The sequence below is a fragment of the Cupressus sempervirens genome, chromosome 10 (genome assembly GCF_028749045.1).
Source record: "Cupressus sempervirens isolate cs-2001-9-10 chromosome 10, ASM2874904v1, whole genome shotgun sequence".
Taxonomy (NCBI): domain Eukaryota; kingdom Viridiplantae; phylum Streptophyta; class Pinopsida; order Cupressales; family Cupressaceae; genus Cupressus; species Cupressus sempervirens.
The window spans coordinates 433,383,617-433,455,705 of record NC_143127.1 but is presented as its reverse complement, the minus strand read 5'-3'; the positions used below and the strand labels follow the sequence as shown (position 1 = coordinate 433,455,705).

Below are 72,089 nucleotides of genomic sequence, written 5' to 3'. Positions count from 1 at the left end.
GTAAGTGCATTACCTTAAACTGTTATGATGGAAATAGTGTAAGACTTGGTAACAATGTACCATGTTTAATAAAAGGAAAACATTCTATTCAACTGATAGATAACATTTCATGTGACAATGTTTGTTCTATTGAAGGACTAAACTATAATTTTCTGAGTGTGTCACAAGTAAACAATTTGGGATGCAAGGTTGAATTTGAAAACAAGATTGCTAAGATATATGACACAAATGGTAAACTAATTGGAAAAGGTGATCAAACTAGAATTAATCTATTCTATCTTGATATAGAGGATGCTACTTGTCTTGTTGTAAAATTTGATGATATATGGCTATGGCACAAAAGGCTATGTCATGTTAATTTTGATAACTTGGTTAGTATGAGTAACATGAAGAAAGTTAGAGGTTTTCCTTAGATGAAGAAGCCTAATAATATAATATGTAAACAGTGTCAGCTAGGCAAAATGACAAAGTCAAGTCTTAAGAGCAAAATGTATACCTCTAAAGAGATACTAGAGATTGTTCATACTAACTTGTGTGGACCAATTGAAGAGCAAAGCTACAAGGGAGATAGGTATATAATGTTATTTGTTGATGATTATTCTAGAATGATGAAAATCATGTTTCTAAAACAAAAATATAATGCTTTTCAAATGTTTAAGTGGTAATTAGCAAGAGTTGAGAAGTAAACAGGTAAAAGTCTAAAATTTTTGAGATATGATAGAGGAGGATAATTCACATCAAATGAGTTTGAGATGTTTTGTAATGATAGAGGAATCAAAAGACTAACATTTGCACCTAGAAACCCTCCACAAAATGGGATTACTGAAAGAAAAAATAGATCTATAATAGACTGTGCTAGAAAACTCATGATGGAGAAGAATGTTGCTTTAAAATACTAGAGAGAAGTTGTAAGCATAGTTGTTTATACTTTGAATAGTGTGCAAGTCAAGAAAGGTACTCATTTAACACCTTTTGAGCTATGGTATGGATACTCACCCAATGTAAAATATTTTAAGGTATTTTAAAGAAAATGTTACATTCTTAAAGATGTTAGAAATTATTAACTTGATGTGGAAAGTGAAGAAGGTATATTCCTTGGCTACTCCACAAGAAGTAAAGCTATAAGTATGTTGGTAAATAGATTGTCCTTTTAAATAAACTCTCAAAATTCCCAAATCTGAAAGAACAATTAGATACCAACAATTGGATAATCTACCATGAGATTGATAGATTTCTTCTAAATTGGAAGGTACAACTCCCTTATGAAATGATATATAATTAATTTCTTTTATTGCCTAAACTAACTAGGTGCGTTCTTAACCTGAGAATGAAAGAGAAAAACCAAGTCAATCCTAGGCAAGATTAACTCAGGAAAAATTTAGATCCTAAACCTAGCCAACTTTGAGAACTCACACATCTTATGACTCCTCGGCATTGGTGATACAATATGAATTCGATAAATGCAAATGAAAATGCAATGTAAATGAAAAATAAAGATTGAACATTCAAACCTTTGCAATAGGATCAATTGATAGTACTTTGATCTATCTCCCAATCACCATTTGACCAAGAATACAAGAAAGTGCTCAAAATTGATCATAAAAATACTCTGATTAAGAAAAGTGTTTCCCAAATACTTTGATTCATAACAAAACCTTTCCTTGTTTTAAACACACAGATGCAATACTCTAATCATATTTTCTTGCAGACTATAGCAAAACCTATTACAAAAATGGAACATTAATCTCAATACATGAATGAAATTATAGAAATTAAACATGTTCTCTCCTCCATTCCAGCTCTCTGACTGTATGTAGAAAAGGAAAGCACCTAGACAGTAAAGAATTGACACCAAGTGTGATTGTCTCTACAATCTCCCTTCATACCAACAATTTTTTGACCCTCAATACTGAGTTTCCTACAGCATTTATAGAATTTCCTTACAATCCATAGAGTTCACAGGAACTCGTGATCTTTCATCTTCTCTGAATACCAAAAACCAAGAGACAATATATTGTGAAAATGCAAGGAATATGGATCAAGTCAATCCTATCTTTTCACCTCCTCATAAAGGAATTGAATAGTCCTTTTTCTTGTTTAAAACTTTGAATGAGGATATGAATATCAAGGTACCATTTATTACAAAATATAGACTTTCAATGCCTCTATGCTTCTAAAAAGTCTCTGAACCAAATTCTATATTATGATCTCTTGGTGCCACTTTAGATCTAGAAACTAATGTCCTGTCCTTTGGGGAATGTGAATTGATTCAAATTCAGAATTTGAAAAGTTTTTAGAAGACTACTTTTAAAAATACAAATAAGAGAAGCCCAAGAGATTTCTATCTCTTCCTTCGATCAAGAACTGAAGATTCATTGGTCCTAGTACCTAGATGATCTTTGTGCTTCTTTTTCTACTTGCCACTACATGTGCTCGATTCTGAATGTTGTCTATTGCTAGTGTGTAAGCTAGTTTCACCGAAGAACATTGCAACTCCATTTATCACAAGACCTTCTACTTTTTAATTTTGAAACAAGAATTACATGAGCCGTAGAAATGACCTGATCGCTCCTTTGTGCTAAAATGAACCCTCTAGGTGCCCCTCTACTCGCCCTAATGCCTCTCTCAAGCTACCATTCTCCACTGCCAATGCATCCATCCTCTGCCATACTTGTGTATCTACTACCCTCATTTCTCTAAGTGCCTCAATCTCAGCTTGCAAATGATCTCGCTCTATTGTCAATGCATCTATCTTAGCACATAGCTATTGGATCTCCATATGTATTTCTCTTTCTCTATTTTGAGCCTCATCATGTTGGACTTGTAATCTATCTTGATCCACCTGAGCTTGGTCTCTCTTAGAAAATGCATTTGCTACTCTCACATAAAGTTAATCCCTCTCTACCATAGTAGCATATGTGTGTTCCAAATGTAGTTTGAACAAAAGATCAAAAAGCTGAAAAAACTAGCCTGCTATTTCCATGGCCCTGTCACAAATTATTGTGTCTTGATTGGGAAAAAATAATACCATCTAAGAAAAAGTGTGGTTGATCAAATCCTCCCATTCTTGAATGTTAGCAAATGCCGAAGGTGCAACTATTGATGTTGATGCTAATGTAGACAGGGAAAAAACAAAAAATGCAACAGAAGTGGTAGTGAAAGATGACCCTGATAAAGATAACTTTGCAAATGGTGGCACAAAAATAACAGTCGACACTTTGACCAGTGATGGTGTACTTGATGCATGGGAGCCTATAGTTCAATAATGCTGAGACTTGATTCACTAACTATGACAAAGGGAAACTTCCATAGGCCCGCAAGAAATCCTTTCTCTAGTCATTTCACAAGAAGAAATGAATTTTCATCACTGTTAATCTTGTGAGTACTTTCTGTTACATATTTGGAAGACAAATCGACAACACAAACAGTTGCAAACTCCTTACGAGCTATTGCCTTCAAAAATTTCACTGGATAATTAGTAATGGATGGGATTGTTACAACATTTACTACATTTTTCACTGTTGATAGATACTATTGCTCATTCTTTGAATCATACCTTCTAACAGTAGAAAGTGCATTGCAGTGTTCGGCAACTAGGCAAGAAGAACATCCAGGACTAGTTGGGCTGCAAATGGTAGCACCAAGCTTCATAATTGCTTGGTTTAGATCACTTGGTCTCTTTAGGTCAACGAGTTGGCCTACAAGTTCCCTTAAAAAAAATTGGTATTTTTTTGCATGCCAATAATGTTTTATTCTTTTACACAAACTCCATGCTCTAGCATCATTCACCAAAGATGCAATTAAGGATTCCTTGTTTTTCTTAATCAAGTATAAATGTAGTATGTGTTCTCACCAAATCAGATGAGTTTGATGCTTGTAGTTAGTTTAGGGTTTGTAGATATAGCTTTTAGTCTACAAATTGCCCGAATTACATTTCCATCAAATACTAGTACACCTAGCTTGAAAGCAATTGAAGCGATGGCCCCAGCCGTATAATCATTGATACCAAGACCTTTTTTTAAACCTTCCAATGTGTAGGGGAATACACCTCCCTAAAATATCAAACTTTTGATATATAAGAAAGGCTTTTTTGAATGGTCCATATCAACCCAGACATTGCATCATATGAATCTTTCAAATGCCAATTCTATCAATCTGTCATCTATATGAAGACTTTTTCCTTTGATTCTTTATAGCATCTAAAAATCATGTCTCGAAACCACCATTTTCTTGAGAAAGAAACATCCATTGAAGTACAAGTCTCTTCCTAGTTAGGATCTACAACCTACCCAAATAATGAGACTTTGATAACAACCTGTCGGCTTAGAGATGGATAAGGCAATGATAGGGAAACTCAGCAAAGATAGCCTACATAAAGAAGACTTAGACCTAGACACGAAACTAACTTGAGGACTATATGACTCCAATATTGCCAAAAAAAAAAATGGGTGACTTAAAGTCAGGCAATAGCTTGCTCCAACTGGGGAATTTGAACTACAAAGTGCATAGAGAATCCAACATCTCTGGTTAAACAAGTGCCTTCAGCATCAAGCTGCAGAGTCTAGACCAAAGAAACAATGAGAGGCTGCATACAAAGAGGACGGAGGGGAGCAGGGCAGACTGAAACAAAGCGAGAGAAAAAAAAAAACCACAATAGACTAAGCAAGAAGAAGCTACACTAGACATGCCAAAATTGGAAAGAAAACTTATTTACAAAAGGTGAGGAGACCTCACCAGTAGGACCAAAAGCAAGTAAAGATTCAAATGTGGCCATTCACTAGAAAAGAAAAATATGAACCTCTTCCGAATAGAGGGAGATACTCCATCAATATAAAATAGCATTGGTAACCTTTAGCCACTCCTTCACTATTGAACTTAAGCCCCAAAGCTATCTACAACATGATGACCCACAAGACCTTTCCAAATAGCCATGCTTCATTATAGATCTCTGATTCATTTATGTTTCCATGTACATCCTTTCTTGCAAGCTCAAAATTTTGTGATGGAAAGGAATATTCAACATATTCTAGATGCATTACTGGAATAGAATTTGTTTCATCTTTTTCAGCATTATCATTTCTATTTGTTCCATCATCCTCCTTAGTAGAGATATCATCTTTCAAATCAGGATTAGCAAAACCAGAATATTTAAAATCTTTGAGGAAAGAAATGTCATCATACCTTTTGCAAGTATTGTCAAGAACAACTTCTGATTTCAAATCAGAGTTGAAAAATGTATCTACATTTTCCACATGCTCTGACTTCTTTTGTGAAGGATAAAGACAATCATCAGATTTAGTATATGCTGCTGGAAAATAGTCACATATATTTACTTTATTGCCAACAAAATGATCAAGAATACTAGCATCAAAACAAATACAAGCATCATTAACTTCAGATTTCAAGCTTGGGCTAAAATTGAATGGTTCTTTATTACCCACAGACTCTATCAGAACTGAAACATCCTCTTCATATCTAGCATTTGTTAAATCTGAAAAATGTTCCTTTGAATTCAAAACTTCAATATTTGACTTAACTGTAGACGATCCATATGTGTCTGATACCATGAATTTATTATTCTTTATTTCAAGATTATGAATATCTTCATCTAATTCTTTATCTTCCCCATGACATTTTAAAACTTGACCAGTCATTGAAATCATTTCCTCTTCAACATTTACATTCTCAGATTTAATAGGATGACCACTAAAACAACATGCAGCCAACATGTTTGTTTTAGGATAGTTTTCAGGAAGACAACAATTTAAAATATAATCCCGATTAATTTCTCTTTCAATTTTGCTGATCATTTCTTGAATCATATTTTCAGATTTGACAAAACATTTTTCCACTTTTTCTTCAAGACACATAGATTCTAATATAGTATCATCACAAACCTTTGCAACTTGAAAGTCAAATTCACAAAAAAATTCAATGGAATTCAACTCTTCATGTTTTGCATTAACCATCTGATTATTCTCATCAGAGACTTCATGCAAAGGTTTATCCTTATTTTCTTCAAATATGAAACTATTAAAATTAGAGGTAAATGAAGGTATGAAAGAAAATTCTTTGTCAACTGTTCTCACCAATTCTTCATCATTGAGAAGGTTGTCTTCATTTGCTGAAATTTTTGCTTCTGGGAAACCAAGCTTCTCTTGTTGTTTAGAACTCAAACCATTGGTTGATATGATCTCCTCATTCTACTCATTGATTCTATCCACCTTAGGAAAGCTTTCTGCAACTTCAATGATTTCAGCATGCTCGACTAAAATTGATTCTTTTCTTTATAGTTTTGAGAGTGGTTTTAGATTCATACTTACTACATGAAGCTTAGTATTAGGGGAACAAGTCTCATTTCCAACCTTAAATGATGGATCTAAAGGTGTAACTAATGACTCCACAGGAAATATTGTTGAGAAGCAAGGGATAATAAAAAACTTTTCTTCCTTTTATGTTGGTTCATGTTGGAACTGCTTTTCATGCTGATTACCTTCTTCATGTTGATGGCTCATCCATGGTAATACTGAGGATGAAGAAAATTTAGGTTCTCGCAAAGCAGGGAAGATGAGAGTAGAAAAAGCATCCTTTTTAGAACTCGCATCAGTGCTTTTCTATTTGAGCTCGTGGAGAACATAGAATCTCTTTTGAAGTAGGCTCCATGATTCTCTAAACCGATGGTCTTGAGCTATACTCAAGTTGTTTCTTGTGGCATAGCTAACACTCTCTTTAAATCTACTTCAGAGTTGTTGAAGCATAGGATCATCATCAATCACAATCTCTTCAACAGATGGTAGAAGTCTCTTTTTATATTTTAAATCATTTCTCAGAGGAATCTGACCTCGATACATTTCTTGAGATTATTTGTACAATAGAGTAACAGAAATTTGAATCAAATTTATGGAAAGATAACAATGTTACCTCGATCATGAGTAACCAATTTTCTAGCAAGTTCTTCAAAAATCTATTCTAATAGGCATGATATTTTTTTACAATGGAGTCGCCAATCTCTAAGTAGCAGAGAAAATGAATATTGTAGCTTGAAAAACCAAAGTATTCTTCCTCTTAGTCACATAAAACTTGAGCTAGGAACCTGAATGATAAGAACTTTCAAATCTTTCAAACTCTGATATATAATATGTTCTTTTAAAGACACAGAGTCACCAATCTCAAGCAGAGATAACAATAATAAACTAAAAAAACAATCTCTAGCACTGATCTTCTTGTCCAACTCCCCAGCAGAGTCACCAAAAATCTGTTGGTAAATAGATTGTCCTTTTAAATAAACTCTCAAAATGCCCAAATCTGAAAGAACAATTAGATGCCAACAATTGGATAATCTATCATGAGATTGATAGATTTCCTTTGAATTGGAAGGTACAGCTCCCTTATGAAATGATATGCCATGAATTTCTTTTATTGCCTAAACTAACTGGGTGCATTCTTAACCCAAGAACGAAAGAGGAAAACCAAGTCAATCCTAGGAAAGATTAACTCAAGCAAAATTTAGATCCTAAACCTAGCCAACTTCGAGAACTCACACATCTTATGACTCCTTGGCATTGGTGATGCAATATGAATTCGATAAATGAAAATGAAAATGCAATGTAAATGAAAAATGAAGATTGAACATTCAAACCTTTGCAATAGAATCAGTTGACAATACTCTGATCTATCTCCCAATCACCATTTGACCAAGAATACAAGAAAGTGCTCAAAACTGATCATAACAATACTCTGATTGAAAGTAATCAGAAAAGTGTTGCCCAAATACTTTGATTCATAAAAAAACCTTTCCTTGTTTTAAACACATAGATGCAATACTTTGATCATAATTGCTTGTAGACTATAGCCAAACCTATTACAAAAACTAAACATTAATCTCAATAAATGAATGAAATTACAGAAATTAAACATGTTCTCTCTTTCATTCTAGCTCTCTGACTATATGTAGAAAAGGGAAGCACCTGGATAGTAAAGAATTGACACCAAGCATGATTGTCTCTGCAATCTCCCTTCATACCAACAATTTGCCGACCCTCAATGTTGAGTTTCCTATAGCATTTATAGAATTTCCTTACAATCCATAGAGTTCATAGGAACTCATGATATTTCATCTTCTCTTAATACCAAAAATCAAGAGACAATATATTGTGAAAATGCAAGGAATATGGTTCAAGTCAATCCTATCTTTTCAACTCCTCATAAAGGAACTGAACAGTCCTTTTACTTGTTTAAAACTTTGAATCAGGATATGAATATCAAGCTACCATTTATTACAAAATATAGACTTTCAATGCATCTATGCCTCTGAAAAGTGTCTAAACTAGATTCTATATTATGATCTCTTGGTGTCACTTTAGATCTAGAAAATAGTGTCCTATCCTTTGGGGAATGTGAATTTATTCAAATTCAGAATTTGAAATCTTTTTAGAAGACTACTTTTAAAAATACAAATAAGAGAAGCCCAAGAGATTTCTATCTCTTCCTTCGATCAAGAACTGAAGATTCATTGGTCCTAGTACCTAGATGATCTTTGTGCTTCTTTTTTTTCTTGCCACTACATGTGCTTGATTCTTAATGTTGTCTATTGCTAGTGTGTAAGCCAATTTCACCAAAGAACAGTGCAACTCCATTTATCAGAAGACCGCCTACTTTTTTATTCTGAAACAAGAACTACATGAGCCATAGAAATGAATCAATTTCTCCTTTGTGCTAAAATGAACCCTCTAGGTTCCCCTCTGCTCACCCTAATGCCTCTCTCAAGCTACCATTCTCCATTGCCAGTGCATCCATCCTCTGCCATACTTGTGTATTTGCTACCCTCATTTCTCTAAATGCCTCAAGCTCTCCTTGCAAATGATCTCACTCTACTGCCAGTGCATCTATCTTAGCACGTAGCTATTGGATCTCCATCTGCATTTCTCTTTCTTTGTTTTGAGCCTCATCATGTTGTACCTACAGTCTATCTTGATCCACCTGAGCTTAGTCTCTCTCAGGAAATGCATTTGCTACTCTCACATAAAGTTGATCCCTCTCTACCATAGTAGCATCTGTGTGTTCCAAATGTAGTTTAAACAAAAGATCAAAGAGCTGAACAAATTGGATTGCTGTTTCCATGGCCCTTTCACTAATTGTTGTGTCTCTATTAGGAAAAAATAATACCATCTTAGAAAAAGTGTAGTTGATCACATCCTCCCATTCTTGAATGTTAGCAAATGCTGATGTAGACATGGAAAAAAACAACAAATGTAGTAGAAGTGGTAGTGAAAGATGACCCTAATAAAGATAGCTTTGCAAATGGTGGCACAGAAATAGCAGTCGACGCTTTGACCATGTAGACAGGGAAAAAAACAACAAATGTAGTAGAAGTGGTAGTGAAAGATGACCCTAATAAAGATAGCTTTGCAAATGGTGGCACAAAAATAGCAGTCGACGCTTTGACCAGTATTGGTGTACTTGATCCATGGCAGCCTGTAGTTCAATAATGCTGAGACTTGATTCACTAACTAGGACAAAGGGAAACTCCCATAGGCCCGCAAGAAATCCTTTCTTTGGTCATTTCACAAGAAGGAATTAATTTCTATCACTGTTAATCTTGTGTGTACTTTCTATTGCATATTTGGAAGACAATTTGACAACACAAATAGCTGCAAACTTCTTCTGAGCTATTGCCTTCAAAACTTTCACTGGATAATTAGTAACAGATGGGACTGTTAACACATTTGCTGCATTTTTCACTGTTGATAGAGACTATTGTTCATTCTTTGAATCATACCTTCTAACAGTAGAAAGTGCATTGCAGTGTTTAGCAACTGGGCAAGAAGAACATCCAGGACTAGTTGGGCTACAAATGGTAGCACCAAGCTTCATAATTGCTTGGTTTAGATCACCTAGTCTCTTTGGGTCAATGAGTTGGCCTGCAAGCTCCCTTAAAAAAAATTGGCATTTTGTTGCATGCCAACAATGTTTTATTCTTTTACACAAACTCCACGGTCTAGCATCATTCACCAAAGATGCAATTAAGCCTTCCTTGTTTTTCTTAATAGGGTATAACTGTAGTATTTTTTCTCACCAAATCAAATGCATTTGATGCTTGTAGGTAGTTTAGGGTTTGTAGATATAGCTTTCAGTCTACAAATTGCCCAAATTACATTTCTATCAACTATTGGTACACCCATCTTGAAAGAAATTGAAGCAATGGCCCTAGCCATATAATCACCGATACCAGGAACCCCCCTGAAATATCAAACTTTTGATATATAAGAAAGGCTTCTTTGAATGGTCCATATCAACTCAGATATTGCATCATCTGAATCTTTCAAATGCCAATTATGTCAATGTGTCATCTATATGAAGACTTTTTCCTCTAATTCTTTACAACATCTTAAAATCATGTCTTGAAACCACCATTTGCCTGAGAAAGAAACATCCATTGAAGTACGAGTCTCTGCTGGGTTAGGATCTACAACCAACCCAAATAATGAGACTTTGATAACAACATGTAATCTTAGAGATGGATAAGGAAATGACAGGGAAACATGGCGAAGATAGTCTACCTAAAGAAGACTTAGACCTAGACATGAAACTAACTTGAGGACTATATGAATCCAATATTGCCAAAAAAAATTTAAAATGGGTGACTTAAAGTCAGGCAACAAAGTATTTAGAAACAAGCTAGATGAAAATGATGAAGTCACAAAGAACAAAGAAAGATTAGTTTGCAAGGGATATGCACAAGAAGAATGAATTAACTATGGAAAGACATTTGCCCCTATTGCTAGATTGAAAGGATTAAGAACTCTATGTTATTATGTTGCATACAAAGGTTTCAAAGTGTATCAGATGGATGTTAAATTTGCACATCTAAATGACATATTAGAAGAAGAAGTTTACATAGAACAACTAGAAGTTTTGTTGATGTTAACAATAAAAACATGGTATGTAGATTGCACAAAGCTCTATACGGATTGAAACAAGCACCAAGAGCACGGTATGAGAGACTTCATAAGTATCTTGTGAAGATTGGATTTGAAAGCACTAATAATAACAACAATCTATACATAATAATAGAAAAAGAAAAAGGTATTTTGTTATCTGAAATATTTGTTGATGATATAATATTTGGAGTTCAAGATGCTTTATGTAAGGATTTTGCAAATCAAATGAACTATGAATTTGAAATGTCTATGTTTGGAGAGATCAATTTTTTTGTGGGATTGCAAGTATATCAGCTAAAACATGGTGTATACATCACTCGGTCAAAGTATGTCAAGAAAATATTCAAAACTTTTGGATTAGAGGATTCCAAACCGGTAAGTACACCTATGGTGACAAAACACAAGTTGTCAAAGAATGATGATTTGTTGAAGTGAGATAAACAATGTATAGGTCTATGATTAGCAAATTGCAATATTTTGTACATAGAAAACCTACTATTGCATTATCTATAGCGATGGTTGCAAGATTCTCTAGAATTCTTAGGGAGAATCATTTTTCTGATGCAGGAGCATCTTGCATGGGAAAATTATTATTAGAAAAAAAAAAAAAAAGGAAAGAGAAAAAATTTTAAACAGGGGGAAAAAAAATGTGGAGGAGAGAGAAAGTGACAAAAATGGAAGGAAAATAATAATAAAATAGAAAAAATAGGGAAAAAGGAGAAAAGAGGAATTTCTATTTTCAAGGTGCATGGGTGGCATAAATAAAAAATAATAAAAATAGTTGTCATTCCATTAATCAAGGTGTGTAGGTGGCATCTTAGAAGTTTGTGGAAAGATCCTTAAATCATGTATTTAATATTTGTTGGGTGCTTAGTTGTATTTGGGTGGGAATTTAATATTTTTTTAAAGGTAGTTGTATTTACCTTTTATCCCACATTGGTTGTGTTTGTAATGTCTTGGGTTAGAAGTGCCTATTTAAGCAAGGCTTATTATCATTTGTAAGCAAGTTGGAGAAATAGAAGCTCTTCTAAAGGAAGTTCGAGAAATAGAAGTTCTTGAATTGTAAGCTCTTCAAATGTAATCTCTTCTTATGAATTTTCAAGTATTAATGGATGCTTTATGAAGCATTTTGTCATCTCTCTCTATCTTCATACTGTTGCAGTTTTTTGGTTGTGAGTTGGTACGGGTGGTGGTGGCCCATCATCAGTGGTATCAGAGAATACCTTTGTTAGTGGTAGCAGAGTGTATCTACATCGGTGGTATCAGAGCATACCTTTGTTAGTCGTAGTAGAGCATACCTACATCAGTGGTATCAGAGCGGGAGTTCCTAAGTGTGCGGACAGATCGCCGAACATGAGGCAGTTTGCACCAGGACCTTGAGTTGGGTGAAGTTTGTGAAGAAGTTTTTGATTGTGTAGACAGAGTGCCGATTGTGAGGCAGTTTGCACGAGGTTCTTGTTTTGGATGAGATTTGTCTTCTAAAAACTTGATTATGGAGAAGAGAAAGAAGAAGATGACTTTTGTGATTGGATGGATTCTGAGGATTCCTCAACTTGAGAAATTTAGAGCAAGAAATCAACAATCATTGCTAGTTGATTTGCAGAAGCAAGTGAATGAATTAGAAGCTGAGTTGTGGAAACGAAGAGCATTTCACCAGAAAAGAGATGTTGATAATTCCTTGGATGTGGAAAAGGAAGATGATCTAGCTGAAGAGCAAGCAGATGAAGACAAAATTATTTGCAAACCAGAACTTGAAGAAGATGAAAGAGAAGAGGAAGAGCATGAAGATAACCAAATTTGTATGCCAAAAGTAGATGAAGGTGATTGGAAGACTAAAACAGTGGAGAAAGAGTATAGTGCCTTAGTTGGAGATCAAGCAAGTGGAGTAGTTACATGCATTGTTGACGACATAAAAGAGGCAAGTGAAGATGAAGATGTCAAATAGGTAAATTGTTATGAATCATGGGATGTTGTCTTTGATATGAGTTTAAAAGATATTAATGATGGTTTGCATGAGGATCTTGTTCGTGATGTATGGTATGCAAAGGAATATTGGTATGGTGTTGCTAGATTTATTATAGGTGTGATTAATTCAACAAGATTGGATGAGGATGAGATTTATACTTGGATAGAGTTCATTGCAAAGAAGAAATTTCAGCATCGGATACTTGTTCTAGCTATGTGTTGGAGGAAGAGGAAAAAAATCTGTCAGCAGTGGCTACTTCATTTTGTGAATCCATATTCACAAAATTTTTTCTACCATGGGAGTCGGATGCAGGAGCATCATGCATCAACAAAAAAAAATGTGGAAGATTTGCATGTTGGTTTTCTTGTCCTTATTGAGGTGGAAGCTTGTGGTGAAGATGAAGATGGTTCTATATCTCTCTTTTGACATCAAAGTGTGGGACACACTTTTCTATCTACCAAGGGAGTCTGATGTAGGAGCATCTTGCATGGGAAAATTAAATTATTAGAAAAAAAAAAGGAAAGAGATAAAAAAAAAAAAAAAGGGGAAAAAAAAAAAAAGTGGAGGAGAGAGAAAGTGACGAAAATGGAAGGAAAATAATAATAAAAAAGAAAAAATAGGAAAAAGGGAGAAAAGAGGAATTTCTATTTTCAAGGTGCATTGGTGGCATAAATAGAAAATAATAAAAATAGTTGTCATTCCATTAATCAAGGTGTGTAGGTGGCATCTTAGAATTTTGTGGAAAGATCCTTAAATCATGTATTTAATATTTGTTGGGTGCTTAGTTGTATTTGGGTGGGAATTTAATATTTATTTAAAGGTAGTTGTATTTACCTTTTATTCCACATTGGTTGTGTTTGTAATGTCTTGGGTTAGAAGTGCCTATTTAAGAAAGGCTTATTATCATTTGTAATCAAGTTTGAGAAATAGAAGCTCTTCTAAAGGAAGTTCAAGAAATAGAAGTTCTTGAATTGTAAGCTCTTCAAATGTAATCTCTTCTTATAAATTTTCAAGTATTAATGGATGCTTTATGAAGCATTTTGTCATCTCTTTCTATCTCCATATTTTTGCATTTTGGTTGTGAGTTGGTATGGGTGGTGGTGGCCCGTCATCAGTGGTATCAGAGAATACCTTTGTTAGTGGTAGTAGAGCATACCTTTGTTAGTGGTAGTAGAGCGTATCTACATCAGTGGTATCAGAGCATACCTTTGTTAGTGGTAGCAGAGCATACCTACGTCACATTTAATGGTTGTAAAGAGAATAGTGAGATACTTGGAAGCAACAGAAGAGATTGGTGTTATATAATACAAGAAGAATGAAAGGTTTGACTTGAGAGCCTACACTGATGTTGACTGGGCTGGAAATAAAGATGGAAAAAAAAGCACTAGTGGAGGAACATTTTTCTTAGGAAAGAGACTAGTGACATGGACTAGTAAGAAACAAAGTTGTACTTCACAATCTATTGTTGAAGCTGAATATGTCGTTGTTGTTGGAAATTGCACAAATATTGTATGGATCAAGTAGTCATTCAAAGGAATGAAGGAAGAAATCATAGAACTAGTGATACTTTATTGTGATAATACAAATGCTATCAATTTTTAAAATAATCCAATAATGCACACAAAGACAAAGCACATTTTAATCAAGTATCATTACATGAGAGATTTATTTCAAGACAAAGAGGTGAAGATGGAATATATTAACACAAAAGAGAAAATTGTTCATATCTTCACAAAACTATTACCTAAGGACATTCATGAATATCTAAGAGGTGAAGTAGGGTTGATGACCCTATCAAAGGCTATCTAAGTAACAAGAGGACTGCCCTACATCAAAAAAACTAATATTCATATGTTACACATTGATATAGAGGATCTTACTTTAGAACCTACCTAAAATAATCAAAGTGTTACAACTTCAAAATAGTCACAAGCAAGGTGATAGAGGGAGAAAATGAGGAAACTATAAAAGCCTATATCTACATATTAAGATGAAAAGATAATATTTCTTTGGAATTTTTGTCAAAGAGGGAGATATTCTACTGATCAAGAGCCAGTAAACATAGGGTGATATTCTACTAATCAGAAAGGAGAAAAGAACATTATGGGAGAAAATGTTAATCTAATCATCATCAGAAAGAGATCAATCTTAGAGGGAGTTAATTGTTGATTTTTTTATCACAAGAGGGACCATGGAGAATTCCTAATCCACTTAGTAAGAAGGAGTTTGAAGAAGAAGTTTTGTAACCTAATCAGAAGATGGAAGTTGTTGATAGAGGGAGAAATTTAGAAGTTTCTGATAGAGGGAGAAATTTTAATACAAGTTTTCTTTTTGGTATTGTCTTACCATTTTAACCTAGCCAATTTACTTGAACAAGATGTTCATCATTCAATTGACTTAGCTTATTAGTATGGTTTTCCATCAATGTAAAAGAGGGAGATTGTTGAGATCTGATTAAAAAGATCATTGCTAGGAGAGATTACTAAAATAGGGAGATTATTGAAGAAGACTATGTGTTTCAATCATTTATTTGTCATTAACATGAAACTTTCTATTTGTTGGTAAGACAATTAATTATAAGATTCTTAAGTAATATCACTTAGTTAATTGAGGAAGAGGTTTTGATCAATAAGGTGTAACAATAGCACCTGGAGGAAAGGTTGAGTTAAGATTATGTAATGAAGTACAAGGATTAGATAAGATAATGATGACATGATGTATTGATAATGTACTTAAGGTTACAAAGGTTGGTTACACTTAGAAACTTTATAAGAACAAGTTACATAAAATTTTCCTAGCGAGCTTGACTAAGTAGATAGTGGGTGTGTAGTAAAGTTAGTACAAGCCAAGTAAAAAGTTAGTTGGAGCTGAGTAAAAGAAAATTCTAGTGTATGTTGAGAAAAGTAGTAGATTTTGAGTAAATTTTAATGTATGTCAAGTGCCAATAAACTTTAGTTGATGCTAAGTGATTACATAGTTTATGTTGAGCAACATAGTATGTGCCAAGCATCAGAATGTTGATAACGCCAAGCTATTACATTATTTAAAAGATCAAAGATCTGCTGAATCTGAGACAAAAAGTTTGTTTTCTTGAATTTTGTGAACCAGGTGGAAGATAAGGTTGATGAGCTAGTGGTACAAAATTTGAGGCAAATCATTTTTTAGACAAATTCAAATGGATTCTAGAAGAAGTTTCTAGAAGAAAGATGGAATCTGGGATAGATACATTGTAGCCTACCTAATTTGTCTATACCCTAAAATGAATGATGGAAAATAAAGGGATAAAGTATCTTAATTTCCTATTTATAGGAATGTCTGTTCATGAAGTAAAGTAGAGAGGAGACAATTGGATGTGAAAATCAAAAGGAAGACAAGAAATCAAGGACTCTACTTCATCAAGTGACCTAAAAGGTTACTACATTGGTGTGCTAAGCAAGAAGGCTTAAGAAGATGTATGCTTGAAGGGTGAACAAGCTATCAGAACTATAATGTATGAAGGCCAAGTAGAAATTAGGACTGAATAGAGATCTATAATTTTCAAGAAAATTTGTAAGTTGTATCAAATCAAATCTCTACTATTATTCTCTAACAATTATATTAGTCAAGGGTAAATTCTTTCGATTAAGGTTGATCTAACAGTCATTTGTAAATCCTTTAACTAGGTGGCATTCCAAGTGTATGGCCTAAAATCCTCTAACAAGGCTCACTTCTAATAGGGTGATTGAAATCCTTTAACTAGATCACACCTAACAGTGTGTATTGTAGCCTTTAATAAGATTGGCCTTTCACAGGGCATCACTTGAGAAGAGTGAAAAGACTAGCATGTCAATAGTGGTTTTTCTCAAATGGGGTTTCCACGTAAATCATTGTGTCAAGTGTCTTGATGAATCTATTATGTTTCATGCTTTATATTTCTATGACTTGATTTGAAACTAAGCTACAAGTTTTAGTAACTACAATATCCTATGGATGCATACATGAGTATGAATGTTTTATGATTTCACTAAGCTAAGAGAATAGTTTTATTATTACATCTAGACTTGATTAACTTTTTCACCCCCCTCCTTCTAAGTTATTGGAAAGAATTCTAACAATGTTAATTAGGGAAACTCTTGATTAGAGGGAAAACCCCAGTGGGAATGATGCCCACAAGATGATGTCCTAATATAAATATTCCTTGTTAGATGATGTACCCTACTAGGAGTTCATTAGAACATTTAGTACATATGATTCCATGTTAGGAGACTTTGAATCCTTGTTAGAAGATTCCAACCATATTAGGAGTTGTAGAAGATAGAGGGACACACTATCCAAATAGCTTTTGGGTCAAGACCAATGAACTCACTATCAAACAGATCTCTCAACTATTTCTTGAAGAATAATTGTATGTAATGTACTTTGAATTCTTTCCTCTGTCTTGTCAATTCGACTAATCACTGTTACATCTTGTAGACTAGGTCACAAACCTCGGATTCAAGTATCAAACTTTGGATCACACAATAATACCTTAGCAATGAAGTTTCCTTCCCCTTTGCTCTACTTTGCTTAACTTTGAATTCATCTCTTTGTGTTGCTTATAATAATTTACATTCATAAATACATGATAAAGGAAAATGTCTTTCCTTTATACCAAACCCATAAAATAATTTCCTGGGTTGGATGTTACACCTTCTTAATTACTTATTATAGGACCACATTAAGAGCATGTTACACTTAGAGATAACATTAATCTTCTGCCTTGCAACTAAAATAACTTTCTATACACATAATATTATGACAAGTGAGCTTAGCCACATAATCATCAATATTTCTTCTTCACATCTTTAACTTTGGCTTCTTAGAATAACAAATCTACTAAGAGATATAACAAGTTTACCATAATATGCCTCTATAAACTCTATCTCAAAACACTCTTCATCAAAACTTGCATAACTTCTACTAGACTTAATATCTTATTCTTTTGTGGTTAGATGTGTGTACTAGGCACATAATATAATCTCCTTTTAATCTCGTTTATAAAACTACTCAATGATCTATCCATACCAAGTTGATCTTTACCATTTTTTTTATGTCAAATGCTATAGAAAAATGCTATGTTGACATCAATGACAAACATAGTCATGATTGTAACATATCAGCATGACAAATATCTAGTCATGTTTCTACAATAGTCCCCCATAGGAATATCATTAGTATTCATGCTTCCAATAATCTCCCCCTCTGGCATAGATGGCAACATAGATGAAAAACATCTAGTTCCAAGAATACCAACTGCAAAGGACTATTAACCTTACTTTTCAAATCCTCTTCATCAATCATTCTCCCCGATTGATATACCTCAATGTGCTTTATATCAAGCTATTTTTTCCATGCCATACTTCTTCCCAACTAATTTTCCAAATATGTTGTACTTGATTTCCATTATTTCCAAACTATTTTTCCATGCTATACTTCTCCCCCATTGACATCAATGTGAAAGGTTTCAACAACCATCAAACTCTACAACAATTGATTCTAATTAGCTCAATTTTCCAAAGACATTATTCAGAAACAACATCCACCAAGAGTCTTTGATGACCCTGTCCATCACATATACTCCCCCATATAGGAAGCATCAGCATTCACTCCATACAAACAATAGTCCTCTATTAAATTGGACCAATCCACTCTTGCATCATCTATTCTAATGTAGGAGGTGGCATAACCCCTAGCATACCTTGCAAATACTCAAAAGTATCTTTGGGAAGAGGCTTAGAGAAAATATCTACAATCTTCTCTTTGTGTTTACATACTCCAATCTAATTTCCTTGTTTGCAACTTTCTCTACCAACATGTGATACTTGATAGAAATGTGCATAGTCTTAGAATCCAACACTAGATTCTTAGAAATATTTACTGTGCTTGTGTTGCCAGAATGTATGACAATAGGTTCACTAAATTCTATCCTTATATGCTTCAGCATCTATTTCATCCAAACAACTTGATTACAATTGTTTTGTAGCAACATATTTTTCTTCCACTATGCTTTGTGAGATACAATTCTACTTCTTTCTTAGCCAAGAAACTAAACTTCCTCCAAGAAAGAAGGTTCCATCACTGGTGCTCTTTCTATCATTCATACTACCTACATAATCAACATTAGTATAAGCATATAGAGTGAAATCATTAAATCTATCATATCACAATCCAAACTCTAGTGCTCCTTTCAGGTACCTAAATATCCTTTTGACTTTTGAATAATGTGCTTCTCTAGGATTAGCTTGAAATCTTCCAACAATTCCAACTACATTTTCTATATCTAGCCTTGTGTGAGTCAGATATTGCAATCCTTTGATCATAGATCTATACTTCTTCTATTCAATAGTAGGTGTCTCATCCTTTGTAGATAACATGTGTCAACTTACCATAGGTGTTCCAATGGGTTTACATGTTTCCAAACCAAACCTTTTTAGTAATTCTTTAAAATACTTAGTCCTAGAAATAAAGATTCCTTCTTTGTCATACATGATATGTAATCCTAGAAAATATTTCATTTCTCCTATCATGCTCATTTCAAATTCCTTCTTCATTTCTTCTACAAACTTATCACTTTCATCATTATTTCCTCCAAATATGATATCATCAACAAATATTAATAAAATCAAAATCCATCATCAATTTCTTTTCAATAGAGATCTATATGGCATACCTTTGTTATATCCAAGCTTTGTCAAATGCTTTTCCAACCTCACATACCATGTTCTGGGTACTTGCTTCAAGCCATACAATGCTTTCTTCAACCTATATACTATGTCCTTGTCATCTATTTAAAAGACAACCTTTAGGCTATTCTATGTATACCTCTTCATCAAGTTCTCCATTTAGAAATATTAACTTGTCATCCATTTGATACACTTTGAATTTCTTATGTGCTACATAGGCTAAGAATAACCTTATTGCTTCTATTCTTTCCACATTAGTATAGGTTTCATAATAGTCTATTCCTTATCTCTATGAGTAACCTTTACATACCAATCTTGCCTTGTTCCCTACAACTCAACCTTGTTCATTCATCTTGTTTCTAAATACCCATTTAGTTCCTATCACATTCTTGTCTACTAGTCTAGGGACCAATTTCCATGTCTCATTCTTTACTATCTAATCCAAGTGCTCCTTCATAGCTTTCTTCCAATAGTCATCTTTTCATGCTTCATGTACACTCTTAGGTTCAAATTGAGATATAAAACATAGTTCTTCATTGATTCTACTTCCTGTCATCACATCTTTATCTTTTCTTTGTATGATCTACTTGGGTGGATGATTCTTTGTCATATTCTTACCTAAAGTAGGAGTTTTTATCTCAACTCTTCACAATATTGAAGGTTTTGAGCTTTTTTCCTACCTTAGCTCTCCTTAATTCTAAAAATCATTATTAGTCTCAAAGAATACTTCATCATTCCTTGGTTTAGTAACAAAATCATCATCTAAATTGTAATTAACTCCTCTTTCTTGTATCCTAAATTTCTTATCAACTCTTACATTTGCACTTTCCATAATAGTCTTAGTTCTTAGATTATAAAATCTATAAGCCTTGCTTTTCAATGAATAACCAAGAAACATACCTTCATCACTTCTAGCATCAAACTTACCAATATCATCATCTCTTTTGATATAACATTTACTGCCAAAAAGTTTGAAATACTTAACTATAGGTGTGTGACCAAACCACAATTCATAAGAGGTCTTGTTCGTGCCTTTCCTAAGTGATACTCTATTAATAGTGTAGGCTATTGTATTCACAAATTCTCTTCAAAACATCTTGGATACATCATTCTTAGCTAACATAGCTCTTGTTGCTTCTATTACTGACCCATTTCATCTCTCTACCATACCATTTTGTATAGGGGTCCTCGAAGTTGCTAACTATCTTTTTGTTCCATTATCTTCACAAAAGATGTTAAACTCATCTGAAGTAAACTCTCCTTGTGTATTTAATCTTAAACATTTAATCTTCATACCTTATTCATTCTCAAATCTATTCTTGAATATCTTGAACTTATCAAATGCCTCAGATTTTTCTTTAAGAAATGTAACTCACATCATTCTAGAAATGTCATCAACTAAAATCATGAAATACCTTTCTCCACAAAATCCTTTAGTCTTCATAGGACTGTTGAGATCTATATGTACAATCTGCAATTTTGTTATAGTAGTAAACTTCTTGTTGGTAAAAGACTTTTTTTTTATGCTTTGCCAAAACATGCTCCTTGCAAATTGTGTTCATAGGCTTTATAATCTTAGGTAAATCTCTAACTACAAACATACTATTAGTCTTCACAATACTATCAAAGTTTATGTGAAAAAATATCTCATGCCATAACAAAATGTTATCTACCTTTGCAACCAAATATATCATTTCAGTAGGATTCAACTGAAATACATTACCTCTAGATCTAGTTCATATTCAGTTACCTATCCATCTTTGTCTCTAATCATGTAAGTCTTTTCTGTGAGCTACAACTGATAAACTTTATCTACTAGTTTTCCAACACTTAGAAGATTGTGCTTCAAACCATTGAAACAAAATATGCATCCTCAGTGTTAGTTTTACCATCAAGGGTTATAGATCCAATACCTTTAACATGGCATGCTGCATTGTTCCCAACTCTGACAATGCCTCCATAATGACTTTTGAAGTCAACAAACTTGTTCATATCACCAGTCATATGATGTGAACAACCACAATCAATTATCCAATTAGATTTATTTTCAGCCTATGATACCAAAGCCATTTTCTCTAGAGTTTCTTCTTTAATTGCTTCAAATCCTATTTCATCATCACTAGCACTTATTGTTTGTTCATTAGAATCATCTTCTTTATTTTCATATAGACACTCTGTATCTCTTCTAGGTTTGTAATTTTCCTTATACTTTTTCTCTCTTTTAGAACACTTAGATGCATAATGACCAAATTCATTACAAGTCCAACATTTAATGATTTTCTTACCATGCTTTTCCCTTTTTACTAGAAGGGTGACTCCTTCCATTTTTTTGTCCTCATCAGATCTTCTACTACTAGCAAAGTCACCTCTAACACTTGTGCTCCTTGATAAACTAGGTCAAATATTTAAGGCACTGATAGTTATTTCTATTCTAGTCAATTCTCTAGATTATCTAAGCTCATTCTCAATTGCTTCAAGTCTCCCATGCAATATCTCCTTTGTGAAATCTTTGGTAAAAGATATTAACAATTATATCATTTGAACTGCTAACTTAAATAGTGGTGTTAAGCTCTATAATATCTTCCATATTACCTCATCATCTTCTTTATTTCCTCCCTTAGATCTAATACCTATAGTAATTTCTAATATTTTGCCTATATGTGTTCTTATAGATTCATCTTCCATTATTTTAGCAACCTGGAATGCACAAATCCAACTTTGTAGCCTCAATTTCTTAGAATGTTCATCACCTTCAAAACTATTTTCCAAATCTTTCCTAATCAAATGAGAAGTATCAAGTGATCTTACCTGGTTGTATTCAATATCAAGAAGTGCAAACAATAGTGCTTCTCTAGCTCTCATGTCACACATGAAAAGATCCATTTCTTCCTTGGTTCAAGTTTCCAAATCACTTTCAATAATGATTTTCTTTGTTGATTTTGTCAAGATCCAATATCCTAGACCCATACACAACAAATGTGTCTTCAAATTTTATTTCCATCTATCATAATTTATTCCATTAAACTTTGAAATCTCTTTCGCAAACATGTTTTCCATGGATCTCCCAAAGTTGTTAAAATTTATCTTCAAGGAATTGATGCTTTGATACAAATTCTTAGAAACAATAGTCCACAATGATAATTGGAGGGGGTTGAGTGGGAGGGTGAATCACTTATCCAATAATTAAAATATTTATCAACTTTAAATAATCTTATCCATTCAATAAAATTAAATAGCAACCATAACAAGATGCACATAGGTTATTACACTAGATATGTTAACTAGGGAAATCCTTGATCAGAGGGACAACCCCAGTGGGAATGATGTCCACAAGATGATGTACTAATATAAATATTCCTTATTAGAGGATGGAACCTATTAGGAGTCTATTACAACATTTAGTACATATGAGTCCCTTTTAGGAGACTTTAAATCCTTGTTAGAAGATTCCAACCTTGTTAGGAGTTGTAGAGGATAAAAAAACCCACTATATAAACAAATTCTAGGGCAATACCATTGAACTCACTATCCAACAGATATCTCAACTATTCCTTGCAAAATAAGTTTATGTACTATACTTTAACTTATTTCCTCTTTCTTGTCAATTGGACCAATCACTATTAGACCTTGTAGACTAGGTCATGAACCTAGAATCCAAGTATCAAACTTCAGATCACTCAATAAAACCTTGACAACAAAGATTCCTTCAACTTCACTTTTCTCTAATTAACTTTTCATACTTCTATTTGTGCTACCTAGAATCATTTGCATTCATCCATACATTATAAAGGTAAATATACTTGCTTTATACCGAATCCATAAAATAATTTCCTAAGTTAGTTGTCAAACCTTCTCAATTAATTATTATAGGACCACATTAAGAACACATTACACTTAGTGAGAACATTGATCTTCCACTTTGCAACTTGAATAACTTTCCGTACATGTAATATTATGATGAGCAAGCTTAGACACATTATCACCAACATGTCTTCTTTACATATTTAACTTTGGCCTCTCAAAATAATCAATCTGCTAAGAGATATAACAAGTTTACCAGAATATGACTCTATAAACTCTATCTCAAAATAGTCTTTATCGAAACTTGCATAAGTTCTTCTAGACTTAATATCTTATTTTTCTAATGTCAGCAACATATACTAGACACATATTATAATCTCCCTTTAACCAAGCTACTAAAAGTACTCAATGATCTATTCCATACTAACTTGATCTTTACCGTTATTCTTCTATCAAATACCACAAAAAACTCCTATGTTGACATCAATGAAAAACACAGCCATGAATGTAACATATCATCATGATAATGATATAATCATGTTTCTAAAATACTCCCCCATAGGAATATCATTAGAATTCATGCTTACAACACATTATTTCTAGGAAAACATTTGATGCCATGGACAAACAATAAATATAATTGTTTATCCCAATCAATACATGAATCTAAGTATGTGGTAGTTGCAGTGGATTCTTCAAACATTATGTGGATAAATATATTATTCAAAAGATTGAAAAAGGAAATTATAGGTCCAATGGTTATCTATTTTGATAACACAACATCTACCAACATATCAAAGAAACTTGTGATGCACACTTAAATAAAGCACATTGCTATCAAGTATCACTACTTGAGAGAACTAGTTGAAGACAAAGAAGTAAAGTTAGAATATGTACACATCAAAGAAAAAATCATTAAAAAATCACTAAACCCTTAGCTACATATGTTCATGAATATATTAGAGGTAAACTAGGGGTGATTCTCCTAAGAAACGATACTTAAGCTACAAAGGAGTCGTGCATCCAATGTGCTAAGCAGAATACCTTACATATTGATGTAGATAGTTCTACTTTAGTAGGTTCCTAATGTAGTAAAGAGAAGTAAATAAGAAGAAAAATTTAATATATCAGTCATATACAAATAAAGATCTCAGCCCTAAAATCAACATATATGAAGGAAATGAAGCCAAGAGAGCTAGTGCCTTTGGCATTATTGTCAAAGAGAGAGAGTATATATAGAAAATTGTAAGAGGGAGAGATTCAATAGAAATGTTAGAGATGGAGATATTGATGCATAAAATGCTAGAGGGAGAGAATGTATATGTGATGGATGAAAAAGAGAGAATCTGTGATGGAGGAAGTCTAAACTCGGAATTTAGAAGGAGTTTCTACATTTGCATAGAAGAAAAATATTTTGGATTACATGGTAACAAAGAGGAAGATTATATTCATTAAATAATTTATTTAAGGTGTTGTCATCAATCCCAAAGAGGGAGATTTTTGGAAACAATAATTGAAACAATTGTTATGTTGTCATTGATATCAAATCTACTAATGAGACACATTGCTATTTGATCTAAATGTCATATCTATTTAATTGATGAAGAGAATATGAAAAATTTTCTCATAAAAATGCACCTAGAGGAAAGGTTGAGTTATGAAAAAGAAGCCACAATGGATGTTTTATTAGTTATACTTTGCTAAGATAAGTTGATTATCTATGTTAAAAATACATGGGAAAAGAGTGGGAATTTTCTTAAGATTAATCGAAGAACACAACAGAAGATTAAGGAACTTGAAGTTCATCCTGATTGATGCTAGTGTCAAGCTAACCATAGTAAGTGCCAAGAAAAATTAGTGTTGACTGAGCATCAGTGTCTATTGAGTGACAATGTTGATGTCAAGCTAGGAAGTTTTAGTAGTTGAGAAAATCAATGATGACCAAGTGAAAGAACTTAGTAATGATAGAGTGACAACATTTTCAATAACATATTGTAGACCAGGAGAGGAGTGATAGGGTTTAAAAAGAAACAAGGCCCAAAGATCGAGGAGGGAAGGAGGGAGGGAGGGAGAGAGAGAGAGGGGGGGGGGGGGGGGGGGGGAGGGAGAGAGAGGACAAAATAAAATGAAAAGCAAAATCTGAAGATATTTAAAATAAAAATAAAAATAAAAGAAAATAACCAATAAAAACAAACTACAAGAAAGAAACAAGAGAAAAAGAAATAAAAATGTGACTGAAAAAGCTAATAAATTAAAAAGACTAGAAAGAAAGGAGGGGGATGAGCCAACAACACAATGGTAAATTTTGAGCCTCTTATGAGAGAGGTCTTGGGTTCTAATCTACTTACACTTAACAAATAATAATAATAATTAATTAAAACAAATAATAATTAATCTTGGGTTTGGCCTCTTACCAATAAAAAATAAATACAATAATGATAAATAAATAGAAGAATGTAAAAATATATATAACAAAAAATACAACTAATAAATTGAACCAAACACATTAATAAAATACACTATATATATATATATATATATATATATATATATATATATATACACACACACACATATATACATATATACATACATACATATATATATTTATACATATATACATACAAATATATATATATATATATATATATACATATATGGATACATATAAATATATATACACATATATACATACATATATATATGTATATGTTTGTATATGTATGTATATATGTGTACGTATATATATATATGTATATATATGTATGTATATATATGCATACATATGTATATATATACATATATATACATATGTATATATAGATACATATATATATATGTATGTATACATATGTATATATATATACATATATGTATATATATATATATGTATAAATATATGTATATATATATATATGTATATATATATGTATATATATATATATATATATATATATATATATATAATAAACAAAACCATTTAAACTAAATAGCGAGGTCATGAATTGTCTATGTAATAATGGATTCTCATCAAGGAGAGTTCCTCATGGGACAAAATCCAAGGCTAAAGTCACCATGACATGATATGGGCTAGGTTCAAGTTGAGCATAAACAACTTCACTCAGTTGGTCATAGTTAATAAGAGCTTGTTTCATTCAAAGTTTTCTAAAAAAATTCATTTAATTTTCTTCCCCTCTCCAAGGAAGCCATAGGTGGGAAAAGTCTATAGAAATATACTCATTAAATTTAGACATTTAACTAAATGCCATATGTTTTGGAGATTTTCACCACTTAGATGTCATTGACACTAGACACCCAAGGTTTCTAGATGAGTTGGAACTATACATTTCTTAGCTCTCCCATCATTAATTTTGATGACCGTCTTATCTAGATGCACTACTACAACTTTCAACAATGTCAGGACTAGTCTAAGCTTCTTGCAAATAGAAAGACATGTGATATTACCATAAGCTTCATAGTCAAACAAGAATTTGTGAAATTTTTTAGCATAAATGTTAAGGATGAGATTGAAGTGAGGATACTCAATATTTCTACAAAAAATTATTGCATTGTAATCATTAAAGGTTACATTCTTGGTAGCAATAAGACATGTTTTAGGAAAGTTAAGCTATTGCATGTGGGCCTTCTATTTCTCATAGAAGCTCAATAGTATGTCCATGAAGGACATGGTAGTATTGGTATTTTCCATAAAGCAACTAATGCCAAATTTTACTCTTGAAGGGCCAGAGCCTCTTATCATAGAACTGTAAGGTTTCTAGGTTGGTCCCATTAGAGGATGTGGATTTACATTGGCATAAGGATCTAATGGTATGTACATGTTCTATGGTGGGACTAGTGTTGTAAAGGGGCCCCTTGTTTACCTAGGTCTTGGTGTTGTAAGGAAGTTGTAAGATAATGAAAGCATTGGCCTCATAAGAATGGATGGAGATGTTGAAGAATCCTTGGGGAATAGCCTCCTCATCCTTTTGTTCAACTTGCCCATAAAAGATAGATTCATAGAGAAAGATAGAGTTGGAAGATTATGCCGAAGTGTTTGGAAACATATTTTCAAACCACCCCTGCATGTCTGAGCAGAAAATCAAAATTTATTTCTCTAGGGTGGCACAAGTGGCCTCTCAATGTGATCTGATATCATAGGGTCAAACACAATGCCCATGAAAAACTATTTCTATTTTTTTCTAAAAAATATAGTGTAGTTGTTTCTATGGGCTCAAAAAAAAGATATAGTTATATTTAGTATTTTGAATTTTTTTATAGGATAATAGTTAAGAGGTAGATATAAAGTTGTGTATTTTTTCATAATTTTTTAAAAGTAATTCTTTTTCTATGATTTTTTAAAGTGACTTTATCATAAAATTATGGCACCTCTTCCTATGTTGGACATAATTTGCATAAAAAAATCTAAAATGAACATATTTTGTTTTAAAGTGTATATAATCAAGTGTAAAAAAATAAAATGTAATTTATTTTCCATTTGGTTAAGTAGATCAAAAGTTATTAAAAAATGGTAGACACATGTCTAAGAGGACTATCAAGACACTAATATAGAAAAATTAACTTCACAAATGCTTATCTTGTCCAAAAAAAAATTTAAAATAGGGTTAGAAAGGTATGAAAATGTGTGAGGTTATAGTGGTAATTTTAGAGATATGCACTTTAGCATTCGCAAACCTAACGAAGTCAAAGGAAAGAATTGATCTTAGAAGATGAAAAAGCATCTAAAGTAATGAAAAATTGAGCAAAAACATCAACCTAAGCATTTGGTTAGTTAAGTGGGGCTATTAGAAAGCTTAAATGTAATTGATCTTTTTTGTTAACAAAACTCAATTGTGTTATGCTTTTTATGACTAAGCTATCATAATGGACATAAAGTGAGTGCATTATGTCTAGTAAGATATAATGTGATCACATTATGTCTAGTATGACTATGCTAGAGATAAAGAGATTAGGTTATATCTAGTATAACTATACAAGGCATAAAATGATTATGTTATGTCTATGTAAAAGTATAGTCCATTGTTGAGAGGCCTAATAGGCCTAATTGGATGAAGTTAATGAGCCAACTACCCAAAGAAGGATTAATTCCATCAAATAAATAATTGGATATATTAGGTAAATATTTTTTTAAAATATGAAATCTTGAGTTTGACACTTTAAATGAACCATGCATGGGACAACTTAGAACCATCACATTTTTCAATTGCTTTATTATCTGGTTCAAAATATTATGAGAATAATAGGAAAATAATTGTAAGGAAAATACCAAAGACTAGTCAAATCCTACTAAAGGAATAGTGTGGTGGAGGGATGATACATAGTGGGTTTTATACAAAGAATCAAATGCCAATTCTATCAAGGAAAGTTTAGTCTCTAGAACTTAGATTGTGGATCTTGGAATCATTGAATTTTTTGTTCATCCATTTGTTCCAAATGTAGTCAAGCCTAATGGTAGTGGAAAAATCTAATTTAATGTTAGGATAAAGGAGAGAGATTCTTGTCGTTGAACTAGAAGATAAATCATCTTCTAATGAAATGATAGATACTTTCAATGAAGGCTCTCAGGTATGTCGATTCATTCTATAGAACTTTCTCTTTGATTTTTGTCTTGTAGGAAAATTTAGTACTAGTTTTTTGTGTTTATCTCAAGAATAGGAGGAAGAATTGTCTAAAATTAAGCTAAGGGTTTATTATAGTGACAAACAAGGAAACTTATAAAAATATTATTCTCTAATAATGATACATATTTTAGGAGCTCTTGTTGAGATGAAAGGAAAAATGATGCTCATAATACTCTAGTAGTTGCAAGTGCCATCTTTGTCATATTTTTTTCATGATAGATTGGTGTTCATCCAAATGGTGACTCCCCCAATGGGTAGACCTAACTATAATGCAATAGTACAATATAAGGTCATAGTATAGGAGAGATATTACTATGGTTGAACTAGAAAATAATCATGTTTTGGAGCAATAAAAGAGACTTCTAATGAAGGTTTTGAGGTATGTTGATTCAATATGTCACAACCCATAGATTTGGAGGGCATGGAAATACAACCACTATTATTCTATGTGGTACACTTAATTTCATATGTTGCAATCATTTTGTTAGTTATATACATGAAATTCTAGTAGTTTTAGGTGTCATCTTCATCACATGTTTTCCATGACAATCTAGTAGTTGGAGGTGCAATATTCATAACAAGTTTTCCATGATAGTATAGTAGTTGTAGGTATCATCTTCATCACAAGATTTGCATGATAGTCCATTATTTGCAAGTAGAATCTTAATTACAATTTTCCATTGTTGCCCGAGTTTCAGGTTTTCTATGTTATGAGTTGTGTTAATGGTCATGTCAAGTAAATCAAAAGAGTCTAGGTCTAATTCTTCTTTAGGTAGGTTGTCCTTGTTGGGTTTCCCTGTCATTGCCTTTTCTTCTCTAAGCTGGTTGGGTTGTTCTAAAGGTCTGTTCATATTGGGTAGGTTGTAGATCCCAACTCAGTAAGGATATCGTGCTCTTATTGATGATCTTTTGCAGATGAGAGTTGTGAAATGTTCTCCAGAAATGTACAAGGGAGCTGATGAGAGTCTTTCTCAAGATGATTGATGCACTATTGTTTCTGAGAAAAATTCATAAGGTCATGGAGTTTTCCATGTCCTTGGTATTCAAAAGTTCACCTATCTTTGGCACAGTAGAGGAAGTGGTATCACAAAGCTCTTCTTGGAGACATGTATCGCCAACTTCTAGTTCATCATCTTCTGAACATTCTTGGAGGAATCAGCCTTCTAGTCCTTCCAATGTCTCACGAGGGGGTACTTCCAAAAAATCTTCTATCTAGAAAGGGGAAGTCCTTACATTTAGACATTCATGGTGGCAAGGTTGTGATAAAGCCAATTTGTCCAGGATCAAGCATTGGTATTAATGTTGCCTTAGGTGTTGATGATGCCCTTAGAATAGAGAGTATAGATATAAGAGTTGTAATTGAAATAATTCTTGAAGAAGGGATGGAATTTACTGTTATTGTTCTTGATCTTGGCTGGGGATCTGATTCTTTTCCAGTTACCCTTTCTTCCAACTAAGGTGGAATTACACTTTCATGAAAGCTCAATTGTGGATGAAAATGAAGGAATATTCAATTATCAGCGCAAATATTTTCCAACTTTACAGGTTACATATCATACACCACATTGATTTTCAAATGCTCTTTTTGTGCTTGGGGCTACCTGATGTTGCACGTATTGTTTGGTCTTGAGACATACAGTGAGAAGCTACAAAAGTTAGCTAAAGGCGATGTATCAAATCCACAAGGATCACATTAGGTTAAGATAAGGAACTGAAAGATGCCAGATCTACAGTCAGCAGTTAATGAATTTGTGGTCAAAGTTAAGGGATGGTAGGTTGAAGGTTCACAGGCTAGTGCCAGAGAAACTGCAGTTCTGCTTAGGTTAGTTATTTGTCAACAACGCATACCACATTCTAATCAGGCTACATCCCTTATTCAAGCAGTAAGACCAGTGGGCGTGCAACTCATTGTTGCTAATCCCATTGAGCTAGCTATTGGGAACATCATGAGATGTGTATTACATCTTATTCGTGATGAGGATGTAGCTTTGCCAACAACAGATGTTAAGGGCTTAGACATTTCTGTTGACAGTGATGATGAAGATGACACTCAACATGAAAACCCATCACAGCTATCTGCTGCTGCTCTGGCTGCGGCAAATAGGAGTACATTATAAGCTCCTTCCCTACATAATCTTCTTGAATCTATTCCTAGTCCACAAGTTTCTTCTTCTAAAGGTTCTTCCGAAGGTGACTCTAAAGGAAAAAGCAAATCTGCTGACAAAAACTCAAAAAGCTGGAAACTAAAACGTGGTGTAATTGAGGCCGTCAATGAATTGATTGACGAATTTGATAACTATTACTCTCAGATTGCAGAGAAAGCATTGGAACATATTCATTAGAATGAGGTGATATTAACTCTAGCACACTCAAAGGCTATGATGAAGTTCCTTTGTGAGGCCAAGAAAAAGAGATCTTTTCAAGTATTTGTTGCAGAAGGTGGTCCAAGATATCAAGGCCATGCTCTTGCTAAACAACTAGTTGCAAAAGATTTACAAACAACTATAATTATAGATTCAGTAGTATTCGCTATGATATCACGTGTGAATATGGTTATAGTAGGTGCTCATGCAGTCCTGGCCAATGGTGGAGTGATTGCACCAGCAGGACTGCATATGGTTGCACTAGGAGCACACAGACATGTTGTTCCATTTGTTGTACTAGCTAGTACATAGAAGCTATGTCCTTTGTATCCGCACAATCTAGAGGTTTTACTTAATGACCTCAAATCACCATTAGGAATGTCAACAGTATTCAAGTCAAAATAGTTTTATCTAAAATGGTTAGAAAACTGAATTCAAATAGTGATTGTTTGAGTTCCCAAATTTGAAAAGTCTTTTTCTCTATATTTTGTCTTTTTGTATTCAAAGAAGAGGAAAATTCAAGAGCCCTTACGAGCTTGATGTATTGAAAGATCTATATATACTGCTATGAAAAGGAATGGTGGAGGCAGGGCAAATTGGAAGGTAGCAAAGTAATTCCATTTACTTAGCCTACTTATTGGTTTGTTGTTCCAATATTATTTTAGTTGTGATTTTTTTGAATAGAAAGCATACTTATATTTTGGATACTGTGATGTCATCCTGAATTCTATTTCTAGTCAAGCAAATTATAGTAACGGTAATTCTATTTGCCTTTCATTTTATAGGATTGCTCCTATTCACCAATTAGAATCTGCATTTCATATAAAATAGGATAGAATTAGTTAGATATTAAAACTCATGTGATGATCTATAATCGACATTCTAGTGAGGGTTATAGATTATCTTCATTTTATCCAGCCTGAATTGCTTGTGCCGACAAAGTAATTCAGTTAATTTCATTACTTAATGTATCTGGTGATTGATAAAAAAAAATTCATTGAATATTTAATACAATCAGGGAGCTGTACCTATTAATTCAGAGGGCAGTGATTGTACATATACGCTGACCCATTTGTTGGTGACATTCTCTTGCTTTCTCACCTTGGGCGTGAAAGAGTCAGGGATTATAAATCTAACGAGAAGATAAACTGTTAACCAATAGTTTTTGGTGACTTTGCTGGGGAGAACTTGAAAAGATTTTGAAAATAAAGGGTATTAGAAGTTTTTCTCAAAATTATAAATACCCTGGATTCCAAATTTACTAGGAGTGCGAAACAAAAGGGAAAAGTTGACCCAGTGTACGAAGAACTTAAGAAGGTCAATTTTCCTATCTTGGATGATAGATTCATAAAAGGAATAACAAGAAAAAAGGAGTTTGAAGTCAAGAATCTTGAAGAATTTCAATTGCCTATGCAAGCCTCTTTCAGACCAAGAAGAAGCAAATCTTCCTCTCCTCCAATAGGTAGAATTTCCATTTCAACCACTTGTAATTCACTGTTGTTACACAGTATTTCTCTTCCCCTATCAGTTTCCATTCAGACACCTATACAAAACTTAGCAATAACAAACATGGCAGTCCCATGGGGAAATGCAATAGGACCATTGAACCTTGCAGATAATCATGATTTACCAAGAGCTTCAAGGAAGAATTTTCCAAAATTCAATGGTTATGATACAATTTCAGCAGAGCAACATCTAAGTGCTTTTCATAAGGCTTGTAGTGTAGTTAATCCTCAGTATGAAGACACTGTGGTGAGAATGTTCATAGATACTCTTGTAGATGATGCTAGAGATTGGTTTCAGGATTTGCCTGCAGGATGTATAACAAATTGGAATGACATGAAACAAAGATTTGAAGATAGGTATGAAAGTACTAAAGATGCTCAAGTCTTGTTATTACAAATAGCTCAAATAAAGAAAGAACCGTCTATATCTATGAGGGATTTTAATGCCAAATTTAATAAATTGATAAAAAGAATTCCAACTGCCAATACACCTATAGTGGATAATCAAAGACTTTCTACATCAGTTCTATGCCTCCTAAACTTGGCTACCAAATAAGAAGAGCTAATGTAGCTGATTTGCAAATGGCTCAAACATTAGTAGTAGAGATGGAGGATGATATGATAGCTTCTGGGAGATGGAAGAAAGACCTTCATATTGGGCCTTCTAATAGCACAACTGGCACTTCAAACGGCACTGAAACAATGTTACAGAAGTTATCAAATAAACTAATTGCATTAAAGAAACAGGTCACTAAGCCTTCTCATTCTTTTCATCAGTCTTATCAAGGTGAGAATAAGAATTTACAAATTCCTGCTCCACAACAGAGGTTGGCTATTGAGGCTCCTCCTCAGAAACATGTGATGTGTGCTTTTCATCTTAGAGTTGATCATGATGGAGACACATGCGCAGATATGATTAGGTATAGAAAAATGGAAGAAGAAAAAGAATAGAGAATAGAATATCCAGAAAGTGATGATGACCATGCTCTACATGACAACTCCGTAAATCTATTTTGTGAGTATGAGTCGGATTCAAAAAATGGAGGTGATTGTTTTGCTACATTGGATGAACCACAGCTCACTATGATGACCAAAAATCAGAAGAAGAAAAATCAAATATCCAATGCTGTACCTAATAAGAATCAAGCATCTTCTAGTAAAATTGGTAAAGATAATAATATATCAGCTACTTCTTCACACAAAGATCATAGAGGTAAGTCATCTGATTCTTTTGACATTGTACAGTTTTGTGAAGAAAGTAAAATTTAGGTTTCTCCCATTGATTATTTGAAATCAAATCCTGATCAACTTCAAAGATTAGTGGAACATTTTACGAGTAAGGTTGATGATTTTTTCAATGCTAATGTCAATGGTAAATCCTTAAATAAAGAAGGTGTTTCAATTTCTAAGTTGTTTCAGAAAGAAGAGTCCGATGTTTTAGCTACTAGTTCAAATTTAAAACCAGGACCCTTCTATATATCTCTTTTTATTAATGGAAATAGATTGAGTAATTGTATAATAGATTCAGGGGCCTCTAATAATGTCATGCCTGCATTAGTAGCTAAAGCCTTGGGATTGCCTTTGACTAAAGCTTTTGGTAGATTCTATTCAATGGATGCAAAACAAGTGCCCCTAGTCGGCCAAATAAAAGATGCCCAAGTTGCCCTTGCAGCCTATCCTTCCAAAAGATTAAAACTCACCATACTTGTAGCTGATATCCCTACCAGCTATGGGATGCTTCTCAGTAGAATCTTTTGTAAAGACATAGGAGGAGAAATTAAATTAGACTGGTCTGTTGCAACTATTCAAGTAGGGGATAAGAAAGTGAAGTTAGAGCCAGAAGAAAAAGCCAAGTTTACTGTGCTTAAGTCAGATGATCCTAGGTCCCAAATACTTTATCAGGAAATGCAATTCGGTAATTACATGCTTTTCTCTGATGATTCTAATGTTCAGGAAGAAAAAGATCAAACTAATTTTGATGATAAACAAATATGGACATTGGAATTTGATGGTAGTTGTGCTAAAGCCGGTTCTGGTGCAGGAGTAGTATTAATTGCTCCTAATGGAGAAATTACATGCAAGCTTGGCTTATAAGTTAGATTTCAAGAACACTAACAATACTACCGAATATGAAGCAATCCTTCTTGGTATGGAAGTAGCTAAGCAAAGAGGAGTCAAATTGCTGAAAGTACAAGGTGATGCTGAATTGGTGGTAAGACAAATCAGAAAACAGTATTCTGTGAAAAATAACAGATTGAGAAACTACAGGAATAGGGTATGGGATGAGATTGAGAGTTTTGAAGCATTTTCAATAATTTTAGTACTTAGAGATCAAAATACTAGAGTAGATTCTTTGGTCGTATCTACATCTTTGTTGTTGCCTCATCCTAATTTCAAAGATCAAGTGTATAGAATGGAGGTTTTGTTCAGACCTAGTGTCCCTAATAATGAAGAATCTTGGCAAGTGTTTGATGATGATAAGCATATGCAGCAATTTATTGAAGGTACAGGCCCTTTTGTAGACCTTTATTTTGAAAGTGATTAGCAAGAAGAACATTCATTAGATAATGAAAGAAAAATTAAATCAGGCACAGTTCAATTAAAAGGTAACAGAATTCCTTCCCACTTTGTTTGATTGGAAAAACTTTTCAATAAACATGATGCTTACATAAGAAAAGAAAGGAATAAAAAAAGGAAAACTTGTGGCGAATTTGATGGAATTAATATAGGGACAGAAGATAGCCCAAAGATGATAAACATAGGAAAGCGTTGTACTCCAGAAGAGAGAATAAAAGTCAAAGAATTGTTGATTAATTTTCAAGATGTATTTGCTTGGAGTTATGAAGATCTGAAAAATTTTATGAATGTGAAATTCAAACACACAATTCCCCTTAAACCTGGAGCAACACCTGTCAGGCAAAAACAGAGGAACTATAATCCTTTGATAGAAGGCACAATTTTCAAAGAAATTGACAAGATGCTGAAAGCCAGGATTATTTACCCTATTCATCACTCTCCTTGGGTGGCAAATATTGTGCCTATGAGGAAGAAAAATGGAGAGATAAGAATTTGTGTAGACTTCAGAAATTTAAATCAGTCATCCCTCAAGGACAATTATGCCTTACCTAACACGGACCATTTATTGTAGGCGGTTGCAGGATCAGAAATGATGTCCATGCTTGATGGATTTTCAGGATATAATCAGATACAAGTAGAGGAGGAAGATCAATACAAGACAGCTTTCACTACACCTTGGGGCACCTTCGCATTTAACAAAATGCCTTTTGGTTTAATAAATGCAAGTGCAACTTTTCAGAGGGCCATGAATCTATCTTTTGGTGATTTGAGGAATAAGATTATTGTGATATATCTTGATGACTTGACTGTGTTTTCTAAAAAAAGGAAAGACCACATTACAGATCTGGCAAAATTGTTGCAATGGTGCAGAGATCATGGTATTTCATTGAATCCAAAGAAATCAGTATTCTGTGTTACTGAAGGTAAACTTTTGTGCCATATTGTTTCTCAAGAAGGAGTGAAAATTGATCTAGATAGAGTTAAAGCTATTCAACAGTTAAGTTTACCTTTGAGTAAAATAGGAGTTAAATCCTTCTTTGTCCAAGTGAATTTTCTAAGGAGGTTTGTGCCTAATTTTTCTGAGATTGTAAAAAGTATAGTTGATATGATGAAAGGAAATCAAACTTTCAAATGGACTGAAGTTGGTAAAAAATCTTTTGAAAATATAAAAGAGGCTATTGCAAATGCGCCTGTTTTAGTTCATCCTAATTACAATAAAGAATTCATTATATATTGTTATGCTTCATAACATACTATTTTTGCCATACTAATGCAAGAAAATAAGGAAGGCATACAAGCTCCCATTGCTTTCATGAGTGTGCCTTTGAAAAATCAGGAATTGAAATAATCTCACATGGAAAAGCATGCATATGCAGTTGTAAAGGCATTGAAAAATTTTAGATTTTACATTCTGCATTCTCATTCAGTTATTCATGTGCCTGATGTTGTAGTAAAAAGTATCTTGCCTCAGCAAGAAGTGGGTTGTAATCATAGAGGAACATGGATTGCTAAAGTACAGGAGTTTGATATAGACATAAAACCAACGAAGTTAGTAAGAGGAAATGCACTTTGCAAAGCTATGGTAGACGATCAGCACATTGAAGATGATCATAAAGTGCTCATGGTGAGTTTACAAGATCCTTGGTTTTCCAACATTGCCTATTATCTGACATATGGTGAGTGTCTTGATGGTTTAATAGCAAAACAAAAGAGAGATCTAAAAAATAAAGCTTTGAGGTACGTAATATTTGATGATGTTTTGTACAAGAAAGCAATAAATGGCACTTTCTTAAGGTGTGTGGATAAAGAACAACAGGTAAGATTATTGAAGACTTTTCATGATGAAGCCTGTGGGGGACATTTCTCTTCTACTATGACTGCACTTAAGATTCTCAGACAATGCTATTACTAGTTGGGTATGTTTAAAGATGCGTATAAATGGGTTGCAAATTATTAGAAATGTAAGTTGTTTACAGGAAAGCCAAAATTGGCCGCTTTACCTTTAAGACCAGTGATAATAGATGCTCCTTTTTAGCAATGGGGTTTAGATTTTATAGGACCTGTAAATCCTCCTTCAAGTCAAGGACATACCTATATCCTAACAGCCACAGATTATTTTAGTAAATGGGTAGAAGCAAAGGCAATGAAAAAGACTACTTCTACAGTGGTTTGTGAATTCATCAAAGAAAACATATTGGTTAGATTCGGAATTCCTGCAAAACTGGTAATGGATAATGCATCGTACTTTACTTCTGCAGAAATCATTACTTTCTATTATGATAATGGAATACAGTTTGGTCATTCATCAGATTACTTCCCTTAAGGCAATGGACAAGTAGAGTCCAGTAATAAGAATTTAATTAACATCTTGAAGAAGTTGGTCTCAGATAATCAAAGGAATTGGCACAAGAAACTGTATGATGCATTGTGGGCTGATAGGACTACTCCAAAAAGAGCTATTGGGATTTCACCTTTTGAATTAGTTTATAGTGTTGAAGTTGTCTTACCATTACCACTTGAGTTAGCTACCTATAAATTGAAGACTACGATTGAAGATGGTGTCTTCAAGGAAGGATTAGAAAGGAGAATTTTGTATCTGACAAAGCTACAGGAAGAAAGAGCAGATATGGTAGATAGAGTTACAAAACACCAAAGAAGAGTCAAAAAGTTGTTTGATAAAAGGGCAAGGCCGAGAAAGTTAATCGAATGTGATCTGGTATTAGTGTGGGATAAAAGACAGGAGCCTAGGGGAATGCATTCAAAATTTCAATCATTGTGGAAAGGTCCATTTCAAATTGTACAGGCAAATTAGAATAATTCATTCAAACTGGCTTATCCTTCAGGTGAGTGGCTACCATACTCTTATAATGAGAAGGACCTAAAATTGTACCAAATGCAATAATGGGAAGTAGGTAACCCCTGCATAGTTGTTAGTTAGGTAGATTTTCCTTTTTCCCGTTCTTGGTTGATGTGTTTTGTTCTTGTTTCTATTTTCCCTGTTAGGTTAGTTTTTATTTTCATCAAGTTGTTGACCCATGTGCGAAACTAGAGATGATCTAAGCCCTTTCAAGCATTATCATACTTAAATCCCCAGACGAAGCTAGCTGTTGCCTGAGTTTCAGGTTTTCTATGTTATGAGTTGTGTTAATGGTCATGTCAAGTAAATCAAAAGATTCTAGGTCTAAGTCTTCTTTAGGTAGGCCGTCCTTGTCGAGTTTCCCTATCATTGCCTTTTCTTCTCTAAGCCAGTTGGGTTGTTCTAAAGGTCTATTCATATTGGGTAGGTTGTAGATCCCAACGCGGCAAGGATATCGTGCTCTTATTGATGATCTTTTGCAGATGAGAGTTGCGAAATGTTCTCCAGACATGTATAAGGGAGCTGATGAGAGTCTTTCTCAAGATGATTGATGCACTATTATTTCTGAGAAAAATTCATAAGGTCATGGAGTTTTCAATGTCCTTGGTATTCAAAAGTTCACCTATCTTTAGCACAGCAGAGGAAGTGGTATCACAAAGCTCTTCTTGGAGACATGCATCACCAACTTCTAGTTCATCATCTTCTGAACATTCTTGGAGGAATCAGTCTTCTAGTCCTTCCAATGTCTCGCGAGGGGGCACTTCCAGAAAATTTGCTATCTAGAAAGGGGTAGTCCTTACATTTAGACATTCGCTGTGGCAAGGTTGTGATAAAGCCAATTTGTCCAGGATCAAGCGTTGGTATTAATGTTGCCTTAGGTGTTGATGATGCCTTTAGAATAGAGAGTATAGATATAAGAGTTGTAATTGAAATATTTCTTGAAGAAGGGATGGAATTTACAGTTATTGTTCTTGATCTTGGCTACGGATCTGATTCTTTTCCAATTACCCTTTCTTCCAACTAAGGTGGAATTACACTTTCATGAAAGCTCAATTGTGGATGAAAATGAAGGAGTATTCAATTATCAGTGCAAATATTTTCCAACTTGATAGGTTACATATCATACACCACATCAATTTTCAAATGCTCTTTTTGTGCTTGGTGCTACCTGATGTTGCATGTATTCTTTGTTCTTGAGACATATAGTGAGGAGCTACAAATGTTAGCTAAAGGTGATGTATCAAATCCACAAGGATCACATCAGGTTAAGATAAGGAACTGAAAGATGCCAGATCTACAGTCAGCAGTTAATGACTTTGTGGTCAAACTTAAGCGATGACAGGTTGAAGGTTCACAGGCTAGTGCCAGAGAAACTGCAGTTCTACTTAGGTCAGTTATTTGTCAACAACGCATACCACATTCTAATCAATCTGCATCCCTTATTCAAGCAGTAAGACCAGTGGGCGTGCAACTCATTGCTACTAATCCTGTCAAGCTAGCTATTGGGAACATCGTGAGATGTGTATTACATCTTATTCATGATGAGGATGTAGCTTTGACAACAACAGATGTTAAGGGCTTAGACATTTCTGTTGACAGTGATGATGAAGATGACACTCAACATGAAAACCCATCACAGCTATCTGATGTTGCTCTAGCTGCGGCAAATAGGAGTACATTATAAGCTCCTTCCCTACATAATATTCTTGAATCTATTCCTAGACCACGAGTTGCTTCTTCTATAGGTTCTTTTAGAGGTGACTCTGAAGGAAAAAAGAAAATCTGCTGACAAAAACTCAAAAAGCTGGAAACTAAAACATGGTGTAATTGAGGCCGTCAATGAATTGATTGAAGAAATTGAGAACTGTTACTCTCAGATTGTAGAGCAAGCATTGGAACATATTCATTAGAATGAGGTGATATTAACTCTAGTACGCTCAAAGGCTGTGATGAATTTCCTTTGTGAGGCCAAGAAAAAGAGATCTTTTCAAGTATTTGTTGCAGAAGGTGCTCCAAGATATCAAGGGCATGCTCTTGCTAAACAACTAGTTGCAAAAAATTTACAAACAACTGTAAATTATAGATTCAATAGCCTTTGCTATCATATCACATGTGAATATGGTTATAGTAGGTGCTCATGCAGTCCTGGCCAATGGTGGAGTGATTGCACCAGCAGGACTGCATATGGTTGCACTAGGAGGACACAGACATGTTGTTCCATTTGTTGTACTAGGTGGTACACACAAGCTATGTCCTTTGTATCCGCACAATCTAGAGGTTTTACTTAATGACCTCAAATCACCATCAGGAATGTCAACAGTATTCAAGTCAAAATAGTTTTATCTAAAATGGTTAGAAAACTGAATTCAAATAGTGATTGTTTGAGTTCCCAAATTTGAAAAGTCTTTTTCTCTATATTTTGTCTTTTTGTATTCAAAGAACAGGAAAAGTCAAGAGCCCTTATGAGCTTGATGTATTGAAAAATCTATATATACTGCTATGAAAAGGAATGGTGGAGGGAGGGTGAATTGGAAGGTAGCAAAGTAATTCCATTTACTTAGCCTACTTATTGGTTTAATGTTCCAGTATTATTTTAGTTGCAATTTTTTTGAATAGAAAGCATACTTATATTTTGGATACTGTGATGTCTTCCTGAATTCTATTTCTTGTCAAGAAAATTATAGTAATGGTAATTCTATTTGCCTTTCATTATATAGGATTGCTCCTATTCGCCAATTAGAATCTACATTTCATATAAAATAGGATAGAATTAATTAGATATTAAAACTCATGTGATGATCTATAATCAACATTCTACTGGGGGTTATAGATTATCTTCATTTTATCTAGCTCGAATGGCTTGTGCCTACAATGTAATTCAGTTAATTTCATTACTCAATGTATCTAGTGATTGATAAAAACAAATTCATTGAATATTTAATACAATCAGGGAGCTGTACCTGTTAATTCAGAGGGCAATGATTGTACATATACGCTGACCCATTTGTTGGTGACATTGTCTTGTTTTCTCACCTTGGGCGTGAAAGAGTCAGGGATTATAAATCTAACAAGAAGAAAAACTGTTAACCAACATCCATGAAAGTGTAGTAATTTTAGGTGTCATATTCATCACAAGTTTTTCATGAAAGACTAGTAACTGGAGGTGTCATCTTCATCAAAATTTTTCCATGATAGACTAGTAGTTGGAGGTGACATCTGCATCACAAGTTTTCCATGAAAGGTTAGTAGTTGGAGGAGTCATCTTCGTCAAATGTTTTCCATGATAGTGTAGTAGTTGTAGGTACCATCTGCATCCCAAGTTTTTCATCACATTTTTTTGTTCATCCAAATGCCATCTTCATCAAATGTTTACCATGATAGTGTAGTATTTGTTTTGCTAGTGGGCTAGCATCCCTCATAGATTTCACAACATGGCTTAACTGCATCTGGTGGCTTTATAGGCCTATTTTTTGTATCAAGCATTAATAGTTTAGTCTTTTGATGCAACACAAACTCCAGCCTTTCTAACAATTGGTATTAGAGCTTATATTCGTGACATGGCTTAACATCCCCTATGGTTATATAAGACTATTGGTTATATCAAGCATTGATATGTTGATCTTTCTGGCCTTTCTAATAGGTTATAGGTGCCCTATTCATCACAAGTTTTCCATCACATTTTTTTGTTCTTCCAAATGGTGATGCTTATATGAAATACGTAATTATTATTCAATAATATAATGTAAGGTTGGGATATAGAAGAGGGATTCTTGTGGTTGTACTAGAAGATTCTTGATTCTTGTGGAAATATAGCCATCATTATTCTATGTGGTACACTTAGTTTCATATGTTGCAATCATTTTGTCACTTGTATACATGACAATCTAGCAGTTGAAGGTGCCATCTTCATCACAACATTTTCATAATAGTCTAGTAGTTGTAGGTGTAATCTCCATCAACCTTTGAATCCTAACAAACAATATTATTCAGAATGACAAGAGCAAGAACAATAAAAGTTTGACCTAGAGATGGATAGAGGTATCAAGTCAAGATACAAATAACATTTTTTTAAATCAAGTTGCGTTTGATATTTTTTTTTAATTTGGAATTATTTAAATGTTGACATCCCTCCTATGAGGTATATTGAACTTATCACTAAATTTCATAATTATGTTTTCATGTATGTACTAAAAAAGGACAAGGAGGTCTAGTTAGGAGAAAGCTTCAGAATTGTTGATGTCAATTGAGGTGACATATCTAAGATTATTACAAATAAAATGGATGTATTTCTTACATTGACAAATATAAGTGCTTCCAAGGACTTGTCTTCTCTAATGTATCGAAAGGGGTGATTAAGGGTCCTAGCATGTCAAAAGGGACATTAGGACCATTTTTAGGTGCAGTCAAGCCCTTCTATCACTAATTGAGTTACTAGTAGATGGTGAGTACTCATAATCATCATCTTCTAATATAGGCTCACATGCATATCTTACTTCTTTCCTTTTCTTATTTTCACTTTCTAGCTCTTTAGATCCTTGTCTATAACTTTTTTTATAGGTCCAAGAAGCTCCGCCCACTCTTTTCCATTAATCGGTGGGTTTTCTCTCTTAGTCCTATGTAACGTTTTAATAATTTCATTCATAATATAATTCATAACTAGATCCTCCATAGCCAATTTTATTCTTGATCATTGCTCTATTCTCTCAACTAAATATTTTGTAATCAATAAATATACAATCATACTTTTCTCTTCACTAGTCCTTTACGAATGTGATTGGTCTTATAGATCCATAAAAGAGTTGAAATCTATATCTAGTAGAAGAATAGCATTAGATCTACTTAGGTAACACTTGATGGATACAATGTGTCAAAATGGGTCACAAGGGATCCTAAAAATTCTAGAAAGTGGCATTAGCTCACCTCTTATGTCCCCATATGACCCTTTAGGACACATTACAACCATCAAGTGTTTCATAAGGAGTCTGAAAACCCCTTAGGGAACACTTGATAGATCTAGTACTATTTTTCTATTAGATTTATATTTCAAACCTTTTGTGCATCTATAGGCTCAATCACGGGCTTAAAGGATTGGTCAAGAAAAAACTATGATTGTATATAGAGTAATTACAAATGTTCATTTGAGGAGAAAATATTGTAGCAATCAAGAAGAAAACTATCTATGGAGAATATTTTTATGGATCTAAGAATGAAACTATTAACAAATTACTCAAAATTGAGAGATAAATCCCACCTAGTTAATAGAAAAGAGTGGGAAGAACCTCTTGGACCCATGACAAGAGTTATAGATAATGACCCAAAGAGATAAAAGGGGGAAAGAAGAAAAGAAAAGAAGTAATATATGCATGTAAGCCTATATTAGATGATGATGATGATAAATTATCACCATCTACTAGTATCTTAAGTAGTGCCAAAAGGTTTTTAGTGCACATGCACTCAAAATTGAATTTATTGATAGAAAAGTGGCAAGTTCTATAGAATTATCAATAGAGAAATATGATCTCTCTATCTCTCTCTCTATACACATACATACATATACATATACATATACATATATATATATAACTCTCATTTCTTCTAGTTCTTCATAACCTGATGGAGTTGTGGAGAACTAGAAGCGGTGCTTCTAGTTCTTAATAATATGACTGCATTTGGTTAAGTATAATGCAATCATTTTTATAATGTGATCACATTATTGAAAAGTTCAAAAAATTATTGACTCATTAAAGATCCAAGGATCATTTAGAAATCTGATCAAAAGTACACATAACATGGTTGGATTCTATGTACTTCTAACTTTTTTTCACGATGTCTAATTTTTTGCACACCATTATGGTTTCCTAGTTTTTTGTTGTAATTATCATTATGAGTGTCATGGGGACTAGAGTTATAGGAGCCTCTTTGTCTTGGGAATATATTCCCCTCTTGTTGGGGAGTTGATTGTTGCTCTATTTCCATAATATTGTTTATCTTGAGCTGGCTCATGTCAAACAAGTCATAGTAGTGTCAATCCTTTGAAAGGATTCTATGTCATCTACAAGATACATAACTTTATTAAGTAGATTTGAAGACTATACATGCATTCTTGTCAAGATAATAGGGATAGAATCTTTTCCTAGTTGGGCTGGAGGATAAAAAGGCAGGAATGTCAATTGTGGTATGACCCTTAAGGCCATAGTAGGAAATGAATTCCTATGTACCTATTATATATATTTTTGAATCCAATGAGAATATTCTGGAGTTGGTGTAGGGGTTTCTTATTTTCTTTCTTTTATCTATTACTATGCACATGAAGTGTTTTTATATTTTCTCCAACATTTTAGAAACTTTTTTGGCACAAATTCCATAGACATGAAGTAAATAGAGATACTTTAGAGGAAAACCTTAAGATGTTGGAGTTTTCCATCTTGAATTAGGAGTTTCCCTTTCCAACCAGCAAGTGTTTCCTAGAATCTCTCAATAATCTTGTTCCGAAAGGATAATGGGGGCTTCTGAGGAGAAAAAAGGGAACCCAAGGTATATGTTCAAGATAGAGGATGTATCACAATTAAGGATATAGTATATCTCAACTTCTAGAGCACTATTGGTATTGCAAAAGAACAACTTGTATTTTAGGGGGTTAATTTACTATCTTGACACAATAGCATGGTCATTTAGAAGAGTTCTCCACCTTTCAACTTCCCTCTTATGTGCTTCTCTAAACATAATAGTATTATGCATTAATTTTGGTTGTGTCAAGGAGGGGAGATTAGGAGAAGATTTGAAACCTTTCAAATCTTGACTATCATTGAGTCTGGTAATATTTCTGCCAAGGACCTCTATAACTAGAATAAAGATATTAGGAGATAATGTGTCACCTTAACTAAGCACAATTCCCATACAAAAGAATCCAATGGGACCTCCATTGACCAGAACAACATACTTCATGGTTTTGACACAATTCATTATCATCCTTATGAACTTCCCATTAAATCTAAATCTCTTAAATAATTCCTCCAAAAATGTCTAGCTTACCATGACATAGGCCTTAGACATGTCTAATTTTAGATCCATGCAGGATTTACCTTTTGATTCCATAGTATAAATTAGTTCATGAGTCGTTATGACTACATCCATGATATTTCTTCCTACCACAAAGCCCTTTTGTTCTTTGGAGACCAGTTTGTCAAGGATAGGTAAAAGTATGCTAACCATTTAGAGATGATCTTATAAGTAGTATTATAGAGGCTTATTGGCCTATAATCCAAGAGAGAAGATGGTTTTTTTTTCTTAGGAATTAATTAATATAAGTATTATTAAACTCTTTAGCAAGATGTTATGCTATGAAAAAATGACAAACTACTTTAAAACCCACCTCTCCCATATTTTCCCAATCTCTGTGAAAAAAAGAAAGAAGAAACTAGTTTGAGATAGGGGACTTAAAAGATAGAAAAGAGAATATAGGATGTTTTACTTCCTCTTTACAAAATATTCTAATAAGGTTTGATTATCTTCTTCAAAAGCTAGCTTTGGAATATAGGTAAGTAGGTTTACAAGGTTACTCATGTTGTTGGAAGATCCTTTATTCATAATATAATTGACCACCTTAGTGTTTATTTCATCCCCCTCTATCACTATTGAGTCATTTTCCTTGATTAGAGATTTTATTCTACTTCTACAACTATGTTTTAGAGTAGTTCGGTGAAAAAATCTTGTATTTATGTCTCCCTCAATGAGCCATTGAATTCTATATTTTTGCTTCCAAAAAACCTCTCCTTTTTTAGATGGGTTTAGTGATTTTTCTCTTAGGATTATTTCATTTCTTCCCTTCTCTTCATCATCATAGTCTATTTCCATCTACTTTTGAACTCTTTTCATTTTTTTGTTAGATATTTTTTCCTTTCAAATAGCTTATCAAATGAGTTTTTTCCAACCTTTGACTTTAAATTTAATCTCAATGAGCTTAGAGAAAAGGTTGATAATACAAAAGATAATTTCCATGACATTCCACCAGTCCCCAGTAAGGCCTTTAAGGATTTAATGGGAAAAGAACTTTTTTTTAAATCTAAAATGGGTAGCCAATCTATTACCCATTTTCCTTTCTTGTAGGAAAGCATTATGACCATATCATGTTTTGATGTTTTCACTAAGAAGAAAGTCCACCAGATTATTCCAATTAGAATAAAGGGTAAAATATATCGAGTCTAACTTCGATCATCCTTCTACCTAGTCTTCTTTTGGACCACATAAACTTAGAATCAACAAGGTATAAATCTGTGACTCCCTAACAAGAAAGAACTCCCCAAGGTCAATCATACTCTCAGAGTATCCCTCATTTCCCCCAACCTTCTCCAAAGAGTAGAGGGGAGTGTTAAAACCCCTTGCCACTATTCATTTATTATTATGGTTGTTTCCCATCTCGTTAGCCAAAGTGGTCCATAATTGTTTTCTTTGGCCTTTGTTATTAAATGCATAATCATTAACTAGATTCCAATACCACACAGATAAGGTAAAATGATGGCATAAAGTAATAGACTTAAGAGAGGAGTGGAGAAAATCACCCGAGATTTTAAATTTAATCCATATTATAGCAAGACCTCATGAATCCCCTTGAGGATAAAATCACCCAAGATTTTAATTTTAATCCATATTATAGAAAGACCTCCTGAATCCCCTTGAGGATCCATAAAGATCCAGCCTACTATAGGCCTGATAATACTTTCCGTTTTGTCAAAACCTTAATTTTGCATCTCAGTTTCCTAGATAAGTATAATTTAAACTTAGGTTTTTTGAAGAGAGAACTTTAAGTGTGCCACTTCACAATGCTATTTGGATAGACCTCTCAAATTCCATGATAAGACTCTTATTAAAAACAAAAAAAAAATAGTTGCGACTAGCTTCAAAAACACTATACTAATGGGACTTTTTAGAACCTCTTTTTTCTCTTTTTCTTTGTGGGTCCATTTTTATGCTCTTTGTCTTTCCTATCAATATTGTTACTATGAGAGTTAGAGGAAAATGATTTTCTTAGACTTCTAACCACTTGTATGTTCCTTTGGATGTTCAACTTATTCTTATTTTTATTCATTGTATCCACAATATTCTAGTTGCACTCTTCAAAAAGTTGCTCACTATCATCTAGCTCCTTTATAGAGGATGGGATGGAAAGAATTTTTAGGGCTCTAAACTACTTTCTAGATCTAAAACTGTCAACATCTTCCAAATCTGAGGAGGAAGAAAGGGAAATAAACACTACTGAGAGATTTGATCTAAGAGTTAGATTTTGACTATCAGATGGAAGGAGAACCTATGATAGAGGAAGATGGATTCTTCGGGGCCTTTCTAACTGCCTCATCAAGGATCTTGTGTTGTAATGGCTTAAGAAGGGGCCTAGAAGGAATGAAGGAAACAAGTTTATTCATAGGGAAGATCAAAGGACTAGGGGGATTCAATTTGGAAGGGGGAATTCTCAAGTAACCAGACATTTTTCATTAGGTGTATTGCAGTTCTTATTTCTCCTACTCTAAGGTTTGGACAAAGGTTACCAACTTGGATTCAAAAGAGGCTAAAGTAGGAAACACATCATTGACTTTAACACTCACACAAATCCTAGCAACCAAAAGTTGTGATTTCTACGGAGTGATTCTATCAACCAAACAAAGAGTACCAAAGGACTCTTCTATGCCCTTAAACACTTCAAAATTCAAGAACTCCAAAGGGAGGGAGGGAGGTGAACCTAGGTCAGAGCATTAGCCCCTAGGTATTTCACAAGATCCAATTTAGGTTTCTATTTATAGATTGTGAGTGTATTTTCTACATTAGTCCAGAGGGACCAAGCCCCATTAGTAGGGATACAAGTAATATCTTCAGTGATACAAAACTAAAACATAAATGTACCATTGAAAAATACCCTAATTTTAACACTTCCATTCAAGGATCATGTTGAGGAAGCCCATTTCCTAAGCATTTCAATGGAGAGCCTATATAGAATAAAATACCCAACCAGAGTAAGTTCTTGTTCTTTAGTTGTTACCTCTAGGAGTACATCAGGAATTTTAACAACACATCTACTAACCTAGCAAGACCTATTAGAAATCAAAGGGATGATAGTGGAAAATTTAGTTCAAACAACTTTTAAGGTGAATGAGATACCCACCTAGAGGTAAGCATCTGAATAGTAAGAGTTGGCTTTTTTAATCTTTTCATTACCTATTTCGATGGGGGGAGAAGAAAGAAGATGATTTTAGAGCTTCAAGTTAAGGTAGAGGTAGCAAACATGAGAGGAAGCTAGGATTTAGGGAGCACACAAGAAGGATTATGAGGAGAAGGATGGATAGCAGGATGGGAAAGGTTTCCAACCTCCAAACCATCACTAAGCATAAAGCCTATGATAAGGAAAGGGAAACAAGGTCAAAGACATGAGAAGAGCCAGAAGATGCAGAGTGCAAAGCTATTTTACTTATGATATTTCTCCACTATTTCTTATTTCATAACATACTCTCTTGTGCTAGCCATTTAATATGATACTATTGGATGAATTATTGATGCTAAAGATATCTTCACTAGTTAATTTGGACTTATTTTTTTCATAACAACTTTCATTTCTTTGTCATAGGTTTTGGCTTTGTTTCTTTTTATTCTTCTTTTGTGGCCTTGTGTATGGGTATGGAGTTAGGACACTTTGATTGAGGTGTTTATGCACTTTGAATAAGTAATTTTCTATATTATTGTGATTCTCTATAGTCTTTTTCCTATATAGTACCATGAGTATGTTGAAGTCCCATACTCACGCTAAAATGAGAACTACATTTATCATCTTAAATAGATGCACTCCATTATAAGACCAATTAACCCTCCTCTTGTGGATGTTTTTGTGCTTCTCTTAGAATTTTCTTTTCTTTCATTTTCCTTCTCCTTACTTTAGAACCTTGATTGGGAACTTTACCCTTTTCTAGACCCTTTTATGTAATTGTGTGTCCTTTTTGCACTTTCTCCAAGACCCCCAGACCTAATCCCAAGGTCTTTCCCTGTGAGATAGGGAAAAATTTTGCCTTGCCTTGTGACAAGGATGAGGTCAACCCTATCCTAGGATAAGGTTGTCCTTATTCCGATGGAAAGATATGAGGTAAACTCTATCCCTGGTGGGATAAAATCCTTAGATCTTGCGCCCATATATTGGAAAATTAGAGCCTTTCCTATGTCATCCCTCCCATATGTATACTTAGTATTTTCTATAAAAAGAGGTCTCCCTCTTTATTTTGGGTTATTGAACTATAAATCTAACATCTCTCATTGAGAAGCATTAAACAATTTTTATGTTCTTAAGCATTTTACAAGCATATCAATTATCCATTGGAGATCAAGGATTCAAGTACTCAAGCAATTGAAGGATTTTATGAAAGGTTATTCATATCATTTTTAATATTCAATATCTCCATTCATACATATAAGATCCTTTGTTGCATCTTCTACATTCATCTCTCAATGATGCTCATTCATTCCTAAGGGAACTTTTGAGCACATTCATTCACTAAGGTTTTGAAATTCTTTGATTTTCTTTTCTAGGGTTTTGATATATAGTCAAGGATACTACAACAAGATATTTGATTATATTGTAAATTCAAGAGCATATCCATATATTTTCATTGCTTCATGTTACTTATACTTAAAAAACTTTCTAGCATTATATTTTTATCATTTTCAATTGAAGGTTGACCCCTCACCCAGGTTTTTATTAAGGCAAACCTCTCCCCAACAAAAAAAACACAAACATCTTCTTATAGGTGACATGTTTCAGAAGAAAAAAAAAAGTACTAAAGTACCCTTTTTGCCAAACATTCGACATTTGAATTAGTGTTGTAATCAAGCATAAAAGTGATAGAACACATTTTTTTCCTATCCTTGAATAGGGCACATCTCTTCTCCATCTAGAAAAGTTTTCTTTATCCTAGATTCAAGCAATTTTTAGGTTTGCAAAGCAACAATTTTATAAAGGTGTTCTTAAAGGTGATTTTTTTTTTCTATGTTCTATTTCAATACATATTTCCCCTACATTACATTCATAAATATATATTCCATGTCTACCTAAATAAACCCTTCTCTTTGCTGAGGTGAGTGCAAAGTATTTCTAAGAAATTCACCCATACACAATATAATGATGGAATTTTACTATGGAAAGAAATATTTTAAAATTAAAAACAAAGAGGCAAGGGTAATCAAAATGGTTAAATCACAAAAAGCCGTAGGAATTGTCATCAAGTACTTTTTCTAAATAACATATATTATACATAACTTACTATTACTAGTAACTTTTAGAACATTATAATTGGACTCTACTAGCTCTCATTAATCATAAAATCATGTTAATATCATTGAAGTTACAAATGAATTGAGAAGCAATGACAATATATCATGCATTCCATTTCCTTCATTATTAACATAGAATTTTCCAAACTCTGTTTAGATTAGTTTATTTTTAACTTTTACTTACCACTTTTTATTTATGCCTCCATTCATATCTCTATTTAGATCATGTAAAAAAAAAAATTTAAATTTATGTAAGAGCTATTTTGAATAATTCAATTTCACTCTACAATTCGATTTCACCCTACAATGACTTTTTACCAAGAAGCTTCAATGTCATTGACCAAAATCTTTATTTGTACATTATTACTATTCAATTTTTTTAACTTCTAAGTTGTGAAAATTTAAGATCACGAGGAAAGAAATGATACTATTTTACAAAGAAAGAAGAGTTTTATATCATAGATATTCTTAATTTAATTTGTAAACCTTTTCTTTTCTTTTCTTTTTAAATGAATTTGTTTAATGAAATTTCCTTTTAAGATGTCATTAAAAGTTCTTTAAAATATTTATAATATAGATATTCAATAGGAATCAAACATATGTATAGTGTTCCTCCATATTTATCTCTCTTTATAAGAATTTTTTATGTTTTTCAAGCTTTAATACTGATGGTTTGGAATGAACAATTATTGGTTTAATTGGGGTCATGTATGGGTGAACACTTTGAAATGATCATTTCTTGATCATTTGGTACATAATGACTTCTTTAACTTGCATTATTAATATCCAAAAGCCTAAATCTTCACATTAATCAATCAAATCACATACAAATACAGTGAGGTAAAAAGCTCTGCACACAATTAGCTATGTACAATAGGTTTCTATTGTAGAAATTACTACTAACAGACATTCAAAAATTCATTACTGTGACAAAAAGCTACCAATTGACACTTACATTTTATCACTTTTTAGGAAAACATTAATCATCCCTATGCACTTAGTTTGTTATGTTTGTTATGTGAAATATATTTGATTTAAATTAATAAATATCTGAGTCAGGTCAAATTTTTAATCAGTGAAAGTGCTTCTGTTTTTTATGTGCAATATGCTAATTTCAATCCAAATTAAAACTTTTACCACCTCCACTATTCTGAAAGTGCTTATGTTTTCTTATATGCATATGCTTAAATTAACAAATATTTAGTTCAGACTAAAACTATTACTACTTTGGAAGTGCTTATATCTGTTTATACGCAATATACTTGACTTAGATAAAGAAATATTTCATTCAGAGCACTTCTAATGTTCTTGAAAAATATTCTGAAAACGCTAAGTTCAGGCAAAATCTACAAACTATTTGTACAACAATCTGCAAAATTACTTGAAAAAAAAACACAGAGATTTTGAGACTTTCATATATAATAAGAAACGGGAATAAGTAAACATGTCTTCTTTCTAAAGTATATCTGTTGTTCCTATTTATTTGCTCTTTCTAGAAGCTTACCTAGAAATTTTCTTAATCTCTGCTTCTCTGTGAGGCTTAGATTGCTGCGAACATAGTGCATATAAAAACGAATAAATCCATGATAAGCACAGAAGATATTATCCTAGGTCATGGAAATATAAAAGCACTTTAGCTTCAGGTTAAAAGACCAGTGTAAGGAATAAATGCATGTTGTCATTATCATATAGTATCTATTATCTTATACATCATTCATGGGTTTAGGGTTTAACGTTTAGGGTATCATTCATGGATTAATATGATTGAATCACTTTGACAATCAACAATTCACGTCAGAAATGATATTATATGGACAAAAGAGTAGATTAGTAAGAATCCAGCTTGAACCAAAAGAAATGAACAAATGGCAGAATGTAAAAGCAATAAGAACAAGAAGTATTTTTCCACAATAAGATAATCAAATGCTGATAATAAGAGTATCCAGTAATCAAATATTCGATAGTAGTGTACTTCAAGACATACTATAGAAGTTATAGAGGTTAGATATGATCAATTCACTTGTAATATTTGTGTGAATGGATCATACCATAAAAAGCCCCAATAATCAGCATCTTGGTCTGAGTTTGCTGGATAATCAGCATTCCAGTACATCAGAGGGTTTCATTGGACATAAATGGTATACCAAGAAGTACATCACCTTCCTGAGCTTATAGCCAATCTGCTGGTCTGCATGGCTTTCACTTTTTCTTTGAACACATGGCAAACCACCGATTCGTCCTGCACCAAATTCCAAAAGGTCACTTCTCCCATCATCCTTACCAATGCAATAACCAGACAAAACAGTAACAGCTCTTACTTCAATGGAATATTTTACATCTTAGAAGTTTTTTTGAAAGAGTTTATCCTAGGAGAGTTTTAGAAACCAAAACATCTCACCAGCTCACCTATGAACTCTGACAAAAGCTTAAATGTCTCTCAGTGTTAGATTTAATTGTTCAAAAGTCAGCCACAACCATTCTTCAATCGGAGGAGAATGGAATTCCTACACTATCTTCAAATGGCAGATCATTATTGAAAATTTTGAAAAGTAAATACAAAATGATTAGATCTGTTCTCTATTTTATAAGTAGATTAAAATAAAAAATAAATAGATTGGGAGACTGACAGATTAGAGATAAGCAGAGCAAAGTGAGAAAATTCATTTCTTAAAGATTAAGGCTACTTGTTAATGTGGTTTCTTTTTGTAATGTTCAGAATAATTTTTGATCTGAAGGGTACTCATTGTTCAAAATCTGGTTGGAATACAATTCAGCACTCATGCATTCAGTAAGAGTAACCCATGTCATGAATTTTAAAAAAGAATATGGTTGTGACCAAGCTCTGATATCAAATAATCAAACTGTTAGTACCTGATACAACCACTAAACAATTAGAAATGATTATGCAACGTCATGTACCCCAGTAAAGAATGTTGATAGTTAATCCAATTAGTCCAATGAACACAACAAATTCCTAAGAAACACATTTAAAACTTTCATATTTACCAGTAAACAATAGGATAGGCATGACAATATATGGTGAATTCCAAAGGAGAACATGGTTGTGACCATGTTCTGATTTCACTTGTACAAATTAAGGTTTCTATTGCACCAAATGATTGAACTATGAATAGATCACAGAAAGTGGTTAAGCCATGTCCTATAGTCCAAAGAAGAATGTTGACAGTTAGTCTAATTAATCCAACGAATACCTAATGAACTCATTTGAGACCTTTCAAACTCACGAGTAGACAAAGATTAACATTGATTTTGATTGATATCTGGGAAACAAAATATTCATGTGATTTTGAAAACTTCCATGAGACGAGTTAGAGCTGAGGTACACAACGAAGGGTTTTTATTTGGAACATCTAAATATATTAAGGTTAAAAGGGTTTCAATGTACTTGCTTGAGGAAGATTAGTGTGGTCTGTCCTAAGACTATATTCATGCATTCTCCAGTCTGTTTCTTGTTCATTTGATTTGAAGAGAAAAGTCTTCTTAGTTCCAATGCGATGATTGATTAAGCCTCGATTGCCATGATTCTGCTTGCAGCCGAGAACAGCCTCCTCCTCGCCTATGCTCTTCCATGAGCCAGCTGGTGTGCGTCTATCTATTGGACTGCCTCTTCCTATGAACAAATATATCTTCTTCGTGTGGGTGAAGAAGTATGATCCTATCTCGGTACATTCACATTAAAAGGAAAACTGTTGGAAATTAATGTCAACGTTTGTGGCTTGTCCTCGAGCCCCACACCCATCTACCCTGTCAGGTCACCACAGGCATTCATGGATGGCAGGCATTCATTTTGGTAGGTGAGAATTTGAAATTTGAACGTTGAGAGGGAAAGGAAGAATATGATAAAGGAATGTTTTAACATTCATTCTATTAAGAGTAGATCAAGCAGATCAGATTAGAAGTTGCAGAGAAGAGCAGTGAAGAAGAAGGAAAGAAGTTTGTGTCTGCAGCTGCACGTGATTCTTCCTCTGTTCATACTGTAAGTTCGTGGTTATTGGATTCGTCCTGTTGATGCAGTGATTGCTCCAGGCATTATTGTATGCAGCCATTAGAGCTGCAAGTTTAAAGTTTTAAAGTTATTAAAGTTGTTCCAGTTTTAGGGTAAATTTAGGGTTTTCTAGTTGAAGCCGAATGCTCCCAGATTTCTAATGTTTTTAATCTCAGTTGAATACAAGAAATCAAGCATACTCGAATCCATTCTTCTTCCTCTTCTATTCATTGCATTTGAATAATTTATTTTGAAAGGTTAAAGCTATGGCTCTTTGGTTTTAATGGTGAAAGCATTCACGTTAAAATTGCATTAAGTTTTTTATTTTTTATTTTTTGTTGGAGCCGAGCTTACTCGGCATCTATTGTTGTCGAGCAAGTGCCGAGCAAATTGGCACTCGGCACCATCAAGTGCCGAGCAATCTGTCACTTGGCACCATCAAGTGTGGAGTAAAACTGGCACTCGGCACCTTCATGTGCCGAGCAATTTTAGGGTGTCGAGTGAAGTATTTCAAAGGTTTAAATTTAAATTTTAATATTTCTCACATGGTATCAGAGCTTTGAGGCCCCACATCCACAGTGAGTTAGGGCATTTTGTTTTCTTGGGATATTTGACATGGCAGGAGATGCAAGAAAGATATGGCAGCAACCACCATTATTCAATGGACAGAATTATGATATATTTGCAAAGAAGATGAAGACCATAATGGTTGCAAATGATTTGTGGGAGTTTGTGGTTAATGGATTCAATGATGTGACTAATCCAACTCAGTATGTTGCCCTCACAAATGCACAGAAGACTCATTTGAAAGAGTCAAGGAGGAAGGATGCTAAGGCATTGAGTTTGATTGAGGCAGCAATGACAGAGACAGTTTTCCCAAAGATTGCAGCAGCAAATTATGCAAAAGAAGCATGAGATATCCTTGAGATGAACTTCAAGGGGACTAAAAAAGTTTGAACTGTAAAGATATAGAATATAAGGAGGGAGTTTGAGAACCTTCAGATGAAGGAAAATGAATCAATTGCAGACTTCAGTTCAAGGACCTCCAATGTGATTAACCAGCTGAAGTCAAATGGAGAAGACTATCAAGAGCAAAGGATAGTGGAAAAGATATTGAGGAGTTTACCTCATAAATATGACAACTTAGTCATGACCATAGAAGAGGCAAAAGACCTCACTGTTTTGAGAATGGATGAGTTGATGGGTACACTTCAAACCCATGAGCACAAGATCAATAGATCTACTTCTTCATCTTCCCAAGAGCAAGCATTCAAGGCTCAGTCAAATCCAAGAGGAAGGGGAAGAGGAAGAAAAGGCTCAGGCAGGAACTCTAGAGGCAGAGGTCGAGGTAATGGAGGACAAAGAAACGTTGCAGCAGAAGGCTCAGATAAAGCAGATGGAGCAAGTAGCTCAAAAAATACTTCAAGAGGAGGTAAGAAAAACTACAACTCAAATAAGAGTAATGTAGAATGCTACTACTGTCATAAATATGGGCATTATGCAAATGAATGTTGGAAGAAGTAGAAAGATCAGCCAGGACAAGCAAATGTGGCTGATGTGAATATGGGAAGTGAAAACACTGCCTTCATCATGTGTAATGTTGGTGAAGAAGGAAGCCCTAAGGTTTGGTACCTCGACAGTGGATGTAGCAACAACATGAGTGGTAATGAAACCTTGTTTTCATTCATTGACAAGAGTTTCAAATTAGAAATTAAGATGGGTAACAATGGAACCCTACCAGTTGTGGGCAAAGGATCTATTATGGTTGGCACCAAGAAAGGTGAGAAAAGGGAAATACAAAATGTGTATTTTGCCCTTGGTATGAAGCACAATTTGATGAGCATTGGTCAGCTCATTCAAAATGAATACAAAGTGCTGATGGAGAATGACATGTGTGTCATTCAAGAAAAGGATGGGAACAAAAACCTACTTGTAGCAGTTCAAATGACAAAGAACAGAATGTTTCCCTTGAGGATAGAGACATGTTTCTCATCTCAAGTTTTTGCTACACCTCCCACACAATCAACTCTAAGGAGTGTGATTGAAGACCCCTCACAGCTATGGCACCTCAAGTATGGTCATCTTGGCTATGCTGGTTTAAATTTATTGTCAAATAAAAGAATGGTAGAAGGTTTGCCACATGTAGGAAATTCTTGTGACAAGTGTGAGGCTTGTATTTTGGGTAAGCAACATAGGCTTCCCTTTAATTCTGAAAAGTCTAGGAGGGCTAGATATCCATTAGAGTTAGTGCATACTGACTTAGTCGGTCCTATGGAAGTTACTTCCATTGGGGGGAATACTTATTTCATGACATTCATTGATGATTTTAGTCGTAGGACATAGTTGTATTTCTTAAAGAATAAATCTGAACCATTTGATAAATTTGTAGAATTTAAAGCCCAGGCTAAAAGAAAATTGTGGACACTATATCAAGGTCCTAAGATTAGATAGAGGAGGGGAGTATGCCTCCAATTCTTTTGTAAACTTTTGCAGGAAACATGGCATTAAGAAAGAGCTCACAGCTAGCTATACACCACAGTAGAATGGAGTGGCTGAAAGAAAGAATAGGACCATTGTTGAAATGGCAAGGAGCATGATGAAAGAGAAAGGTCTCCCAATTGAATTTTGGGGAGAGGTTGTGGCAACAACATTTTACCTAATTAATAGGTGTCCTACAAAGGCAGTCCGTGACAGAATTCCAATGGAAGCTTGGTCACGAATAAGATGGATAGTTGAACACCTAAGGGTGTTTGGATGTGTTGCATATGCACATGTGCCTAAAGAGCAAAGGCAGAAATTTGATGAAAAAGGTGTGGAATGCATTTTCATAGGGTACAGCTCAGAATCAAAGGCATACAGATTGTATGACCCATTCAACAACAAGATGATGCTTTCAAGAGATGTGGAATTTCTTCAAAATCAATCTTGGTATGGACAAATTGATGAGTCACCAAGCACTTCAAGCAAAGTGCCATTTATGAATGAAGAGGATGCTGATGAACAGCAAGAACAAGGAGCAAATAGAAGAAAAGGCAAGTAGGTTCAGACATTACCGAGCTCCTCTAGTCATGATCGAGTGTCAGTGCCGAGTACCAGTGAAGACCGAGCTAGTCGGCAAAACAACAGCAGTGAGGATTCTAATCCCACACTCTCCTCCCTATTACCAAGAAAGACCAAGAGTCTTAGGGAGATATACCAAGATGAAAGGTATGAAGATTATGATGAGAGTGTTAATTTTGCATTGTTTTCTCGTAGTGATCCAGTATATTTTGAGGAAGCTATCAAGGAGAAGAAATGGTGTAATGCCATGGATGAGGAAATAGATGCTATAGAAAGGAATGAGACATGGGAGCTAATAGATTTGCCTGCCAAGAAGCAAGTGATTGGAGTGAAATGGGTCTATAACACCAAATGCAATGCTGAAGGCAAGATTGATAGGCATAAGGCAAGGCTGGTAGTCAAGGGCTACAAACAGCAGTATGAAAGAGATTATGATGAGAGTTATGCCCCAGTTGCAAGAATGGAAACTGTGTGTGTTGTCATAGCAATTGTAGCTCAGCATAAGTGGAAGGTATTTCAAATGGATGTGAAGTTCGCTTTCCTAAATGGTTTATTGAAGGAAGAAGTGTATGTGGAGAAGCCACCTAGTTATGAAGTTGTAGGTGAAGAAAATAAAGTATATAGATTGAAGAGGGCTCTCTATGGGCTCAAGCAAGCTCCAAGAGAATGGTACAGTAGGATTGACTCATATTTGATGAGCAATGGCTTTAGCAAAAGCAATGGTGAGCCCATTTTTTACATCAAGGCAGCAGATGGTAATGTATTTATTGTTGTCTTATATGTAGATGATTTGATTCTTGCTGGAAATGACAAGGCTCTAATTGGTGACTTCAAAGAGGCCATGAAAAGTGAATTTGAAATGACAGACCTAGGTCTCTTGAAATACTTTCTAGGCATAGAAGTAAAACAAATGCATGATGGCATTTTCATCTCTCAAGAAAAGTATGCAAGGCAGATCTTGGAGAGATTTAAAATGCAGAACAGTAAGGCAGCCCCCACACCAACAGCAATAGGTCTGAAGTTGAGCAAGGAAGACTCTAGCAAGAGAGTGGATCCAACACTATACAAGAGCATGGTTGGAAGTCTAATGTATTTGACAGCAACTCGGCCAGACCTAATGCATGCAGTAAGTTTGATTTCCAGATTTATGGAAACCCCAAGGGATTCCCATTGGCAAGCGGGAAAAAGGATCCTAAGGTATGTAAAAGGTACCAAGGGATTTTGAATTTTGTATACTACATCAAATGAATTCAAGTTGATTGGTTACACTGATAGTGATTGGGTTGGAAGTATAGATGATAGGGAGAGAACTTTCGGATACATGTTTCATATGGGATCGGGTGCAATTTCATGGGCATCCAAGAAGCAACCTATTGTTTCTCAATCTACAGCAGAGGTTGAATACATAGCAGCAAATGCAGCAACATGTCAAGCAATTTGGCTAAGGAGGATCTTGACAGATTTGAATAAAAGGCAAGGAGATGGAACCACAATTTATTGTGACAACATCTCATCTATTGCATTATCCAAGAATCCAGTCTTCCATGGGAGAACCAAACACATTGAAATTAGATAACACTTCATCAGAGAGTTGTTGGAGAATGGGGATATCATAATGAATTTTTGCAAGTCAAAGTAGCATCTAGCAGACATTTTTACCAAGCCATTAGGCATTGGAACTTTTGTGCACCTAAGAAAGAGTCTTGGTGTAGTTGATTTGGATCAGTAGTGATCCTTGTTTGTTCGTCTCAGGAAAAAGGGGGAGTGTTGGAAATTAACGTCAACGTATGTGGCTTGTCCCCGAGCCCCACCCCATCTACCCTGTCAGGTCACCATAGGCATTCATGGATGGAAGGCATTCATTTTGGTACGTGAGAATTTGAAATTTGAATGTTGAGAGGGAAAGGAAGAATATGATAAAAGGAATGTTTTAACATTCATTCTATTAAGAGCAAATCAAGCAGATCAGATTAGAAGTTGCAGAGAAGACCAGTGAAGAAGAAGGAAAGAAGTTTGTGCCTGCAGCTGCACGTGATTCTTCCTCTGTTCATACTATAAGTTCGTGGTTACTGGATTCATCCTGTTGATGTAGTGATTTCTCCAGGCATTATTGTACGTAGCCATTAGAGCTACAAGTTTAAAGTTTTAAAGTTATTAAAGTTGTTCTAGTTTTAGGGTAAATTTAGGGTTTTCTGGTTGAAGCCGAATGCTCCCAGATTTGTAATGTTTTTAATCTCAGTTGAATACAAGAAATCAGGCATACTCGAATCCATTCTTCTTCCTCTTCTATTCATTGCATTTGAATAATTTATTTGAAAGGTTAAAGCTATGGCTCTTTGGTTTTAATGGTGAAAGCATTCACGTTAAAATTGCATTAAGTTTTTTATTTTATTTTTTTGTTGGAGCCGAGCTTACTCGGCATCTATTGTTGTCGAGCAAGTGCCGAGCAAATTGGCACTCGGCACCATCAAGTGCCAAGAAATCTGTCACTCAGCACCATCAAGTGCTGAGTAAAACTGGCACTCAGTACCTTCATGTGCCGAGCAATTTTAGGGTGCCGAGTGAAATATTTCAAAGGTTTAAATTTTAATTTTAATATTTGTCACAAAAACACCATATCAAGTACAATTACCTTACTATTTGAGACACCACGAATAAGAAGAATCTGAATGTATTGTTTAGAATACCTTTTAGCTTCCAAGGCTTCATGTTGTAGACATTTTTCTCAAGGATGATGTTTTAAAGGCCATGGAGCTCCGGTGCATCGCTGGTGAGATCTATCATTTGGTAAGTAACTTTCTTCCTCAGAATATAAATCAGTACATCATTAGTGAATCAGACAGTGATTGACATCTTCCTGCACAACCATGTTACAAATCAAATAACTAGAACCCAGATCAACTAATGAAATGCTCACTATTTATAAACCAAATTGAATTAGCCTCTACATTTGACAAAGCAAATCAGCCAAAGTAGCAGTACCCTTCATGGTTATAATACATATTTTGGTGATAAATATCAATAACAGACATTCCATGAGCAACATTACTCTTCATAGTGCCAACTTGTTCTAATAAACATTTTGGTGATAAATATGAAGCAGTCTATAATAAGCCCTAGAAGGATATAGAGATTGAGTCGAGAGATGATGTGGTAAGAAAGGTAAGGAAAGATGACTTTTAGGGACTAAATCCTAAACAATTTAGTGAGTCTTTGGCAGACTAAAGAATATTTGATAAAAATCTTTATATTCAGTTAGGTCTAACGGAACAAGTTCCAAGTTAGTGTAGTTTCCTTGTTTCCTTATGTTTTTCTCTTTTCATGGTTTTCTTCCAACATCTTCGTTGTTTCATTTTTTTCATATTTTAATATTAAAACTTGGGCCCTTCAGGCCCTTCCAAAAATTTCTATTATGGTAATGCGTCAATTGCATTAACAAAGATGAAAAACTTGACTTTAAAAAAATCTTTCAAAGTCAACTGTTCTTTAAAGGTCTTAGGCTTTCTTTTAAAACCCTATTAGTTCTCAAAATAGAAATTCAGCAATTTATGATAAATTTAATTTAATCAAAAAAAATTACACAATAATCGATACAAAGTAAAAGTTGTTAGGTGTATTTTTCCAAGCCAATGATTTTGAATTGAAAGGCTGATCTAATGCACGAAGTCGCGGCCCTTTCATTCATTGATTCAGAGTACAATGAATCATGACGAGACGTACATGACCTCCCTTTCGAGAGTACAATGAATCACCACTACTCATGCTTTTTTAAAATGTTGGATTTTTATTAGTATTAATTATTTGTGGAGTTTACCTAGCTTATGGTTTCATTCATATGTTGGTTTTTATTTGTTATAACTTGTATAGATATCTTAAATAAATCGATCTAATGCTGATAAATATTTCTACAATATAATTTTACTACATCTAAAATTATTATTTGTATTTCTTTTATTTCCATTTATTTAGTTTTTTTTACTAATTAAGCTTTTATTTAAATTTTTGAAAAGAATAGATGATATTAAACTATTTTTAAAAGTATATTCTATTTATTTTAAGATTTAAACTTTTGACATGTAGATGGTTGTCAAATTTAACCTAAAAGAATAAAAGTTAATATTAACATACTCACACCATCCCACTCCCCCATTATTCCATTGTAGAGTGCCCATCCACATTAATTAACTACAAACCATTCTTTGTCGAAACTGACTTATAAACCAAAGGGTGGGGGATTATAGCCAAGATCTAAGCCACTCAATTTTTCATGCTATGAGCATATTAGTTGTTAGTAGTTATTATTTAGCTATGTTCAAACTCCAAACCATAACGATCATTAGATTTTCTTTCCATTTTTTACCAAGTAAGTAGATTTTGACTATTTAACACTTCTAGTTTAAGAATAAATTTTAGTGTGTGATGTTTAAGCCATTATCATTTTAGAACTGAGCTAGAGAAGTGCACTTATTCATTTTCATTCATTAGCACCGGTTTGTAATTGTAATTCTTTATGTAATACTTATAAGCTTTTATTTAACTGATTGTGAATTTTCATATAATGATTAGTAAAAGGAATGCTCAAAGAACCAGCACTGAGATAACATTGAAGTACTCACTACATGCATGAGTGATATACATAGTGAGTGTTATAGTTAATTGGTCTCTTTCTTTCTCAATTTATATAAATTTAAATTAACTATTCTATTATACTATTATCATTTTGAACTGAATAGGGTAGCACATAACCACGGTGTAATAAATATTGTGTGAATTGTATGATATAATACTATAAGCCTTGCTTACCCTATGAAATGTCATTTGGGTCTTTTCGCTATAGTCCTCATTATTTTAGAGCAGTTGATTGTTGATATTATTTATCAACATATTGCCTTCCCTTTCGGTTATGTCTCTATTATTTAATGTTTATACATTAAATTGTGATCCAGTAAAAAATAGTCAGTTTTAAGTAACCATAATTAAGATCAAGCATGACATAATCTCTATTCGTACTAATAGAAAATAATGACATCATTCCTATTTAAACTAAGTGGATGGTAGTTAGGGGGCAATTGTTTGGGGAATAAGACTCTATAAAGAGTTGCATATTCATTTTCATTATTTTTAAAATAGTTGATTGGTAATTGAATATTGCTAGTGCTATTGATCTAGAACTGGAAGGTAACAATTGAAGGAAGTAGCCTAGGGTGGTGAACGTGACAAGCATCAGGAATTTTTTTTGTTTTAATGAAGTACCTATTCGCTGGCTTAGTGGGATTGCCTAAAGAAAAGCTCTTGGAACACCATGCAATAATTTTGTTATGTCATGATGCAATATATAACCTTGGAAGACAAATTCAAGGTATGCTACTATTATCACTTTCGGATCTTGAACCGTTTCAGAAATAAGGAATGCATTCCTTTCCCTATTTACTTTTATAGAGTGTGTGCAACATAAGAAAACAAGGAGAGGGGGAAATATTATTTTACGTGTCATCAAGCCTTGATTTTTTTTCCTTTTTAAATTCCACAATGGCTTTCACCTCCAAATCCCAAGCCCAAGCCCTTCACCTTTGAAAATCATGGATATGGGTTAAAATTCCACCTCCACTCATACCCAGAGCAATAGGGATACCATTATCTCTATTTGGAAGATAAAAATGTATAATGTCAAGGTCCTCAATGTCGAGAGTGTTGGCACCACTATCAAGAAGGGAATCAATAGATCAAGCAAAAGACTTGGAGAGAAAAAATCCTTACCCAACCTTGGTTTGGTTAAATCTTATAAATATACTTCAAATTTTACCTCTGGAAGGATGTTTTACCCTAGACCCAAACACAAAATTACTAGAAGGAACTATGGGGAGCAAGAGGAAGAAAAAATTGAAAAGGAAGGAGTTAATGGAGGAGGAACCAAATAGCCCCTTGGCCTCTAGGGTTTTTGATACCTTCAAAATAGAGACCATAACCTTGGATTTTGAGAAGGGGGAAAATGTTGTGGAACAAGGTATGATTACTTCCCCTATGAGAATGGGGAATTTTAGCGATCAGATAGAAACAAGGATTATGGTGGGAGAGGATGGGAAGTGGCCTAAACAAATGGTGGGAGATCATAACCAGCCAGAGAGGACCACTTTTTGAGAAACTAATGAATTTAATGAAATCTAGGAAAAGTTCGTTGTTAACCTAGTCAAGAAAAATGTGGAGCTTGAAGAAAAGATTGATAGTGTGTTCAATTTCTCGATGTGGCCGATGCATTTGGCGGCCACCACCCTTTACCTCATGTTGAATAACAAGGAAGGAACTAAGTATGAAAAGGACATGGAGACAACTTTCTCACTGTACAGTTTCCTGGTAGATGACTGGTTGTAGCTGCTACTAGAAAATCCAAGCAACTAGAGAAAGGAGGATTAGTGATGGTTGGTGGGCCTTTAGTTCTATTTTTTTGTTTTTCAATTTTTAGTAAGTTTCTTAGTGGCTTGTAGAATTTCTTGGTTAATTTCTACTAGAATATTTTAATGGCCTTTGTGTATAATATGGGCATGTTTATGTATAATATTGACATTCTGATGGTCTTTTCTAGTAGTATTTTTAAAAACACTTTATCCAAAGGGTTTTTGAAGGTGAAGAAGGGAGTTAGGTAATTGCATTGTAATGACTTCTGATTGACTCTTGGTTTGTATTTTTCTTTGTATGCTTCAGCCCCTATTTTCCTTGCTTCTTAATATAAAAAGTATACATCTAATGCTTCTTAAGAGGTTTCAATTAAGGCATAATAATCTATCATTAAAAAGGTAAACATGAAAGAACAAACCCATGAACATAATGAGCATTAGATTTTATGTTTAACATAGCTTCGTAATATATTCCTACGAGTATGAAAGAAAAAGAGAGCAAGAGAGATGGAAAGAGAAGTGATTGCATGTAGAAATGTGGCCACCCTACTATGAATAATAGGAATATATTCTTCCAAACTATATCATTGACTAGTCTAATGGTAATTGCAACTTATTACTCAACCCATCAAGATTATGCAAGGAAACATACTACTATAAATATCATTGTTTTCTCATAACCCATAATAGATTAGAAATAAAATCATTTAAAATTCACATGCAAGAGAGAAAACAACATACCTACAAAAATGCAAGAAGATATACCCTGTTAAGCCTTTATTGAGGGAAAATCTCAGCCTCAAAAACCATCCATCAGCATATATTTGTAAGAAAAAATACTATTGCAATACAACCATTGAAGTCTTCAAAGCTATAGACACAACCAAGCAAACCATGTAAACAAGCATGAATGTACACATCCCATGATATGCTACTAACTTGTACAACCACTCTCTTGGCTAACATGTCTCTGTTATCTCTCATCAACAACTAAGCTTGTGATTTCTTTTTTAGTAACAATCTCTAACAAAACCACCAAGTGGTATTACATAAATTGTATGCTACCAAACCCTATAGACCCACATTTAATAATGGACATTCAAATTAATTTTTTCTAATATTAAATATTTGCATCAAATATTATCACAATGTGCTAATACAACTCATAAAGTATATACTATGGGAATCTCTAGATAGTGTACATCCATCTAGGTGCAACATTACACAATAAAATAAAATAATTATGTATAAATAATATTATGCAATGCGTGCAATAGACACGTGTTCTATACATTTCATAGATTCAATTTATAGCCATAAATATAAAAAAGGGAATCATCCCTCCTAGCATATGCACTATTATGAATCTAAGTACATCATTGCTTTATCTTGGTACCTGAAAAAAAAAATCAAAGTGTCTAGTATCTCAAACATGAGTTATCTCAGCTCCTATTATGCCACTATACTCTCCCAAGTTCTCCACATCAACATAGCAAAGAGATAAATAAGTCCCCAATACTCTCTCAGGTTCTCCACATCAACATAGGAAAGAGATAAATAAATAATAATGTCATCTCTCACATGACATACACAAACACAAACTAGTGAACACAATCTCAAACTAATCTTAAATTCAATGTAATCAACACAAAACATCAAGGAAGATAATCAAGACCAAAGAGAAACCATTCAAATAATAACTTGTGCAATGTCCTTCTACACCAACTTCTAGATACAAATTGTTCCATGAAAGATCACCTCCATAAAACTCCAATAAAAAATTTATAACAAGACCCAAACCATACCATATAAGTAATCATATATTTAAGCCTCTCACAAGAAGAGAAAACTCATAAACCATTACTAAACCATGGAATATGCCCAACAAAACCATGTCCCAAACTCAATCATATTGAGAGAAAAATAACATATGTACAAGCATCAAGTTAATGCCCTTGAGAGAGAAAATGATCTATAGCTCTCATTTACTAAACTGCCGAATAGAACAAGAGTGGGGAATTAGGCTCATCAAGATATCCAAGTGTCCAACCAAGACTCAACTAAGAAAAATATAGTTTCGAGTTAAATTAGTATTCCACATTGAATTTCTTCTAAAACTATCATTCATCCCAACAAATGCATCTCTAAGCCAATAAAAATTAACATTGACATTGTCTCTAGGTATCCTTGAGCACTTGTAACCAATAAATGCATGCCAACTCCAAATACAAAGTATGAATATCATGACAAATCCAAAAAATGATCAATGTACTCAATATCAAGAAACTAATTGAAGGTTAATGTTAAAGTTCCAACCATAACCTTGGCAACATAAAAATTTCAACATGGTCTAGATCATCTCAACTAAAAGAGATACCATTCTCCCTATAAAAATACAATGAAGTATCAAAACTCTAAATGTGTATTATAACTATGAAGAGTACTTTTTCTTAGGTTGATTTGCTTTGTCTGGGTAACTTGTCAAACCATGGTACAGTGCCGGTCAATTGTAGAGGCTAATTCAATTTGGTTTATAAATAGTGAGCATTTCATTAGTTCATTTGTGGGTTCCGGTTATTTGATTTGTAACATGGATATGCAGGAAGAGAGCGATGCACCGGAGCTCCATGGCCTTTTAAACATCATCATTGAGAAAAATGTCTACGACACGGAGCCTTGGAAGCTCAAAGGTATTCTAAACAATACAGTCATGTTCTTCTTATTCATGGTGTCTCAGATAGTAATGTGAATGTACCGAGATAGGATCATACTTCTTCACCCACACGAAGAAGATATACCCGTTCATAGGAAGAGGCAGTCCAATAGACAGACGCACACCAGTTGGCTCATGGAAGAGCATAGGCGAGGAGAAGGCTGCTCTGTGCAAGTGGAATCATGGCAATCGAGGCTTAATCAATCATCGCATTGGAACTAAGAGAACTTTTCTCTTCAAATCAAATGAACAAGAAACAGACTGGAGAATGCATGAATACAGTCTTAGGACAAACCACACTAATCTTCCTCAGGCAAGAACATTGAAACACTTCGTTGTGTACTTTAGCTCTAACTTGTCTCACGGAAGTTTTCAAAATCACATTTTGCTTCGTAGATATCAATCAAAATCAATGTTAATCTTTATCTACTGGTGAGTTTGAAAGGTCTCAAATGAGTTCATTAGGTATTCGTTAGATTAATTAGACTAACTGTCAGCATTCTTCTTTCAACTATAGTACATGGCTTAACCACTTTCTGTGATCTAGTGGTTTAAAAGGGTATTCACAGTTTGATCATTTATTGTAATAGAAACCTTAACTTGTACAAGTGAAATCAGAATTTGGTCAATATGAAAAGGTTCAAATGTGGTTCTTAGGAATTTGTTGTGCTCATTAGATTAATTGGATTAACTGTCAACATTCTTTACTGAGATACATGACATTGCATAATCATTTCTAATTGTTTAGTGGTTGTATCATTTCTAATTGTTTAGTGGTTGTATCAGGTACTGACAGTTTGATCATTTGATATCAGAACTTGGTCACAACCATATTCTTTTTATAAGGTCTCGGCTTTTTACTCTGGCCACATGTAAATGTTGACATTGAGTTGAACCTTTCTGACTACTTACTTGAGGAGGATCAGCGTTGTGAAACTGAAGACCGTATTCTTCCATTCTCCACTCTGTTTCTTGTTCATTTGCTTTGAAAACAAAAGTCTTCTTCGTTCCAATGCGATGATTTGTTAAGCATGGATCGTCATGATTCTGCTTGCCTTTGGTCTTCCATGAACCAGCTGGTGTGCGTCTGTCTATGCGACTTTCTCTTCCTATGAATGGGTATTTCTTCTTCCTATATGATAAGAAGTAGGCTCCTATCTCTATACGTTCACATTAAAGAAAACACACCAGACCTTGATATCTCAGAAGCCTTACATAAGAACAGCATTGCTATATTGTCGAAAATACCTTGGAGGTCCCAAGGTGCACTCTCGTAGACATTTTTGTCAATGATAATGATGTTTAAAGTGACATAGAGATTCGTTTGTGCATTTCTGGAGATAAATATCTCTCAGAATGTTGATCAGCACTTCATCAGCTATCATCCTGCAAACATAGATTCTGCCCGTGTTAGCCATCTAACTCTATGGATTCCCAATTTACCATTGGTTAGACTGGTTCTTTTTATGGGGTCCCGGTTTTTTACTTTGGCCATTTGATATCTGAAAATATTGAGTTATGGCATTGTATTTGGAAGGTTTATAATTTGATGTAATTGTATACTTAGTTTATATATCAGATTCGTCTTTTGTTGATATGGTTATCAGTATTTGATTTGGATATGTATAATGACTTATTGGGTCAAAAATTTGTGCAGTGTTGTAAGTAGATTGTCTTTTGCTATCAATCTTTTATTATTTATGTATATTAAGATTGGTGCCTAGGATTTGGGTTGTCTATGCTACCAGATTGCCCATTTTCAGATTTAGATGAACTTGGTTCATGGATGCAATAATGGAGCTATAGAATTTGGCATGATATAATTGGATATACAAGAACTTTGTTGTTGCCCATTGATTTAGAATCTCGATTTGATTATGGTGGTATATCTTCTTGACTACAGATTATAGTTATTTGATTTTCTTTTTGAAGGTCTCATGATATGTACTTATTTGATGACTTGATTTCTCATGCACACTACTACATACAAAAGAGTTTTAAGACATCTCTTTCAGCAAAATTAATATTTTATCTTTAAGATATAAAATCTTAATTTAATTAATTTAAATTAAAAAGTATTATTTTTTATTACCTTAGTTTTACAACTACAACAAAATAGAATATGCATTTCCCCCAATAGTGAAAAAGACATGGATTTTCACTTTCGTGGACAGAAGCGAGCGGGGCGGACGAATTGCGGGGAGGATTAACAAATCGATCCAAATTTTATTGCATCTTTATTCTTCCAAAATGCAAAAGAATATATAGAAATCTCTCATTGGAGGATATATTAGTTTATGCAGTGAAATCTTTTCTGATTTGTGAAAAGGGTTTTTACCAGGTACCAAGCAAATATGTTTGTTTTAGTTTATCTGCTCATTTCATTACCCACTACTTATCTTTTTAATGTGTTTGGTATTATTCATCTACAGGGTAATAGTGATCTTCTCTTTTGTTCTTTTATATGGCACGTCTTCTTCAAAAGTGATCTTCTCCTCTGTTGTTTATTGTAGCACATCTTCTTCAAAACAAGAGTTTTGTTGAGAAAATATTGAAGATTTACATCCAATTATACATTTTCAGGTATCTAATGTGTTACTATTCTTTAAATGAATTTTTCTGATTCAGGTTTCAAAAAAATAAAATAAACATTTAGGAAATCTACAAGCTGTAAATGTTGTGGTATAAATTCTCCTAAAAAAAATTGCAGACTAAGAGTGATCTTCTCCTCTGTTCTTTCTCAAGGTATATCTTTTCAAAACAAGGTTTTTGATGACAAAACTTTGAAGATTTACATGGAATCATACATTTCCAAATATGTCATGTATTACTATTTTTAAATGGATTTTTATAATTTATGTTTCTGAAAAATAAAATAAACATCAAATAAATCTATAGGCTATAAATGTTGTGATATAAATTCCCCTAAAGATAAAAGTGATCTTCTCTTCTGTTCTTTCTCAAGACATGTGTTCTTCAAAATAAGGTATTTGATGAAAAACAATAAAGATTTAGAAAGAATCATAAATTTCTAGGTATCTCATGTATTACTATTCTTTAAATGGATTTTTCTTATTTGGGTCTCAAAAAAATAAAATAAACATTAAAAAAATCTTGAGGTTGTAAATTTTGTGATATAAACCCCCCTATATTAATCTATAATTTGTTAGCATAGACTGCATTAGGATTGATGAAGTGAGGGAACTAAAATTTCTTGGGTCTCATAAATAGTTTAGGTACTATTGCATTTTGGCTGTATAATTTATGATTTTATTGTTCTCTATATTATTTGGTTATTACATTAAGGCTATTTGGTTTTGTTAGATCATTGTGGCTTTGTTGTTTAAGATGTAAAAGACTTGTTGAATGTTCCCATGGCTTCTCATGGGTACTCTTCTGACATTGCAAGCAACTCTTCCTAATAACTTAAAAGCAACTAGTGTTTTCTGACATAGATATCAAAGTTAGGTACTGTTCAAAAAAATTTATTGTTTTGAAAGCTAGGTTAATTGTGTGATTTTATTTCAGATCTTAGGAAAACCATTGAGAAAACAAATCACCAACCAAATTATTATCATCTATAAGAAATTTGGACATAGGATGAGGCTTTCCATGTTTGAACACATTATTCGATTGCATCATTGAACCTTCAGTAGATAATGGTGTTGGAAGATATGTTAGGAAGTCTAGATCTTGATTTTTATAAATTAAGCTCATCTTCTCCATTAGGGAAACACGTTTGCAAGTATTTGTTTCTATAATTAGGCTTTTGCTACTAGACACCAAATCCTCACCAATAACTTTGTGGGCATTGCTATCACTCTCCATAATTTTCATTTTGAGCTTCTTCTTCAAATGGATATGTTAGAAATTATTTATCTCATTATCAATTCTCGCAAGAAGTATCAAAGAAATCTTAGACCACCTGTAACTCATCACAATTTCATAAGATATCAGTAATCCATTACTATTTTGTATAGATCTTAGTTCTTTTATGTATGATTTTGATGGAAAGTATTTACTCTAATAAATAAATCACAACAAAGTGAAATATTTAAAAAAAAAATTCCATTACTATTCCTTATTCTTTCATATTCTTTCATGCGCATCAATGATAATTATTTTCCTGCTCTCAAGTAATGATACATCTAAGCCTACAACATGTTTGGTACCTGGGTAGGCCAATATTATAAAAAATAGAGCATTCATTGAATCCACCATTGATTAAAAAATTACAGAGCAACCTCGATTTTATTTTCAAGGTTATGTTTAGTGCTTTTACCATATTTCCCCCTTTCCCACTTTTTCTGTTAAATTATCTTTTTGCTGTTGTTAATAAAATTTATAATAACAACTACTTATTCACCTATGAATCTTCCATTAAATCCAATTGCATTACTATGATAATGATTTTTCTTTTAACAATGCTTTTTATTTTATTAGTACACTGTGATTAATTAAAAAAGGGCTATTTGATTCTTACGTGGCAAAAAGAAAATCATGAAGAACAAGATGAATTACCAGGGTCATCTCATGGTGAAAGAAGATGTGTTGATTGAGAGGAGCTTCATTAGCATATCAATATTTTTTTTTGGAGCAAGGCATTTGTAGGGTTGTTCTTCCAATCTAAGAGCTTCAACAAAGTCATTGAAATCCATTGTAGACTCTAAACCAAATCCTTTGAAGGGAATAGCTCAACAATCATGCATTTCTCTTTTAGTCTATGCTCAATTCTCTTCTAATGCCATGAATTTCCAAACCCCTTCTTACATGCTAGAGGTTAACACAACCTCTCATCATAGACTAAGAATATATCATGTTGAGAATGAAGGAAACATTAGTAAGGAAAAGAGTTAAACTTGCCACTTGATTCTACAAGTTTGCACTTTTACTTTTATTTCATTATAGATTTTCCAAGATCATCTGCTACTAGATTCTTTTAATTAGAATTTTATTAGATGGAGTTATACCTTATTCTGGTTGCATCCATATTTTAAATATTTGTCCATGCGATTATTTACAGTAACATCCTCACAACTAAACATTGAGATATCCACAATCTTTCCAAATGCACCAAATGGTCAATGTCCCCAACGTCAACCTGAAGCATTCAAATGGAATTAGTTTAGTTAACCAGACCAAACATTCAAAATATGATTGTATACATTGTAATAGGCTACCTATAAATTGATGCCCTCAAGCAGTTGCAAGATAACCACATTCTTATCATTAATTACCAAGAATGTCACCAAAATAGAAGACCTAT

At 33.7% G+C, this 72,089-nt stretch overlaps 1 protein-coding gene and 2 pseudogenes across 1 annotated transcript in view; 2 read left to right on the top strand and 1 right to left on the bottom strand.

The window, feature by feature from the left end:
• Positions 1–30,765: 30,765 nt before the first annotated feature.
• Positions 30,766–31,815, top strand: LOC149534583 (uncharacterized; annotated as a pseudogene).
• A 7,802-nt stretch (positions 31,816–39,617) lies between these two features.
• On the top strand, positions 39,618–40,686 carry LOC149534582 (translation initiation factor eIF2B subunit beta-like; annotated as a pseudogene).
• A 26,959-nt stretch (positions 40,687–67,645) lies between these two features.
• LOC149534581 (protein BEARSKIN2-like) overlaps positions 67,646–72,089 on the bottom strand; it is a 15,253-nt gene continuing 10,809 nt past the window's right edge. Inside the window, exons 2-3 of the mRNA XM_089806044.1 lie at positions 68,072–68,157; positions 67,646–67,983 (exon numbers count right to left, since the gene is read on the bottom strand). Of these exons, the coding sequence (XP_089662170.1) occupies positions 67,646–67,983; positions 68,072–68,157 (424 nt within the window). The remainder of the gene's footprint in view (positions 67,984–68,071; positions 68,158–72,089) is intronic.